Source organism: Cervus canadensis, chromosome X (genome assembly GCF_019320065.1).
Source record: "Cervus canadensis isolate Bull #8, Minnesota chromosome X, ASM1932006v1, whole genome shotgun sequence".
Classification (NCBI taxonomy): Eukaryota; Metazoa; Chordata; class Mammalia; order Artiodactyla; family Cervidae; genus Cervus; species Cervus canadensis.
Window position 1 is genome coordinate 126,377,534 of NC_057419.1, and position 72,089 is coordinate 126,449,622.

At 37.0% G+C, this 72,089-nt stretch overlaps 2 protein-coding genes across 2 annotated transcripts; one reads left to right on the forward strand and one right to left on the reverse strand.

Moving 5' to 3' along the window:
• The first annotated feature begins 10,531 nt into the window (after positions 1–10,531).
• Positions 10,532–37,071, forward strand: SLC6A14 (solute carrier family 6 member 14). The gene is made up of 14 exons (XM_043458693.1): positions 10,532–10,784; positions 11,706–11,871; positions 14,816–14,947; positions 16,346–16,510; positions 17,339–17,477; positions 18,903–19,035; positions 21,974–22,114; positions 27,379–27,607; positions 29,365–29,490; positions 31,084–31,202; positions 31,732–31,831; positions 32,092–32,201; positions 34,413–34,580; positions 35,699–37,071. Exons 1-14 carry the CDS (start codon positions 10,737–10,739, stop codon positions 35,843–35,845), a joined length of 1,923 nt encoding a protein of 640 aa, XP_043314628.1. The 5' UTR covers positions 10,532–10,736; the 3' UTR covers positions 35,846–37,071.
• Positions 23,468–39,589, reverse strand: CT83 (cancer/testis antigen 83). Its single transcript, XM_043458695.1, has 3 exons — positions 39,413–39,589; positions 38,589–38,633; positions 23,468–23,610 (listed from the first exon to the last, which is right to left on the reverse strand). The coding sequence occupies exons 1-3, from the start codon at positions 39,485–39,487 to the stop codon at positions 23,491–23,493; spliced, it is 240 nt and encodes a 79-aa protein (XP_043314630.1). The 5' UTR covers positions 39,488–39,589; the 3' UTR covers positions 23,468–23,490.
• Positions 39,590–72,089: the final 32,500 nt, after the last annotated feature.

The following is a 72,089-nucleotide window of genomic DNA, read 5'->3' on the forward strand; positions in this document are numbered from 1 at the left end:
ATTTCTCTCCTTTAAAGCATCATTATAATAGTATCAGATAACTAGGTCAAATTAACGTGTTTATTATTACTAACAATTTAAAGAGTACCTCTGGTGGGTACCTAACCAAAATTTCAGGGTGATAGAAAAAATGAATATTGGCATACTGAAGAATAGAACAGACTGGTTCCAAATAGGAAAAGGAGTACGTCAAGGCTGTATATTGTCACCTGCTTATTTAACTTATATACAGAGTACATCATGAGAAATGCTGGGCTGGAAGAAGCACAAGCTGGAATCAAGATTGCCGGGAGCAATATCAATAACCTCAGATATGCAGATGACACCACCCTTATAGCAGAAAGTGAAGAAGAACTAAAGAGCCTCCTGATGAAAGTGAAAGAAGAGAATGAAAAAGTTGGCTTAAAGCTCAACATTCAGGAAACTAAGATCATGGCATCCGGTCCCATCACTTCATGGCAAATAGATGGGGAAACAGTGGAAACAATGGCTGACTTTATTTTTCTGGGATCCAAAATCACTGCAGATGGTGATTGCAGCCATGAAATTAAAAGACGCTTAGTCCTTGGAAGGAAAGTTATGACCAACCTAGACAGCATATTAAAAAGCAGAGACATTACTTTGCCAACAAAAGTCCGTCTAGTCAAGGCTATGGTTTTTCCAGTGGTCATGTATGGATGTGAGAGTTGGACTATAAAGAAAGCTGAGCACCAAAGAATTGATGCTTTTGAACTGTGGTGTTGGAGAAGACTCTTGAGAGTTCCTTGGACTGCAAGGAGATCCAACCAGTCCATCCTAAAGGAGATCAGTCCTGGGTGTTCATTGGAAGGACTGATGCTGAAGCTGAAACTCCAATACTTTGGCCACCTGATGCGAAGAATTGACTCATTTGCAAAGACCCTGATTCTGGGAAAGATTGAGGGCAGGAGGAGAAGGGGACGACAGAGGATGAGATGGTTGGATGGCATCACTGACTCGATGGACATGGGTTTGGGTGGACTCCGGGAGTTTGTGATGGACAGGGAGGCCTGGCGTGCTGCGGTTCATGGGGTCGCAAAGAGTCCACACGACTGAGGGGCTGAACTGAACTGATACTGAAGAAAGATACTCTCTGTCCTGGGAAAGAACATTCTCATTTTATTTTTTTAAATCCATGTTAGATCCATTGTCTAGTACGGTTCAAGTGCTTTGGTAAATTATAAAGAAAAATTGCATTGTATAGGAAGGTTAGTGAGCACCTAAGTGCTGCGATTCATGGGGTCGCAAAGAGTCAGACATGACTGAGCGAGTGAACTGAATTGAAGTGTTTCATAGGCTTTAAATCCTATGTGTTTGTTGCACCTTAGAGAAAAATGTATGTCTCTCTTTGTTTCAAAGTTCTCACTACTGAAATCCAGCCCTCACCCTGAACCCAGTATCAATCATCCTCACTGTGAGTCACTTGAATCTGAATGCCCCAATGATGACCCTTGCAAATTGACAATGTGAGACTCCACTAGGGAGGAAGCATAGATGTTGTCTCAGTTGTGGCTTCTCCTTCAAGGAGGGAATAAAGATAAGCTTATTCTATCTCACTGAAGATGAAATTATACAAAGTTTCACCTATGTGTACTATTCTACTGGATATGGGGGGGTCAAATAATGCCTAATTATTCCATATCACCATTAATTCTAGTGGAGTACCAAGCCCTATGCAGCAGGAATTCCACAAACAAAACATTTTCTAACATCTTATCTTCATGTTCTCATGGTAAGATGGTTGGAGAACATAGTATTGGGTTGGCCAAAAAGTTCATTCTGTTTTTTGGCAACATTTAATGGCAAATCCCAAATGAAAACTTTGGCCAACCTAATATTTAGCATCACATAGTTTGGGTTCAAATATCTTGTCATTCGCTAGTTGTGTAACTCTGAGCAAGTCACATAATTTCTTTTTTTTTTTTTAACTAATCATCACAACTCACTGTGCAGTTTATTAGCTTCCTTCCCTGATTGTACCCAGCACATCTGACTCTTCACATTGATAGAAAATGTGTTGTGCCCCAGAACATAACTAGAACTTGATTGCTCTCAGGTATGATTTTTCTTCTTCCCTCTAATGTATAAGTTACACATCTTATACATAGATGTGTTAGTGTTAGTCGTTCAGTTCAGTTCAGTTCATTTTAGTTGCTCAGTCATGTCCGACTCTTTGCAACACCATGAATCACAGCATGCCTTGTAGCTCAGTGGGTAAAGAATCTGTCTGCAATGCAGGGGACCCGGGTTCAATTCCTGGGTTGGGAAGATCCCCTGGAGAAAGAAATAGTCACGTAACTTCTTAAGCCTCTGTTTCTTCATTTGTAAAATGGGGTTTATACTAGTTTCTACCTCAAAGGAGTTCTATAAGAATTAAATGGGACATAAGTGTAGATCACTTAACACAGTGTCTCACTCAGTAAATAATTATTTCTTCTCTTCCACCAGGCATCCTCTTCCTTCCATCTTACTTCCATTCCTTCCACAGCCCATTCTATTCAATGTGGCATTTAAAAATCTATGAGTAGTGCTGGTGGGAATGTAAATCAAAAAATTACTTTGGAAAACTGGCAACAGCCACTGTAGCTGAACAGGGTATACCTTGTGATCCAGAAGGTATCTGGATCTATACCTAATAGAAACACATATAGAAGACATGTTGCAGGAAAGTTCATAGCTGCACTCTTCAAAACAGCCCCAGTCTGGAAACAGCCCAAAATGTCCATTAATAAAATAGATAAATTATAGTATATTCATACATTGGAATGCTATACAGAATGACAATAGAGGAACTACAGATCTGTGTTACAGTACAGCTGAGTCTCCAAAACATTTAAATGCTGAGCCAAAAGAAGTCAAACATAGAGTGTACATGCCATAATACTCCACTTATGAAAAGTTCAAAAACTGGCAAAACCAATTTATGGTGTTAAAATTCAAGATAGCAGTTAAACTGGAGGACAGTAAGGAGGGATCTTCTGGGGCTCTGGTACGGTTGTTTCTTGAACTTGGTGCATGGGATTGTTATACTTGTGAAAACTCAAGTTGTACACCTATGATTTATACACATAATATTTAAGAAAAGCTGTATAATATGCTACAGCAAATGTTAAAAAATCATGAAAATTAGCAGATTCACTTTTCCTGTTTAGAAAGCACCAGTATGACATTATTTCTTTCAAGTGTCTCTGGCATGCTATCCTTTAGTATTCTGTAGGAAACTAGTATGTGTTTTCTTTGTCCATTCACTAGTTGACATAGCTAAGGAATCATTATCTCTTTGCCTGGCAGCAAGGAAATCTATGTGATTGTCTTTCCTAAGTATATTTTACTTCCTAGGATTGAAGGAAACTTTTAGAAATGATTTTTTTAATATTTTGACTACGGATGGAGTCAGATTCTTTTAATAAAGTGTTTGTCTGCAACTATAAACTTTAAGGAGATAATTCATATACACACATGTACTATGACTTTTTCCAAAAATATATTAATTTCTTTTTCCTGTAGGTAGACTAGTAGCATTCCTTCTTTTACACTTTCATCTGGTGAAGTTTAAGAGGCTTCTTTCAGAAGAGGTCTAGAAAACAGTGGGGTTACTCAGTAAGAATTGAGTTTGTGAGATTGTTCAACTGCCTTCTGATTTGTGCAAAATTTTCACATTCAAATAGCTAGAAGAAAGCCTTAGATAATGATTCTCTTTTATATTTAGTGACTCAAAACAAGATGGAAGGGACTTCCATGAATAGTGACATAAATTTAGTCTCAGTAAGAAGCAGAAAGAATGTGGGCCATAACTATTGGATCAGTTTTTATTTTAATGTTTCTTTTCCTTGACAAAATCAAAATTAGGAGTTGGTTTTTTAGTTGCCGATGACTTATTTCTAAATAAATCTCTAAAATGATGTCTTTTTTTTTTAAGCTAAGCAGATTCATGGCTGAGGTGTGCACACCCTGGAGGAGAAGGAGCATAAAGTCCAGCATTGTACAATCTGATGCTTGAAGGTCCTTCGTCATAATTTTGAGCTGTTTTTGCACAACAAAAATAGAATGTGCTATGTGTGATTCCCAAGTTTACAATCACTTTACTACTGCTTACCAGACCATGGTTTAGGCCTGGATTTCAAGGCACATGCATGGCCATGCTTTCTCTCTCCAGCTTTATTTCTTGCCCCCACAAACAGAGTTGTCTCATGTTCTCCCATACTCTGCTCATCCCTACCATATGACTCAGTTTATATAGTTCCCTCTCTCTTGTGCCTGTAACCAAGCAGGACCCTATGGGCTCTTCCCAGGACAGCCCTTCTCCCATGTCCTCAGTTTTAACTCCTCTCTGAAGTACCTAGATGATAGTCTTTGATGCACATTTCCTGAGTTATGTTACAGATGTGAACTCTACCCCTCCACTCAAATGGAAGATGCTAACTACTTGACAAACGTCAGCACATGGGGCTTCCCAGGTGGCACAGTGGTAAAGAATCTGCCTGCAGTGCAGGAACTGCAGGAGACACAGGTTCGATCCCTGGGTCAGTAAGATGCCCTGGAGGAGGAAATGGCAACCCACTCCAGTATTCTTGCCTGGAGAATCCCATGGACAGAGGAGTCTGGCTGGCTATAGTCCATGGGGTCACAAAGAGTTGGACATGGCTAGAGCAACTTAGCAGCAACATGAGCACATAGCCTAAGGAGTGATAATGTTAACCCCTGTGACACCACCCTGTTTCCTTGTCATCAGTCAATCAGAGAATTGTGTATGAGTGGATCTCCCTGTGATGCCCCCCACAACCCAACCTGGCTTTTAAAAAGGTTTTGCCAAAAACCTTTGGGGAGCTCAGGACTTTTTAGGGCATGAGCCGCCCGCCTCCTTGCTTGGCCTTGAAATAAATCTCTCTCTGCTCCAAACTCTGACATTTCAGTTTGTTTGAACTCACTGTGCATTGGACACATGAACTTGCACTAACAACTAGGAATCTGTTCCCAGGGAAGGTCAACCCTGGCCTGGGTCAGCCCCTTCCCTGAGCCCCCAGCAGTTGCCAGAGCCCATTTTGCTTCAGAGATCTCAGAGGGACTGTCATCCATGGCACAAGACTGTTTGGAGCTGAGAAACATCCAGAGCTACAGTCCACATTCAGTGTTGTTGAGTGAGTCACTCCAGTTTGCTCTGGCTCAGAATTGTCTCCACTCCATCTGGGCTGCTTCCCTTGTGGAAAGAGAACCACTGTGTCTGCTCTCTTTCAAAAGCTGGACCCGTCTGTTTGGAGACCTCTATCTGAGAGTGGAAGTGGAATTTTAGACTTGATTTTCTGTGTGAACGTAGCTTAGTTGTTGTTTGTGTTTTTGTGTGTATCATTTTGGAGTGAGTCACTCATGATCCATTCTCTTCCAGGAGCCAGGCAGCTCTGCAGCCTCCGTTTGGGAATGGAAGTGGAATTTCTGGAATATGGCTCATCTGATCTTTTGTTTGTGGGACCATATGTTTATTGTTTGTTAGAGTTTGCATTGACCAGTTGAGACATCTTTGGTGATTAATGGGACTTTGGTGATTAATGGGTTACCAGGATATCCTTCTCTATGGCATTGGTTTCACCTGTAGTAGAATGTTGGTTGGGATTTTCCCTTTTGAACTAGCCTTGGTCGTTCATACAAGGCTTCCCAGGTGGTAAAGTGGTAAAGAATCTGCCTGCCAAGGCAGGAGACGTGAGAGACGCAGATTCGATCCCCGGGTCAGGAAGATCCCCTGGAGTAGGAAATGGCAATCTGTTCCAGTAATTTTGCCTGGAAAATCCCATGGACAGAGGAGCCTGGAGGGCTATAGTCCATGGGGTCATAAAGAGTTGGACATGACTTAATGACTAAGCACACATGCACACAGTCATTCATTCAACTTCATCTCTGATGATGCATTGGTTAGAGTTCTCCTCTTTTGGACTGATCAGGCATTGGATAGGAATCTTCTTTTGGGGGGCTAGGGAACTGTGACCCTGAGAAACTGGTTTGAATTGTTTGCTTGATATTTGATAACACTGCTGCTGCTGCTAAGTCGCTTCAGTCGTGTCCGACTCTGTAAGACCCCATAGACGGCAGCGCACCAGGCTCCCCCGTTCCTGGGATTTTCCAGGCGAGAGTACTGGAGTGGGTTGCCATTGCCTTCTCCTGGCCATGGATAATTAAGTATGGATGATCAGAGCTCTGTTCCATCTTATAGTTCTCTAGGGTATTTTTGTAAAATGAGGAGATCTTTAACTATGCTCCCTAAATGAAAGAAAATGCCTCAGTACTCTCTAAGATCTGGAGAGCAAAGGCCCCTTATGGCTCGGTTATTATATCAAAGTGGGTCTTTTGGTATTGCTGTCCGTGCTATTGGGTGTGTGTGTTCATATGTGAATGAGTATCTCAGTACTGAGTCCAAATCCATCTTTTTCATCCTGATTTTGCTGAAAATGAGGCATGAGAATGTGAGCAGGTGATATGTGTTACTGTCTATTACTGTTATTTGTTCGTTTAAACTAAAGTGGATATATAGGAACTGGAAAAAAAGAAAGTTCCCTGAAAATAGCCCAAAATGGCTGGGTTTTGTACACGTAGTTAGAGGAGGAATTTACATTTCTCTTTCTGTGCCTGTGAGATATAAATGACCTATCTGGGGTCTCTGGAACTTATCTAATCATCTGTGTTGCTTGGAACTAAAGGAAAAAGGGATGTGGTAATAACATTTAAAAAACCTCAAAACTTTTTAAGACTTTTATCATTTATAAGCAGCTAAGTTGATGCTTTGCAAAACTGCCACATCTTCAAGAAAAGTCGTAAAAAGGATGTTTTAACAAAAAATGACTTTCTGATAACTTTTAAATCATAGTGCTAAGCTAGATAAGATATTTTAAAAATCTAATGGAAACTGATTTCATAAAATTGTTAGTAAAAAAAAGATTAATTATATACAACTGAGTAAACTGATGAATATGGTTATAATTTTTTGGTTTTGCCTGAAACATTACTGGCTTTTAATCTATGTTTTTCCAGATGTAAGGAAATCCTCCCCCCTAGGTATAGTTATGACACAGAAAGTTAAAATTAATAAATAGGTATGGGAACTGGATTCCCAGGTGACACAGTGGTAAAGAATCCGCCTGCCAATGCAGGAGACTCAGGAGACACACATTCGATCTCTAAGGCAAGAAAATTCCCTGGAGGAGGCAGTGGCAACTCACTCCAGTATTCATGCCTGGGAAATCCCATAGACAGAGCAACCTGGTGGGCTACAGTCCATAGGGTCGCAAAGAGTTGGACATGAGTGAGCACGCACTCGCAAGCACATCATGGGAACTGGAAGCAAAAATGTATAAGTTCAATTACAAATTAGGTAGTAGTTAAGTCTAGGAGGTTTCATCCAGTTCAAATAATTGTAGATAAAGAAGGAAAGAGAACTGTGCTATTTACTAAAGATTCTAAGGAATATTCACTGCCCAAGGCTGATCAATTCCTTTCTATAATCACCTTTTATCACCCTGTTCAGCAGAAAGTAACCAGAGCTATCCCTTTCCCACAAGACTGTAGAATGGATATTGACAGTGGGGAATTGTAATAGGCAATAACAAATCTAACTCCATATTGGATCTGTTTCTTTTACTTTATCCTTTGTATTCTATTGCTTTTGCTACCAGTTGATCACTTAAGGAACATTGCCTATCTTTTAAAGTATACATGATGAGCCATCTCAGAGAACTCTCCCCCATGCTTAAATGTTAAACAAAAGTATCTCTGTTCAGTTCACAAGGAACATTCTGACCTAACCCACCTGTGAATAGCTGTTTTACAAAATTGTTTCTTGCATTAACAAATGTGTAACTGAGCCTCTGATAAAATGATGACATATAGTCCCATATGAGATAAATGATTGTAATAGTGTAACTCTAGATATGGGAATAAGAAACAAGAGGGAATACTTACTTTCCTGGACCATAAGAAACTAGTAAGACAAGGGGTCCAGAGATTTTTGGCACTGTTAATAAATCCTAGTCCAGTGATAGCACATTGAGTAGCCTATCAATGTAATATTCACCAGACCTGGGAATGAGCATTCCTAGCACATTGGACGAAATACCCTCAAAGCCATGGTCACACAGCCGGACATGACTGAGTAACTAACACTTTCACTTTCAAACTTTCCAAGTTGTTAGGAGCTTCTCTACTGTATAACAGGCAGGGAAAATTGCTGATTGTTTCCTCTGCTTACCACTTATCCCTGGAATAGATAGAGTCCTAGTCTCTTTTAAAAAAACTTCTTTTAAAAATTTTATTATTGGAGTATAGTTGCTTTACAATAGTGTGTTAGTTTCTGCGGTATAACAAAGTGAATCAGCTATATGTATACATACATCCCCTCCCTCTTGAGCCTCCTTCCCACCCTCCCATCCCACCCCTCTGTTGCTGCTGTTTAGTCACTAAGTCATGTCTGACTCTTTGCGACCCCATGAACTGTAGCCCACCAGGCTCCTCTGTCCGTGGGATTCTCCAGGCAAGAATACTGGAGTGGGTTGCTATTTCCTTCTCCAGGGGATCTTCCCTACCCAGGGATCAAACCTGCATTCATCTCCTCTGAATCCTGCATTGCAAGCAGATTCTTTACCCACTGAGCCATCAGGGAGACTCCCCCATCCTTCTACTCCCATCAGTTCAGTTCAGTCACTCAGTCGTGTCTGACTTTTGTGACCCCATGGACTGCAGCACGCCAGGCTTCCCTGTCCATCACCAACTACCAGAGCTTGCTCAAACTCATGTCCATCAAGTCCGTGGTGTCATCCAACCAGCTCATCCTCTGTCATCCCCTTCTCCTCCCACCTTTACTCTTTCCCAGCATCAGGGTCTTTTCTAATGAGTCAGTTCTTCACATCAGGTGGCCAAAGTATTGCAGTTTCAGCTTCAACATCAGTCCTTCCAATGAATATTCAGAACTGATTTCCTTTAGGATGGACTGGTTGGATCTCCTTGCAGTCCAAGGGACTGTCAAGAGTCTTCTCCAACACCACTGTTCAAAAGCATCAATTCTTCGGTGCTCAGCTTTCTTTATAGTCCAACTCTCACATCCACACATGACTACTGGAAAAACCATAGCTTTGACTGGATGGACCTTTGTCAGCAAAGTGATGTCTCTGCTTTTTAATATGCTGTCTAGGTTGGTCATAGCTTTTCTTCTCTTAATTTCATGGCTGCAGGCACCATCTGCAGTGATTTTGGTTACTATCTATTTTCAGTGCTCCATGTAAACAGAACTTTGATATGTGACTTTGATAGTTTGGTAAACGTTATTAGGTTTGCTTTTCAGCTCATTCTTTCATAAAGAGGTTTATAAGTCTTCCTTCCCCTCCTCTCTTCTATGTCTGCAACGGGCTAATATAATTCCTTCATTTTAGCCTTTAGGTCACACCAGTAGCATATAACATTAATAGGTCCACATACACGTGCATGTGCATGTGCAAATAGACACAAACACACACAAACATACACACCAACCTGTGCTATATTCAAGACAAAATTAGATGAAACTTACTGATATTTTCTCCTAACTATCTTCCCACTTCCCTCATGGGCTTTCTTCTGCCTTACCTGCTCAGATTCACCAGGGCATATTTCTATTGCAAACGGAAGATTCTTGTCAGTCAGTGGAGAGCAGAGGAGCTGGACATAGGATACCCAGGACTTGGCTCATGGCTGGTTCATCCGTGTGCAGCGATCTGTACTGCGCCTCATATAACTGACACCATCTTTTGCATGGTATGACCGAGTTTAAATCCTTTGAGTTTTCTGAAAAAAAGATGCTACCTTGGTAACAGCATTATAACAGTACTTTCCTCCCTGGCCCAACCAGGATGCTTCCTCATAGTTTACTTTCCAGGCCTCGCCTTTCTTGCAGAGTGGAGTCCTTTGTTAGGGTTAGAATTTCCCATAAACCTGCTCAATAATTTGTTTTTGTTTGGCCTCTTTGAAATTTGCACAAAGCAGTCCCTGTAAAGGGCAACACTGTCCTGAAGGTTGAGAAAGGCGCTTGAGACACAAGCTCAAAGTTGCTCTTTTCAGGCAGAGCCAGCTGAGTAATCTTATCTCAACTGGCTGCTTTTCAAGGTGCCCAATTCACGAGCTTTCCCCTCTGGGAGCAGTGTTTGCCTCAGGGGATCAAGTACTTTCTAGTGAAGGGCAAAACTTTGGGAAATCCCAGAGCCCGGGACAGTACAGTCTGTTCAGGAGAATCTTGGGGAACAGAATGAACCCCACAGACCATGTCCTTCTTTGCCTCAGGCACTGGGAGAGATCAGCACTTGGCCCCAGGACAGAGACCAGACTGAGAGGTTACAAGGAAGCAGGGAACCCGGGACAGGAGGAGAGACTGCAAAGGCAGCTGCCAGGCTCTGAGTCAAAGGCTGTCAGTCATCTCGGCTCCGACTGCTCCGCTGTCTCACAGCCCAGCCCTTTCCTGGGGCCGGGGCAGGGGATTGCTACATGCCAGCTTACCTGGGGAAAAACCGGAGCCTCACTTTAGTCCCTTCCGGTAATTGACATGACAGGATAACCAGGCGGGGGAGGAGGGAGCTTCCCTCCATAAATGGTCCCACCCCTGGGCAAGGTGGCTCACTCTGGCAGCTAGTGACCGGGGAGTGTGTATCCGTCACCAGTCAAGCTCGGCCAGACTGAGAGACAGGCGGAGCAGCCCAGGGAGCCAGTGAACCATGGACAAGTTGAAGTGTCTGAGCTTCTTCAAGTGCAGAAGGAAGGAGGTAGGAGTCTGTGAGCTGCGGACCTGTGGAGGGCTTGGGAAGGGAAAACTTAAAGAGAGGCAAATCTCAGTTTTTGCTCTCTTCAGCTATTCTGTTTACCACATTTCTGTTCAAATGCTTTCAAGTGTGGCTGAGATGTCCCCATATAGGCGAGGAAACAGGACAGCTCTTACTCTGGTAGCTAGAAGACTTAGGGTCGCCTCATCATCTGCCTTGGGTGTGCCCACCACCTTCTGTGTTCTGTCCCTATCTGGACTGTGTCCATAGGTTGAAGGGAAATAAGAAAATGACCTGACCTGAGGGAACCCTTCCCTCTTCTCTAAAGTGGAGAGAGTGCTGTTCCACCTGACGGGACATGAGAATTTGTCTGAATATTATTTTGTGGCTTTCAGAAAAGCACTGATTTTACTCTCCAAGATATGGAGAGGAACTCAAACTTCCCTGACAGTTCCAAACATCAAAACTATCAGCCAGTATGAAAAAGAGTCTATGATTTTTTTTTAAAGCGGAAACTATATTTGAAACTTTTTTCAAAGAGCTCCTCCAATTTCAAGAGTGTTGATTTTACCTAATTCATCTTTAAGACTTTTGTACTTGAAATTTTATTTGCCCATCTTCATTTGCCTTTTATACTGGGTGCCACATGTAACCTTTTCACTAAAATTTGGATGATATAACCCAAAGAACTAGCGAAAATATCCACCTACAGAGTTTTTTTTTCATTTTAAAAGCTGCCATGCACAGAGGTGTCACTAGCTTTGGAAAATGTTCTCTTTGGCTATGTTTTTCAGGGTTCGTTTCTCTCTGTGTCTGCCTGTCTGTGTATGTCTTTCTTTCACTGTCACTCTATGAATTTTTGAAATTATGCTTCTGTTTAATTTTTAATAGAAAAATAAGCTGTTGATATTTTTCTTTTTCTAGAATGCTGACGTTGCACCTGAGAATCTTCATGTTACTGAAAATGATGAGAACCAGGAGCGTGGTAACTGGTCCAAAAAATCAGATTATCTTTTATCTATGGTTGGATATGCAGTGGGACTGGGGAACGTGTGGCGATTCCCCTATTTGACCTACAACAATGGCGGAGGTACTACCCACCCCCCAATTTATTTCCCCTTCAGTTTTAAGGGAGGTGCTCTATGGCCTCTGATGATATTTTAAGACCTAAGGAAAGGTATATGATAATATAGGTTAGTGGGAGGATGGGAAATGAGCATACTGCATTTTATTATTAGACCATGGTTTTCTAGCTCAAGTTAGAAAGCTGGTTTCATAAGATCTTCAGATATAAACTTGATAAAAGTTGCATATTTAGCACTTCTGATTTCTCATTTGAAATCCCATGCAATCTTCATATGACTTACTCTTCTTAATTTATACATGTTCCTATGATAATGTGTTCAGACTCAAGTTGTGTTTTGCCTAATTTATTGCTGAATCTAAGCAAAAGGCAGGGAATTCTCATTCTAATAAGAAATTCAAATAAACCATTTGCTTAAATAAAATAAGGCATTACATTTTGGAAACTTAAGTGTGGAAAGAACTGATTAAAAATTAATTAAAGGTTTTGTACTTTAAGCTGCAATATAAGTTACATATACTCCAAATTGGATTGACCAGGTAGAAGATCCTTCTAAAATGCAATAGAATTTAATTCAAGGCTAGGTGTTTAATTTCTATAAAACAATATGGTTTATACCTCATAGATCACTAAAGAAGACTCGATTAGAACAAGGAGAAAAAAATAACTCTGAAGTGACACCCAAAAGGAAACAGAATGAATTGCACAATCCTCTAGTAATGTTGAAACAACTTTTCACTTACACCATATTTATTTACTTGTAATTACAAGTCCTATTAGAAGTGTAGAGGTGACATTCCCTTATATTTCAAAATTGGATACCAGTGAAACTATGCCACTGTAATTATTTTTCTTGGTACAATAGGATTTTGTGTGGTGATATTTCAATCTTACATTCCTTATTAATTGGTTATATTAAAACATTCATGTTGCCCTTCAGAGATTTAAGAAAGGAGCTCTGTTTATCAAACACTTGAAGTTTTGGTGCCATAAATTACCCTATCTAGAGACAACATTGTTTAATCAAGAGTTTAGTATACATTTGAGCTGGAAGATGAGTCAGGAATCATATGTCCTAAGGTCAGTGTAGTAGAGAAAAGTATTCAGATTCCTTTTCAGCCCCTTATGTTCAGGTTTAAATTAAGAAATACCCTGGGAGTTGATGTCATAAAGGGCCAGTACTTACTATAGATTTCTAGGAACTATATCAAACTAGGTTTAATATAGAATTTTTAAACTTAGCTGAGACAAAATGGCATTATTTTATTGTATGCTATTACCTCTCTCACTGTTTCCTCTAAAAATTAGCATATCATATTGGCTCTCATTTTTTAAAGATCACATCATTTAAGTAGTGGATGATCTAGTCTCTCTCAATTGCTTCTTTCTCTTTTTTGCCCAAGGGTAGAACAGGAACATGAAATTCAAATTTGTCAAATGTTAATAGATTATATTTAAACTTATGGTCAGGCTTAAAAGACTGTTGCTAAAATCTGGAATCATTTTTATCTTTAGGTGCTTTTTAACACTATAAGAAAGAGAGGTATCAGACTACCTTAGGGTCTAGGTCAGTAGTGTTAACAATTTGACCATTGATGATAACTTGACCAATTGATAATCTACCAGTTATGGTTGTTATTAATAATATAATGGGTGAAAAGCCATCTATAAGAGTGAGGAAAATTGTTTTTTGTATGTGTCTAAAAACCTGTTTACACTGGGCTAGCAAAACATTGCATATTGTTTTTCAAACAGATATTTTGTATTACTTTTTCTTCATATTTACCATTGGTAGGAATTAAACTTCTATTAGTCATAGTAATGATGGTATGTACATTGCAACATCTGTAAAAACATATTTGTCCTTATGTTCTGGTGACTAGTGACTTGGATGTAACAAGTACTTTATTGTCTTCTTATTTTTAGTAAAAAATATTTTTAGGGTTAGAAAAAATGTAATCCCCAGGTATGATGTTACAGTATCATAATGGTAAAACTATATGAAGAAAAAATGTACATAATCCAACCCAAAGTCTGTTTTACTCACTTATCTCCACATTTTCTTATTAAACAGTGTTAATTTAAGACTTCTAGAATACTTAAACAATAAATTTAATATTCTTCTACCAAAAATCTGGTCAAAGTTTTAATGAATTGTATGCCCTAAAAGTAGACAGGATAAACGTAAAATAATAAAAGGTTTAACAAAAAAACAAAAATGGGACTGAATAATCTAAATGTAGGAGAATTGGTCCTTATGAAATTGAATGTTAATTCTGAATGCATCTTTAGGGTTCAAGATTCTTCTACCAAAACTAATGTTTCCTATTAACACATGACTATGTGGAGAATAATGAACTTAACTGCAATAGCTTCTACTTTGAACCACATTTAACATTTAAACCCTAAGTCTTAAAAGCAGATTGTTTTTTTTTTAAGGAGAGAGGAGGGAAACTAGCTTTGAACATATACTATGTGCCTGCCCATTTTGTGAAGTGTTTTCACATAGGCTCTGTGATTAAACCGTTACCACAAACTGATGAGTTGGCATCACTCTTCCCATTTATGAGGAATCCAAGATTGAGAGGTTAGATAAACTGCCCCAGGTCACATAACTAGTACATGATGAAGCCAGGATATAAACCAAGGTCTATCTGTCTCCAAAGCCTATGATCATTCAACTTCTTTGAATTGCTTTTTATAGGTTATTGTTTTTAATAATCACAACAACCTCATTAGGTAATACCAACATCCCCATTTCACAGATGAGGAATCCAAGGTTTAGAGAATCAACTACTTTCTCACAGATTTGAAGCCCAGACTCAGTTCTCTCTGACTCTACTATATCAGAGTGCTTTCAAAATGTTGTGTTGGCTGTCAAAGTGCCATCAAGATTTGGGCATATAATAGTACTTTGGTTCTTTTTTTTTTTTTTTTTTTCCTTTTCTAGGTGCTTTCTTGATACCATATGTGATTATGTTAGCCCTGGCTGGTTTACCTTTGTTCTTCTTAGAGTGCTCCATGGGACAATTTTCTAGCTTAGGTCCAGTTTCAGTCTGGAGGATTCTTCCATTGTTTCAAGGTTGGTATTAAAATGTTTTCCTTATTGTGGTTATTGTTTTGTTCCTGCATATAGCTGTCCTCACTGTATGGATGAAAGCATTTAACATTTGGACATGATGGCTCAGGTGGTAAAGAATCTGCCTGCAATGCAGGAAATGCAGGTTTGATCCCTGGGTCAGGAAAATCCCCTGGAGGAGGAAATGACACCCACTCCAGTATTCTTGCCTGGGAAATCCATGGACAGAGGAGCCTCCTGGGCTATACAGTCCATGGGGCAGCAAAGAACTGGACACAATTGAGCAACTAACTTTCAAAGGCAGAGACATACATTGTTTTTCTATTCGTCACCATCAAATTTAGAAATCAAATGTTAATATGTATTTCTCTTTATCTTGGGCTGCAGATATGGTCGGGGTTAAGAAGGATATGAGGAAGTTATTATTTTCCTATTTTCACCTTTTGAATTCTCTTGGCAAACAGTCTTGTGCGTTAACTTTATGGCTCTGGCTTTTCTTCTACTTTGTATGCGGATCTGTCTTCCTGCTTTTGCATGTCTTTTACAATGCCTCATTCAGAAAAGTTGAAGGGCAGGTCACTATTTTTTTCTTGGATGATCCTAATGGAATAGGACACTGGGAACATTTTTTTCTTCGAAAATGCTTTGATTGTTATTAAACATCAAACAACCTTTCTGTTTGAAGATTATATATCATTTTTGGTACATGCTAGCTGCTGAAAGCTACTTGTAAAAGTTTCAATGTAACATCAAAAATATATTTATAGTGAGGTGAAGAGACTATCACGCTGGAATATTAAGGAAGCTACCTCAAAAGTTAGTTTTAACAATAGGAGTTATATTCAGTATGCTAAGCTGCATTTTGAAACTAGAGAGTTAAAGAAATTTCAGAAGTTTAAATTCAGATAATTACAATTTACTGAATTTTCTTTAAATATACTTATAGAAATGCTATACATTTTCCCCTTAGGACATTCATTCAAAGGCTTTATCTTCTATTTGTCAAAATGTTGGTTTATAGATGAAGATGGGAGTATTGGTCAGTGAATAGGATATGAGCTTGAATAGTTTTTTTTTTTTTAAAAGTACCCACTCTGACAAGAATTTACAGACTTAATGAGTAATGAACATGGTTTTTCTTTCTGTGAATTCAGTGGCTTAATATAGATCTTTAATCTTGGCACCTTTTCCTGATCAACTCAAAATCTGTCTCAAAAAATCAATTATCAAAATAATTTTGAGAAGCTATTCAGACAGCAGTACTGTCTTCCACCCCTCCAATAAACAGAAAACATTGAAACAGTTTTCTCAGTTTAAAATAGATTTTGTGGAAATTGAGAATGCAGCTGTATGAATTAGCAAAAGAAATTTCACTTATTTTTTAATTGTTCTCTTTTCCAGGTGTGGGGATTACAATGGTCCTGATATCCCTTTTTGTGACAATCTATTATAATGTCATAATTGCCTATAGTCTTTACTACCTGTTTGCTTCTTTTCAACGTGAACTACCATGGTCAAAATGTTCTGTCAGTTGGGCTGATGGAAACTGTAGCAGATCACCTTTTGGTAAAATTCATTTATTTATTGTTAACTCTGAATCATTCATTCTTTTATATTTTCTAACAAGATTAAAGGCCTAAATCATTTCCTAACAAATTTAGGTTCAACTTTAAGTGAGCCACAGGTTACTGATGAAATTAGAATAAATCATGTATAACCTGAAAGTTGATTAATGCAATATGTTAATTTCTGAGGGCAGCCAGTAAAGCTAAACCACTACTTGGAGTACTTCTTGCAGACCTAGGTTGCGGGTGGCACAAGGAAGAAAATGGGAAAGTGGTAAGAGGGAAAACCACTGTTTATGATACATAGTAGTGTTCAGGAGATGGTGAGTATTGCTAGTCTTTGGAATAATGTAACATCGATATTGTAGACTATTACCACTGGGATTGGCTGTGTATATTGGAGAATAAATTGATACAGATTTCACACTTCTTAGGAATTTAAAGGTGTCATTTATCTATATAGGTTAAATAAGTTCACATATGAAAATTTCCCTAGAGTACTGAATCCCAATCGAAATGACTATTACTCTACAGCTGTTGTTACTGTAAATATAATATACTGTAAATATAAAAATATACTGTAAATATAAAAATACATACTGTTTAAAAGGGCAGATATTTTCATACTCACCCTCAGCTTAGTAGTAGAGAAATTTTAAGTTGCTGAGTGTGCATGGCTTATTCCATTTGTGAGATTTCTACTCCACATTCAATAAATAACAATTTAGACAGTACCTTAAGTATTTCACCATTTAAACTTTATTTCCAGGAAAGCACTCTTCTAAAACTAAGTACATGTCTGTGTGTATTCTTTTTTTCTAATTTTTAGTGACACATTGTAATGTGAGTATAAGCATAAATGAAATCTTGCAAGCGAATAAAAGCTGGGTAGACGCCAACAATCTTACCTGCATCAATGGAAGTGAAGTTTATCAGACAGGGCAGCTTCCCAGTGAACAGTATTGGAAGTGAGTACAGTACATTATCTACATCCTAAGCAGATGTTAGTAAAATTTTTTTATAAATAATAAAATATTGATCAGCTCTTTTCTTAATATGAGCAAATTATACTTCATTTGACTCAAATGTTTATCCTGTGTGAATAGTAGTAGCCTGCAAAATTAGCCCATAGCTAATAGATTGTCATTCATAAGTTAGTTATTAAATGGGCACAAGGTCATCAGTGATGATTTATATAGTGCTTATTATCTATAAGTTAGGGCATTGCTTTGAAGAAAAATATGCAATTTTTAGACTATAATGAGCAAGTTCTAATGATAAACAGTTGGTGATGAATAATACTAGGGGCAGAATTGCTATTTAAGGCTGAAATTCTTCATTATTCATTTTGTTTATAGTTGTTGTTATATGACAAAATAGATGTTTGGGGTTATATTTGCTTTTATTAATTTTAAATGATGTCTTTAATCTCCTTACTGTATACCTGCTCTTTACTCTTATATAACTTCTTTGACTATTGCTGTAATGAAGTCTTCCTCATCTCCATGTTACTGCTCTGGGTGACCCTTTTAAAATTTGGCCCCTGAAATGTTCTAAACATCAAGCTAAGAAGTAAAATCCTATATCTATATATGTCCCTAGTGGAAATCATGGAGTTTTACAGAAAGCCTTTGAAAAAGGTATAAAAATGGGACCATTTAGCTTTGATAATAACAGCAAGTATGATGAATTAGAGCTTCCCTGGCTCAGGTGGTAAAGAATCTGCCTGCAATGCAGGAGACTTGGGTTCGATCCCTGGGTCTATATTCAATCCCTGGGTCAGGAAGATACCCTGGAGAAAGGAATGGCAACCCACTCCAGTATTCTTACCTGGAAAATCGCATGAAGAGAGGAACCTGGTGGGCTACAGTCCATGGGGTCGCAAAGAGTCAGACACGACTGAGTGACTAACACTATGATGAATACGAAAATATTTAATACAATTTAAAATGTCTTCTCTGTCATTTTAACTTGAGGAGAAAAATATCATAATGAGTAAAATAATCTGATGTAAGGTTAATTTTTTCCATAGAGGAGTTTTGAAATATTAGGGGAAAATCGGAGCTAAAGGAATGACTGGATCTTGTATTCTATGATTTGAAATTTTGGATTGGCTGCAGTTGACCAGAAGGTTCTGAGTCTGACTTTTCACTGAATTATTTTTGCCCCTCCATACAACTGTATCAGTAAAAGCCTCATATGACATTGATGTCATGTTAACATTAATAAATACTAATATTAGTATTAATATGTTGTATTAATATTAATAAATATGAATTAGTATGAGTATTAGTAAAATACTCATGAAGCTTCCCCTGTATGAAAGATATTATAAAATTCAATGTATTAAGATGAATGATTGTGTGTTAATCAAAGGACATATGTGTTTTCAGTAAAGTGGCACTCCAACGGTCAAGTGGACTGGATGAGACCGGAGTCATTGTTTGGTATTTAGCACTTTGTCTTCTTCTGTCTTGGCTCATAGTTGGAGCAGCACTATGTAAAGGAATAAAGTCTTCTGGAAAGGTAATTTAGAAAACACCTTAGACAGTGATGTTACTGTTTTCCAATTTCATTGTAGTTCATTGCCAAGTAGTATCAAATGCATGTTTTTTTCTATCATGAGATCTTTCGAATGTGTGAAAAGTTTTCTAAGTAGGCAGCCTCACTCTAAGAAAATACATAACACTGCTATTATTAAAAATAAAACTAGCAAAAATTAGTACTAGATGTGTAATTTCTCTAAACTTGGACCCTTCTAGCTGATACAGCATTCTGAGGCTTGGGAGTATATTTTTAAAATTTCCATCCTATTATAATAAAGAAGCATCTTAAGTGAAATTATATATTACAATTTTTGGTTTGGAAAGTCTAGATCCCTGTTATATATGTTATATAGGGTAATAGTGTCAGTATTCCCATTATTCCATTGTTGGAGAGAGAAGGAAAAAAATAAAGCTATACAAGTGTTCTCTTAAAGCTTGCCAAAATTGACTCAGAACCCTCTTTCAGCAGAAAGTCCTCTTCTGAAAAACATTTCCCATGTCATTGTTTTATTTTTAAACTTTCAGAGAGCACTGTGGCAATATCAGAGGACAACATGAAATTTTCTCTGTGAGCAGCTGTACAATACCCAGAAAAATAAACATGTGTGTGTTTGTAACTACCAGACTGAAATTTCCATAAGGACAGAGAACAAGAATAACTGTGGATACTATCTTTGTGTTCCTGATACAATATCTAGCACAGTTACTGCTACATTGTAATAAGACACTGTTAGATCACAAAAATACTGGGAACATCACAAAGTCAGTGGAAATTTTCCAAAACAATGTTGCGATTGTACATTTTTGAAACCCTTGGTTCCTTTTTTATGTTAATATTGAAAAATCCATGAAAATCCATTTACCCTGGCAATTAATTTTTACTGGTCTTGGGATGGTTTGTTTAAATCGTCTCCTTGGGCATATTACCAAACATAAGACATATATAGAGAAAAGAAACTATCCACATTAATGAAAAGCTAGCCTCAAAGGCAGTCTGCTCATCTGGAACCATGTGTTATCTAGGATACAAGCAGTTCACATGTATATATGTGTGCTCTCAAACACTCTTAATGGTAGCTTTAAGGATAATAATGTCAAGTGTCCAGTACTCACTTTAAAAACTTTCACAGGAGTTGGGCAACTACTAGATTTTCTTTCTTCTCTGGGATTGAGCATAGACTAACTACTTCAGTTAAAAGTTTACTTTTTAAACTACTTTAAAATCATTTTCTTTCCCACCTTAATGCACTAATTTACCAAGAGGTGATTTTCACTCCTATCAGACATTTGTTGTTTAGTCACCAAGTTGCATCTGACTTTTTGCAACCCCATGGACTTCAGCATGCCAGGTTTCCCTGTTTTTCACTATCTTCCAGAGTTTGCTCAAACTCATGTCCATTGAGTCAGTGATGCCATCCACCATCTTATCCTTTGTCGCCCGCTTCACCTCCTCCCCTCAATCTTTCCCAGCATCAGGGTCTTTTCCAATGAGTTGGCTTTTTGCATCAGGTGACCAAAGTATTGGAGCTTCAGTTTCAGTATCAGTCCTTCCAATGAATATTCAGGGTTGATTTCCTTTAGGATTGACTGGTTTGATCTCCTTGCTGTCCAAGGGACTCTCAAGAGTCTTCTCTAGCACCACAATTCAAAATCATCAACTCTTCATGCTCAGCTTTCTTTATGGTTGAACTCTCACATCCATACATGGCTACTGAAAAAACCATAGCTTTATCTATACAGACCTTTGTCGGTAAAGTGACATCTCTGCTTTTGAATATGCTGTCTAGGTTTGTCATAGCTTTTCTTCCTACGAGCAAACATCTTTTAATTTCATGGCTGTAGGCACCATCCACAGTGATTTTGGAGCCCAAGATGATAAAATCTGCCACTGTTTTCACTTTTCGTCCATCTGTTTGCCATGAAGTGATGGGACCGGATGCCATGATCTTCATTTTTTGAATGTTGAGTTTTAAGCCAGCTTTTTCACACTTCTCTTTCACTTTCATCAAGAGGCTCTTCAGTTCCTCTTCACTTTCTGCCATTAGAGTGGTATCATCTGCATATTTGAGGTTGTTGATATTTCTTCAGGCAATCTTGATTCCAGCTTGTACTTCATCCAGCCTCGCATTTTGCATGATGTACTCTGAACAGAAGTTAAATAAGCAGAGCGACAATCCACAGCCTTGATGTACTCCTTTCCCAATTTTGAACCAGTCCGTTGTTCCATGTCTGGTTCTGTTGCTTCTTGACCTGCATACAGGTTTATCAGGAGGCAGGTAATGTGGTCTAGTATTCCATCTCTTTAAGAGTTTTCCACAATTTATTGTGATCCACACAGTCAAAGGCTTTAGTGCAGCCAGTGAAGCAGATATTTTGTTCTTGAAATCCCTTGCTTTTACTATTATGTAATAGATGTTGGCAATTTCATCTCTGGTTCCTCTGCCTTTTCTAAATCCAGCTTGTACATCTGGAAGTTCTTGGATCATGTACTGTTGAAAGATAGCTTGAAGGATTTTTAACTTTACCTTGTTAGTATGTGAAATGAACACAACTGTATAGTAGTTTGAACTTCTGAATGTACAAGCTGGATTTGGAAAAGGCAGAGGAACCAGAGATGAAATTACCAACATTTACTAGGATATATTTAGGAAAGCACTCCATCTGGATTTCAAATAACCACTGCTGATATAGTGTTTATTTACAACATAAACCTGGGAAACATTGCCACATACATCAGAGTGTTTTGAAAGTGGATCATTCGAAGAGTGGTGAAAACAGAAAGAGGAAATTATGCCAACTTTGGTATTGGTATTATCAGACATTAATAAGCTAAACATTTCAACTGGCTAGTAACTTTGTTTGTATACAATTATATACCATGAGTTTTAAAAATAATAACTTTTGGTTGTTCTTGGTAGGTGGTGTATTTTACAGCTCTTTTCCCCTATGTTGTCCTACTCATCCTGGTGATTCGAGGGGCAACTCTGGAAGGTGCAGCAAAAGGCATTTCATACTATATTGGAGCACAGTCAAATTTTGCAAAACTTAAGGATGCCGAGGTAAGACAATTCGGATTTCACATTATCTAAGGAGGTAAACCTTAGAAGTCAATACTGAAAATCTTTGATTACCTAGAGTGTTGTAATGTAATAGCTTGTAAAAGAATATGGAGTTAAAGTTATTAATGTTTCTGTCCACTAGGATGCCTGATTTTAAGTGTTTAACATGACACTAATGCTGTCTTATTGGAAGTGAGACAGTCATTTTTAGCAACAGGATTTTTAAAGTCATTTTATTCAAACTGATCCTATTTGACCAAAAGGATTTGGGGCTTATTAATTTGAAAAAGCATATTTCATGCATGAAATACCCACAAATTGATGACCAGGGCTTCCCAGGTGGCGCTAGTGGTAAAGAACCTGCCCGCTAATACAGGAAACATAAGAGACGTGAGTTCAATCCCTGGGTTGGGATGATCCCCTGGAGAAGGGCATGGCAACCCACTCCAGTATTCTTGCCTGAAGAATCCCATGGACAGAAGAGCCTGGTGGGCTACAGTCCATGAGGTTGCAAAGAGTCAGACACGACTGAAGTGACTTAGCATGCATGTGACTTATCAGATAAACGCGTAGTAGATTTAAAGATTACAGTTCATGGTTTAATGGTCTAATATAAACTTTGTCTTCAAAAGTTAATATTCTGAAGTTAAAACATAAAGTTTAAATGAAGAATTCTGTAAAAAAAACTGTTACTTGTATACAAGACACATAAATATGTGCCATGAATATGAATTGGTAACCCCTTTTAATATTAGTCTGTCTTCAGATAATGGCTATGTGTATCATATGTACATAAAATCTTTTACAATTTTAACTGCAGAGGGAATTGCCAGTAAGTGTACTCCATCGACTTTCCTTCTATTGATACAGCATAATAACACTTTCACTTTTTTAGTAGTCATGTCACATTCTTAGAACACATTAAGCTTCTGGTCAGGCAAAATCCCACATTATATTAAAATCAAGAAACACTATAATATCATATTAGAATATTAGCCAAAATAGATATTAGTTTTAGCTTGCTATGGTACTCTTTGTGGAACTCATGCTACCTTTCAGCAGTTGCTATGTTCTAAATATTCACAATATGGATATTTAATTATTTTTTGTAGAATGTTTCTGATAACCAAGTCAAATTTATCAATTTTTAGTCATGGAAATCCATCCTTTACCTTTTTGAAAATTGAGAGGTCAGTCTCCAGCCTTTGGTTACCTTCTGTGTGTCCAAATCATTTTCACTCAGTAGTAATCACAAAAAAATCACTCTAAATCATTGATCTAAATTGATCACTCTAAATCATTTTAGAACTATGAACTTTTATTGTTTATGTGTTGGAGATTAACATACTTTGATGTACCCAAACACTGCTTGTTCTTCATTTTTCTTGGGCCTCACGTCTTTTAACCTTGTTGTTAATCTCTTCCCAAGTAGAAGACCATTTTTGATGATGGATAAGAAACAAATAAAATGGAAGTTGGGATTCATCATCTTCTCTCTGTTAGGTTATTAAACAAGATATAATATGTTAATATACTTTGAAATGGTAAACTGTTATATAAATGAGCATACAAGTATTTTAATTATTGCTGTTATATAATACTAAATAATTGTAAAATTCAGCATTTTTCCTAAGAAATGGACCCTTCATTTTCTTTAAACCTCATAACTTTGAGCATAGTGGAAAAAGCTCCTTTGATATTCTTCTAAGTGGCTTTTAAAGCCTCAGAAACCTAGACTTTATAGCTCTGTGCGACTATTCTGAAATTTTTATGTGACTAGTTTATACTGGTCTGTGTTTTGGTGTCTCTATTATCTTTAGAACATCAGAGCTAAGCCTAAAGTTCTATATGAAACATACAATTTAATTCTCCTACCTCCCCACCCCAACACAAACACTACCCTCACCCCTTCTTTGGGTTTGCTGGCAATGAACATTTTTTCTTAGATGTTTTTTATTCCTCTCCAATCTATATTCTAAGCATGCAATCACAAGTATGTATTTTTCCTTTTCTTTAAATATTTGAACTCTATTGATATCTCTAGGAGAGTAGAGAACCATACAAATTGATAGCTAGAGGGGTCTCCAGTGATTGTTTTACTAACTCCCTCATTCTACAGTGATAAAAGTTGAGACCCAGGAAGATTCACATTTAGTTAAATTTACATCACCTGTTTGTGCATCTTGAATTAAGATTTCCTAATCCCTAAACTTGGAGAAGGAAATGGCAACCCACTCCAGTATTCTTGCCTGGAGAATCCCAGGGACAGAGAAGCCTGGTGGGCTGCTGTCTATGGGGTTGCACAGAGTCGGACACGACTGAAGTGACTTAGCAGCAGCAGCAATCCCTAAACTAATAGTCTTCTATATAGCCATGAGATGGGTAGGTATAGAGATGATAAGTATGTTTGGAACTAGGCAGCCTAGTTATATCATTCATGGTATGCATAGCATTCTTACACAACTGAGACCTGCCACACCACCTCCAGACCCTTTCACCCCACTCACATATGCATGCATAATATATCAAGTCAAAGCAGCTGAGAGACTAACATAAGCATGTTCATCTCTTAATATTGGGTTGGCCAAAATGTTCATTTGGGTTGGCCAACCTGATATGTACAACTGCCTAAGAAATGAGTGCATCTTATTTTTCACATGATTTTCTTATCTTGTTGTTGTTGTTTAGTCACTAAGTCATGTCTGACTCTGTGTGACCCCATAGACTGTAGACTTCCAGGCTCCTCTGTCCATGGGATTTCTCAGGCAAGAATACTGGAGTGGGTTGCCATTTCCTTCTCCAGGGGATCTTCCCGACCCAGGGATCGAACCTGAGTCTCTTGCATATCCTGCACTGGCAGGCAGATTCTTTACTGCCGAGTCACCACTTAAATATAACCAATTGTTAAATGTATAAATGAAATAACCATGATCTAGCTGTCTATCTATGCATCTATCTACCCACCCATCTATTTATCCTTCCATTTTACTTTCTACTGGCTTCCTGCCATTATAAAAGCAATTATAGTATAATAATCATCTAATATCAAGCTGAAGACCTAGTAAATATTTATTTACTCCTAGCAACTTTATTTCTATTGATATTGGAAATAGATTATATAACTTTCAAGGAGAAAATTGTTTTTAACTTCCACAAATGAAACTGAGTATCAGTTTATATTTCTTTTCCATAAAAACATAATAGCTATCATTGAATATCCTATTAATTACTTTGTAAATGTTATCTCATTTAATTCTCACATCATTCTTAGGACACATAGTTATTACTACTATTATTATCATCATCATCTCCATTTTACAGATGATGAAACAGGCTTGAAGATTTTAAATGAATCAAATTTAATGAAAGTGAGAGGTATTGGATTTAGACTTCATTCTTTTCGATTCCAGAGCTAGAACTGTTAAGTCACCATGTTAACATGGCCTGCCTTCCACTGACCAATCATATTTTCAGATGGACTAAAAATACACTTTTGCCTACATATATGCCAGTCCTATTATTTGAAGTCTCCATAATTAGATTTTTCTTCAGAGTAATGGTATATCTATAGAATTTCACTATTAAGATGGATTTACCTAGGTTAGTTTCTAAGACTAATTATTGCCCTTTAGCAAAGACACAGGAGGGGTAAATTGTGAAAGGGGGAAAGATAAAGGGATTGAATTAGATGAAGAGTGTGAGCACTGCTTAAAGAGATGAGGCCAGCTACATGGGGCTCTAATCAAAACATGGAATGAGAGAACTGGATGATTGAAGGGATATCTAAATGTATCATCATTCTTTAAAAACTCCCTAGTATTATCCTTGTTAAGAATATGTTTTTATTGTCCCCAAGTTGATATGTGGAGTAAACAGAATTCCAATCAAATTCCCAGCACAGTTTCCATAGAACCTGAAAATTTATTCTAAAATTTATGCAAAAAAGCAAGGCGTTTCTTAAGAAATGAGGAAGACTTGTCCTACCAGGTGTGAAATGGTATTATAATGCTAATGCTAAAATAATAATGCTAAAATAATGCTTTTGCATAGGTATAGACATACAGACCCATGGAACAGAACAGTAATCTCAAAAACAGATTTGTGAACATATGGAACTTGATATGTGGCAGAGGTGGGGATGCAGATCAATGGAAAAGGGATGAACTATCCAATTGATACAATTGATATCCAAACAATACAATGGATAATATCAGTTATCTTCAATTGATATTTCACTTAGAAAACAATGTATTTGGATTTCTAATGTAATATCCATTAAATTCAATTTCAGGTGAATTAAACTTAAGGATAATAAGCAAAACTAAGTCTTTTAGAAGAAAATATAGGATAGTAGCTTTATGACCTTGGGCTGAGGATTCTTTTTTTCAGTCAGAGAAATCAAGGACAATTCGTAAAAATCAAAGATAGATACCTTCAGCTACATTAAAACAAAATCTTTGGTTCATCAAAGGACACAATGTTAAGAGGGGGGAAAAAGCCACAAATTGGGAGAAAAAATTAAGATGTATAACAGATAAAGGATTAGAATCTGACTACATAAAGAATTCCTAGAGATCAAATAAGACAAATAACCCAAACAAAACATTGGCAATATATGTGAACAAGAATTTCACAGGAAAAAAAAAAACTATAGAATATAAACAAATAAAAACACGTTAAGCCTTATAAATTATTTAAGGTTATCAACACTCTCATTTCACAGCCATTAGTTTGGACAGTATTCAAAATTCTGATTGATGTTGGCAAGGATGTGGGGGAGTGAGAACTCTCATACCATCTGGTGGGAGTGCAAACTGATACAACCACTTTGGAGAATAATTTGGCAACATTTAGTTGAATTGAAATTTCAAATGGTTCAAATTGATAATGGATAAATCTCATATACTACTGAATGGAAAAAGCAGGTTGTATTAGTTTACATGCATTAAGATAGCTTTTCTATAAACTCAAAAACATGCAAGGCTAAATGCCATATTGTTTAGGATAGTAAAAATATGAAGAAAACCAGAGAAATGATAAACACAGAAGTCAGGATAGCAGTTACCACTGAAGTTGGAAGTGTGATATGATCAGGAAGGAGCACAGGGAGGCTTTAATAGCCTAGCAACAGTTTATTTCTTAAGCTCAGTAGTGGGTATTTAGGTGTTTGTTTTGTTTTTATAAGTTATTCACCTGTATATATGAAATATTTTATACAAATGAAAAATTAAGACTGTGTTTTTAAATATTATTTTCTTTTATAGGTTTGGAAAGATGCTGCCACACAGATATTTTATTCTCTGTCAGTTGCCTGGGGTGGTTTGGTTGCCTTATCATCTTACAATAAGTTCAAGAACAACTGCTACTCAGATGCCATTGTAGTTTGTGTGACAAATTGTCTTACTAGTGTGTTCGCTGGATTTGCTATTTTTTCTATATTGGGACACATGGCTCATATATCTGGAAAGGAAGTCACGCAAGTTGTAAAATCAGGTATGTAGTGCTATATATAGCTTCTATATAGCTCATTTAAGAAACACTGATATACTTTATAGCAATTGAAGCACTCAAGATTTAGGGTATTGAGTTTTCTTTCTCATTTCATCTTAAATAACTTGGTTGTTTCAATCATATAATAATTCTTAGATGATCTGAGAAACAAGACTACATTACAGAACAATTGTTTAAAGCTTTTTCCAAATTTTGTTTAGTGCTTAATATGAACTACTTACTGTTAATGTGAACTACTTACTGCACAATTGCAAGTATTAGGCATCACACTATGCACTTTACATTCATTATCTTCATTTGCGTGTATGTATATAAAGACACATACATATATATACATGTGTGTATTAATATATATATGAATATGTGAAACTATATATGAAAATTAATCCATGTACAATTATACTATTAGATCTGATTTTTTTTTAATTTTTAAAATGCACAAATGTCATATAGATTGAAACCCAACTGACTTTGAGTATACAGCTGTGTTCAGCTTTAAAGGAATCTGATTAATGAACGTCTTAACTTTAAAGACATTAACTAGAGATGCTTTAATTATCTGGCTTGGTGGCTCAGATGGTAAAGAATCCGCCTGCAATGCAAGAGACCCAGGTTCAATCCCTGGGTGGGGAAGATCCTCTCAAGAAGGGACAGGCTACCCAGTATTCTTGCCCAGAGAATTCCATGGATAGAGGAGCCTGGCAGGCTACAGTCCATGGGGTCGAAAAGACACAACTAAGCGACTAACACTTTCACTTTTGAAGACTCTTAAGAACAGAAGTCTAGGGTTCTTTTAAGTTGGTTTTTCTTACTAAATTTCTATTTATTGTTAGTATCATTTGGTGGAGAGATTGATGAATGAGAATAGAATGTTGGGACTAGAAAGGACTTTGAAGATCATGTAGTGTCCAGCTCCTCATTTACAGAGGATGGGACTGAGCATAGAAATGTTATGTCTTGCAGAAGATCAAATAATTAGGAAGTGATAGAGCCTAGGCTAGAAGCGAATTCTCCTGAAGCCTAGGTCAGTCCCCTGGGAGGTTGGAGACACTTAAAATACTTAAACTAAGTATCATATAATATGATTTAAAAAATGTTAACAAGTGTCTTTAAAGGCAACATACATCAAATAGAAAATAAGATTCAATTTATAGTTTTATTACATACAATCTTGCAGGTGTCCATATAATAATTTAAATGGCACTAAAATTATACCTGTTATCTTGTATTAACCTATAATGGAGTATAATGTGCAAAAATACAGAATCACTATGTTGTATACCAAATCTAACAGAATATTGTTGTAAATCAATTATACTTTAATAAAAAAATAAGTTGGCACTACACAGCTGTGAAATGTACAGTGAAAAAAATAAATGACACTACATATTGTGACATTGGGTAAACATTGGAAAGAGAGTTGACTGGAGTTTAAGACAGTTGCTCTTCATTAATTAAAAAAATAAAATCAGCTAAACATCAGTGATATAGTTAAGATTTCTTATGTGGGAAATGTACCATTTACAAAATTTATCTCACTAGCTTAATTTATAACATGTTTACATTATCATATTATAGAACAACCTACATAAACACTTTAAAAAAGTGATAGTGAAACAGTTGCTAAAGAATGTATATTATCCATTGGGTTGCCAAATTGAGATTTTTCTAGTATCTTACATTGAAAAATGTTCAAATATGTGAATTTCTTTAATTTGCATTCCATTAATTTTTCCTAGGTTTTGATTTGGCATTCATTGCCTATCCAGAAGCTTTAGCTCAACTCCCAGGTGGGCCATTTTGGTCCGTATTATTTTTTTTCATGCTTTTGACTTTGGGTCTTGACTCTCAGTTCGCTTCCATTGGTAAGTAATACTCCCAATGTTAACATATCCCTCTCATATTTTACTCTACTTCAAAACATTATTTTCTTACCCTTGTTGCCCCCGTCTAGTTTTTACTCTCAGAATGATCTTTCTGAAAATTCTTTTTAACTTAAATTTTAAATATGGAAAAATACAACATATTCATGTATCAGATACTCAAAAGGAACAGACATTAATATTTTATGTTTGCTTCAGACATTTTTTTAAGAAAAATAAACTGTTACAGATAAATTTGAAGTCCTTTATGTTTCCCTGCCTAATACAATTCACATTTCTTCCTTCCTAGAAAGCAACTGTCACCATGGATTATATATATTATTTGTGTACATTTTATATGTATCCATAAATAAGATAGAATTTTTAAATTTCACATAAATGGGAAGTTTCATAGCATACATACCATTCTGACAGTTGCTCTTTATATGTATTATGAATCCATGTTGATACACAGACATGTGTTAGTTGCTCAGTCATGTCTGACTCTTTGCTACACTTTGTGCATGGACTTAGCCTGCCAGGCTACTCCATCCATAGAATTCTCCAGGCAAGAATACTGGAGTGGGTAGCCATTCACTTCTCCAGGGGCTCTTCCCGACCCAGGGATTGAACCTGAGTCTCCTGCATTGCAGGCAAATTCTTTACCATCTGAGTCACCAAGTTAATTCACAATCTGTTACCATAATTATGGGCATTTGGATTATTTCCAATTTTTAAAAATTATTTTAATTGGAGGCTAATTACAATATTGTAGTGGTTACACACACTGCTGCAGTAATTATTCTTATATATGGTTCTCTTTACACATAGGAATTTTCCCTAGGGTTCAGTTCAGTTCAGTTCCTCAGTCGTGTCCGACTCTTTGCGACCCCAAGAACTGCATCACACCAGGCCTCCCTGTCTATCACCAATTCCCAGAGTCCACCCAAACACATGTTCATTGAGTCAGTGATGCCATCCAACCATCTCATCCTCTGTCATCCCCTTCTCCTCCTGCCCTAGGGTACACAACTAAAAATTCTGAAACAGTGTTTGTCATATCACACTGTTACATTAAACATTTTAATAATTTATAGGATAAAGTCCAGCCTCCTCCAGCTGACTTTCAAAGCCTTCCAAAAATTTCAAACATGTTTCTTAATCCTTTACTCATATATCCTTCTACTTTTAGCCAGTACCCTGTTTCATGAACATATTTACTTCTTAAAAACCTAGAAGGCCTTTCTGTCTCCATGTGAATTCACCTTATTTAAAAGTTCTACTAAAATTCTTCCTTCCCTATAACCCTCTTTCAAACTTCTTCAGCCCTCGGGAAACTATTACCTTATAATTGCTACCAATGAAAAACCTTACAAAACAGACCAAAAACAACAAATAGAGTTGTATTTGATTTTTTTTATCAGAACTGATAAGTGGTGACTGCCAAGAGAAAGGACCCTATGGATTTTTAAAAGCAAGAAGTTGGGCCCAGAGTATATTCTCAACATATATTTGTAACTTTTATTAATAGAAGTTGATTTCTATGATTAAAATTATTGGCAAATGAGTTTACATGTCATTTTTTTCCTTCTGAAGAAACAATTACCACGACAATTCAAGATTTATTTCCCAAAGTGATGAAGAAAATGAGGGCTCCCATAACTTTGGGTTGCTGCTTGATTTTGTTTTTCCTTGGCCTCATCTGTGTGACTCAGGTATACTACAGTATTTTTTCATAGACAAAATATTAGTTGGAATGTACTTTATAATCTAAATGAGGAAGCCACGGTTTAAGAGTATGTTTAGTACAGACTTCAAGATTTTCTGAGTTTTAACCCAGATTCTTTTCCCATCATAACACAATTTCAATAGCATGTATAATTTGGCAGGGGGAGCCCAATAGTGGACAATTTCCCCAATTACAATAGTTACAGACTTTGAACATAGGCTGTATTTCTTGGCAGCTACAAAAGAGCACACTACCTTTCAATTTCATAATTAACTATTCTAAATGCTTATTTTTTTTATAGGGACTCAGTATAGAATAAAAGGTACAGCCTGTTTGAGATATTTAAAGCCCAACTTGTGTTTACATTTGAAACATTCCCCTTTTATATTTTGGCAGAGGTGAAACCAAGGAGCAAATGTTAAAATCAAATTAGTAGATTCAATCTGAGTACCTCATCAATCATAAAAGTAATTAAAACTATATTTAAAAGTAACTGACTTTTTTTTTTTTGGTAGGCTGGAATATACTGGGTTAATCTGATTGACCACTTCTGTGCTGGATGGGGCATTTTGATTGCAGCTATACTGGAAATAATAGGAGTCATCTGGATTTATGGTAAATAGTGACTACAGAATTATCTACACATTTTATTAAAATGACTTAGTTTTATTCCTTTTCATTATGTTTACTATAATAACTAAGTATAATATACTGGGCAAAAATTTCTTATGAATAAAATGTAGTTAAAGGCATTATATGCTTCATTGCTATAGTACAGGAAAATGTTTAGACATAGAAAGATAACTTAGAGCCAGAATGATTAATGAATAAAAGTGTGAGTAAGGGCTGAATGCACTCTTTATTGCTGTTTTTAGGAGGGAACAGGTTTATTGACGATATAGAAATGATGATTGGAGCAAAAAGGTGGATATTCTGGCTATGGTGGAGAACTTGCTGGTTTGTCATTACACCTATCCTTTTAATGGTAAGTATTAACATGCCATGAATCTGGTATCAATAATATATATATTTAAACACTTATAAGATAAACTTGACTTATTTACATTAAATACAATAAAGCAAATTAATATCATTTTAAAATCAATGATTTTCAACTTTTCATGACTAGTGTCTCCAAGTGGCCGAAATTACAGTGTCTTTCTTTGTCGCATTATTTCTGAGGCCATAGGCTTAAACATTTACCACTTGAGACTTAAAGGTATCCTAAAAAGTATCTAGGACAAGATACTTAAAATTTTTCAATACAATAAATTTTTAAAAATGAGTCATTTGCTCATTCCCTAAAAAATATGCTGAGCCACCTATAATGTTCTTAACCTCTCTGTTTAAGACCGAGTCTCTGCCTTCAAGGAATTCAATCTAAATATACTAATTGCTAAGAAACAACACTCAGTTATTAATTCATATTTTTTATGGAAAGTAGTATCTGAAATTACAAAAACTCACGTGTGTCAACAAAGGCAATAGTTTATGTTAAAAATTAGTGCGATTTAGGAGCTGAAGGAAGAAGGACATGGCAACCCACTCCAGTATTCTTGCCTAGAGAATCCCATGGACAGAGGAGCCTGGTGGGCTGCTGTCCATGGGGTCGCACAGAGTCGGACACAACTGAAGCGACTTAGTATGCATGCATGTATTGGAGAAGGAAATGGCAACCCACTCCAGTATTCTTGCCTGGAGAATCCCAGGAAAAGAGGAGCCTGGTGGGCTGCCGTCTATGGGGTCGCTCAGAGTCGGAAACGACTGGAGCGACTTAGCAGCAGCAGCAGCAGCAGGAGCTGAAGGAAAGCAAAAAATAACTTTAAATAACAGTTCAGGACAGTAAAAGGCTGAATGCCAAGTAAATACTCTATGGGATAGAAAATTACTATGCACTAGAGATAATGGTGGGGGTGGGGCAGGGGGAAACTTTATTGAGGATGAGTTTTGGTTCTCATTGCCTCCATGCTTCAACGATTTTCCTAGGAAAGGGTATTATGTAATTTGATCTACACTTTATTTTAGAGGGTGTTTTTAATATTTGGCTTTGACAGTGCTACTAAATATTGTTTTCCTCATTTGACAAGTTTCCATAATAAAATAAGCCCTTTATCAACTTAGATCTAACTAGACATTTTAGCCAGCTAATTTCATTGATTTCTAGGTTTGACAACTTGATTTACTTTAAAATGCAAAGGTATTAGATGTTAAATGATATACATTATCATCTATTTTGTATAAAATCATACATATTAGACTCCACTATCCCTCATCCATTCTCTTGTAATTATATGAAATTATGGTAATTGTGAAATAAACTTAGTGTAATGAAATTAAAGGAATTTTTGGTTTTTGTTCATTTTGTTTGCTTTACAGATTTCTATATAATTAGTTTTAATGCTGCAACAGTCTAGTAGGGTTTTTTTAAAAATACTTTTTAAAAAACTTGGCCTTAAAATGTTTTTATCTTTAAGATTCACTGTGTTACCCAAGCATGTTTTTTTTTTCAATAAGAAAGTGCTTTGGTAACTATGTACCTATGTGTGAATGCCTGTACATTTTGGGTGTGGAGTAAGGGGTACTCTGTGTAGTGGGAAATAAATAGAAACTACTGATAAGCAAGGCGCAAGGCATGTTCACTAAAATGTATTTTATATTCTCATTGAACTAACTGACATGCTGGCTAGCTTACAGGACAGAATGCTAAGTCACTTCAGTCATGTCCAACTCTTTGCAACCCCATGGATTATAGCCCACCAGGCTCCTCTATCCATGGAATTCTCCAAGCAAGAATACTGGAGTGGGTTGCCATATTTCTTCCTCCAGATAGCACAGAATAAAATCATGCTATTATAAGTAAAGTTAAAAGTTCAATAATATAAATCTCAGATACTATTTTACTTTCAACAGATATATTTTATGGTAAAGTGTTTTACTGAAATATGTGTTGTACAAGTATCTGTATCAATGCTAATTTTTGTAAGACAAATACAAGTTATTTAGATTGGTTCATTTAGAATTTGATTTTCTGGCTAGTTACCTGATTATCTCACCTTGAATGTATTTTCATCTTAATTGTTTTTGATAAATTATTTCTAAGAAATGGAATACAACTGCTAATAATTAGTACAACTGAAACCATTAATGCAATAAAGTCTAATCTTTACCATTTTCTTTTCATATTTTACTTTCACAGTCAATCTTGATCTGGTCAGTGATACAGTTTCGTAGACCTAAGTATGGTCAAATTCCATACCCTAACTGGGGAGTTGCTCTAGGCTGGTGTATGATTACTTTCTGCATTATCTGGATTCCAATCATGGCTATCATAAACATAATTCAAGCTAAAGGAAACATCTTTCAAGTAAGCATGTTAATATTATTTATACTTTATAATATAAAGTACTTATGATCAAAATGAAGGTTAATATGAGATTTTGAACATGAGATCAAATTAATCACTATTCCCCTCAGGTAACTTTTATACCTGATACAATTTATCTATTACTATGTGCATAACATTGTATTATACTGGATGTATATTTTTGTGTCTCCATGTACTAGACTATAAGCTTAAGAAGGGGTCTTGTCTTGATTGATATCATATCCTCAAGCCCTATCAAAATGCTTAGCACATAAAAGTTATGGTATCTTGGTGCTAGGGGTAAAGAACCCGCCTGCCAATGCAGGAGACATGAAGCATGGGTTTTATCCCTGGGTCAGGAAGATCCCCTGGAGAAGGAAGCGGCAACCCACTCCAGTATTCTTGCCTGGAGAATCCTATGGATAGAAGAGCCTGGCAGGCTACAGTCCATAGGGTTGCAAAAGAGTTGGACACGACTGAGCAACTGGATTGAACTGAGATGACACAAAGCAACTGACCTTTTTCCTTTATAATTTTCACCTTTAAAACTTCATCTGGTTATAATACATAATAGCATGTTAGAAATGGAAAAAAGTCTGGTAAATGACCTTGAACCCAATCTAGACCCTGAGTTATCCCTCTTTCATGGAGGCCTAAGGGAATGGAGTTGATTATGATATCTCAGTAGGACAATGTCTAGGTAGGCTCAGAAGTCAGACTGGATTCAAGATTTAGGTCATTGTTTAGTGGATCTAGATGAATGGCTTTACCCTTTGATTCTTGAAACTTCCCAGTCATACACTGGTTTAGATCCTAACCTAACCCTTACTCTAAAGCCAGGATAGAAATTCAATCAAAGTATGTGAAGTGATACTGTTGCTTGAATGGGTTCACACACTTCCTTTTGAGCTCATTTACATACTCAGTTATTTTGAGTTTGTAGTTAATACAGTTCTATTAACAATTGGTTAAATTTGAGTATCTTTTTTTTCTGTAGACAATTAAGAATTTAGATGATCACTTTTTTACTTTTCTATGTTCTTATTTCATTTTGGTTAGCAGGAAGACATAACACTCTATAATAAATTTTTTTTTTTTTTTTTTTTTTTGCTTCTCAGCGCATTGCAACCTGCTGCAGACCAGCTGCTAACTGGGGGCCATATCTGGAAAAACATCGTGGGGAAAGATATGAGAACATGGTAGATTCTAAAAAAGAGACTAACCATGAAATACCTAATATTAGTGACAGTAGAAAACCAGAATGAGATCTATGAGCTTTCCAATTTCAACAGGAATGTAATACAAAAATGTGAATCTACTAATGTTTAGCAATGTAATTTATCTGTTAACACATACATAGCTGCCTCTACTTCACAATAAAAATTTTGTATCACTACAATATTTTTCTAATATACTGAAGGCTTTATTTTGAGCTGGTTATTTAGAAAATAGTTATATTTTCTATTATAAAAGTTTTTAAATACTATTTGCTTATATTTCTTAGTACACAATGTTTCTTTTCCATAAAGCTGGGGAAAATAAATATATTTAAAAGAAAGTGGTAAAATTGAAAATTAGAAATGCCATACATATATGTATATATGGAAAAAATGAACTATGTATATGAAGACGATTGCTTAATATCTTTGATTCATGTCTAAAAACTTCATGCCTTCATAGTTCACTATTTTAAGGTGAACTTGGTAGTTATATTCTTCATTTACAAATAGTGAAATAAGACAGAAAACTATGGCCAGTAAGTGATAAACCTAGAAAATGGAATCTAGAAGCTTTGATTATTTCTTTCCCCATAAAAATGTGTTCTGTAGGTTATGGGTGGAAGAAAAACATGACTCATCTAATTTCTACTGTGTTTCACAAAATTTAAAGTAGTTCATTATACACCCTGAAGTCTAATTTCAAATAGAACATGGAACAAAATACTGATGAGGAAATGGCTTCAATCAAATCTAAGATCTTATGATTATAATATATAGTTAATAGATAAGTAGAATGATTGTTTTACTTGAATAAGTTACTATTTACATGTGATAACTTATTTACATACTTATGGGAGATAAACTTGTGAAACTTGTCAAGAATGAGGGCAGCCAAGCTAGAAAGTCCTATGTGCCAATTTCTTTACAAAAGATAATGAAAACATCATATCACTAATAGATTTATACACTGATTATATATCATTTACAACTGGTTTAACATCACAATCTAGGATTACCTAACTATGCAAGAAACTTTTCAGTTATTCTTAAGGTTCTTAACATGGGCTTCAGAGACTGTATGAGGTTGAAATTACATGTAATATTTTTCTACATGTATGTGTATATGCATTTTTTCTACTGGGAGAGTACCTATTTTTCATCAGAGTATCAAAAGAAATCTGTGACTCTGAAATATGTTTAAGAACCACATACACTACTGCTGGCTTTTTGTTCTTGTCAAATGATGAATAAAAGAATAAATTTAAGCATTAATTTCTTATATATTTTAAATTCCTTTTCCTTTTGATTGAAGATTAAATGAGTAAGGGATTAAGGTTTTCCTTTAATTTATACTGGTAACTTATTTGGGGGCAGGGGGTATGAAGTTAGGTAGATAGATAGGCCTATAATTGAACAATCTCAGTGAATTATGTGCATATATATGATCAACTTGTGTTAGATATTTTGAGGATTTTCTTTGAGGCTTCCCTGGTAGTTCAGATGGTAAAGCATTTGCCTGCAATGCAGGAGACCTGGGTTCAATCCCTGGGTCAAGAAGATCCCCTGGAGAAGGGAATGGCTACACACTCCAGTATTCTTGCCTGGAGAATTCCATGGACAGAGGAGCCTGGTGGGCTACAGTACACGGGGTTGCAAAGAGTCGGACATGACTGAGCAACTAACATACACATTAGATGAGCTTGTGTTAGATATTCTGAGGGTTTTCTTTGAAGGTAGGTCAAATGCTGTTAGTGACTTTCAACAGATTACTAGATTTTATAAAATATTTAAAATAGATTGCTAAATACAGCATATAAATACTTTAATTTTAAGCCACATTACATACATTCTACCATTATTATATTTTGGTGCTATTTGAGGTGTGGATTTTTCACCAAATAAAAAAATGCATGTAATTTTCTACAGGTGACTTGCAATTCAGGGAAGGTTTAGGCACACTTCTAATGAAATATCTAATTATTAGCAGAGGTGGTGCTGGAAAAGTAGTCTACTTCAATAGCTGACTATGAAGAGTAGTTAAGAGTTTCTGTGGCTATCTTTACAAGTATGTAAAGCACAGATCTTAACAGAGTCCCTGGCACATTTTAGGGTGCTCAATGATAGCTCTTAGTATTATTACACAGATTCAATAGTGTTAGACTATTCTGCATAATGGAAAAAAGTTCCATCAAATCTCATTAACTTTAATGCAAACTTGGAGACATTTACAGTATTGTAAACCATTAGAAAAAAAACTTTCACAATTGAAGTTAAAATCACTGTATCTCAACTATATTCTCTTTACTGTAGCTAATTAAAAAGAAAACAACTCAAACTGTTTCTTTCTCTATTGTGCTTTCATTCCTTCTCCAGTAAAATATGTTAGCAACATAATCAACTCTCTAAATGTAAGCAAACTGACAAATGTCTGGATTTTGTATCTGACTTGGCACCCCTCCCCTTTTAAATAATAATTCATTTGGTATAAACACATATAATCAAATGAATCCACTCAAAGTCCCTTTAATGATTGCCTCAATTGTTATTACATTCTGTAGGCTTTGTCAGTGGATTTCCGGTTAACTAATGCACCATTTAAACCCTTAGTAACTAGGAATTGTTCCAGTTCAGCCAGCTTGTATTCCACGATCCTGAGGTTTACCAATATTCGCTTCTGCATAGCTACTGAGTGTGGGAAATTAATTAAGATATCCCGAGAGAGACTGTTGACCGAAAGACTCTTATCAGTATTGCTCTTAGTTGACTGAGTAGAAAAGGATGATCTTACTAGTGCAAGAGAAGTTGAATTTGATGACATTTCACCAGTGTTTCTCTGTAAGGGAAGGAAATTAAACATATGTAGTTTATTGACTTTAGCAATGTCCAAATACCACCAAATAATAACATTCTTAGTCTTGATTTATCAAAGTGAACTGATTGACCTCCCCCAAGATTAAAAATCTGTTGAATGAATACATTAATTTGGAAATATGTCCTTCCCAAACAAAAAGTGAGAAAAAAATGAAAGTAGCCTTCTGATGCCAAAATACCATAGCCTTGGCTTACATTTCTTGGGCATTCCAGTAGGTCTATACTTGGACCCTGTTTGATACTTATCTAAAAGCACTTCACTTGGAACTTTAAACATCAGCAGGAAACCCACATTTTGACCTTAATTATCTGTGATGTCCCCTCCCCCACCCAAAGCTGTCATAAAGATGACTGAAAACGAAAATACAAGGGAGGAAGAGGCAAACAAAATCACATGGGGGTAGTAAAAGCCAGAGAGGAAGAGAGTAGGTACAGTTTCTTAAAATGGGAGGGGGCAGATAGACACTTTGTGCTGTACTTTTCGAGTGGATGAAAAACTCACCCCATCAACTAGTGACTTGGGGCTTTTCACAACACAGTACAGCTGTGGAACTACTGGTCAACATGGGAGAAGTGTGAGGTAAAGAGTCAAAATCTGAGCGCTTTCAAAGGAAAAAGGAATGGGGTGACCCCCGCCTTACTCTTACTTTACTATTTATCTACTCTCTTAAACACACCTCCCTCCCCAAGCCATGTATTTGTCGAGCTTCATCTAATTCCAACCGCTCTTACACACTTTACCTGAAACCAGGTTTTCCAGAAGACAAACATGAAGGCGAACAGAATGCTGCTCACTAGTAGGAACAGGAGACTCATGGTGCCTCTTCAAACCTCTTCCCTCTTCTCGGGCACTGAGGCACTCAGCTGGCAGTTGGGAAGCAGGGGGCCGCTAGCCGCCCGGGAAGCCGAGGGCCTCGATGCTCAGCGTCCCTCACTGCCTGGTGCAAGTGGGACGGGAGGCAGCGTCCAGCTTTATATACCCGAGAGAGCGTGTGACCTCACAATTGAGCACGCTCAGGGGGCGGAACGTCATAATCTGATGACGTAACACCGGCTTGAGGGGAAACCAGGCGGCACATACCGCACACCTGATCACAGTTAGGATAGTTAGAGATGGTGGGAGAGTTTGGGATTTTCGGGAAGCTGAAACGCGGTAGAAGTAAAGACACCAAACTGACTGGCTAAATGCTAGATTTTAGAAGTGCCCCCCCCCCCACCTTTTTTCTGTTAAGATTTTTTTCTCTGCTGCAACCACTTCATTATTCATTTCAAAAACAAGTTCAATACACTGTAAAAGTAGCTACCTACATAATGTGAGTCGTGGCCAAATACCTCCTTACCATCCCTTATTTTAGGATTCACTCCAACCATATTCACATCGGGATAATGTACGTTTCTGCCACTGTACAGTTTAAAAAGTAATTCCAGGTCCATTTCTCTATATAGTCCTCACAATAATTTTATGCTATAGGTATCTTTAATGGTATGTCTACTTCGGGAAATGCAGAAACAGATTCAGATGTTAAGTGAACTCATTTGAAACTAGTAGCAAAAGCACAGCTTGAATCCACAGAGTTTGAGTTCTGAGATAAACTCCCATTCCCTCATCCTCATCCCCATCCTCAGGACCTCTACCTACAGTTGTGAGCCTCAAATATTTACTCTTCTCCACCCAAGGAATGGAACAGTATATTTGGATTAGTTCATGAGAAGGGACAGATACAGGAATCATTGTACAAGTTAGAAGTGTTCAAGAAATTCAGGTAAATGTACAAGATGACACTGAACTAAAAGTCAGTACTAAAGCCATAGCCAGGATAATCTCAAGATAAGTGTCAAACTGTAACCCACTAACTCTGCTTGGGGAATAACTCACATCTTCATAAAGATAGGAAGGAGAGGAATTACATTTATGCATTTTTATATCAAACTGTTTTCCCAATTATGAGTTCAAACCTTAAAGATTTATTTAACATGTATTTATTAAACACCCATGTAAAGGGCAGGCACTGTGCTGTATTCTGGGAATATGATTATGAGTAAAACTAAAGTCTCTGCTCACCCAGAATGTGCACTCTAGTGTGAGAGATAAATAGTATTCAAATACAGAAATAATGTAAAAGTATTAATGAAATAACTGATAACAGGAGGTACATGATGGCACAGAAGCATATGATAGGATGGGAGATGTAAAGGAGGGTAAAGGTCCTGGCTTTATGGCTTACTCAATCAGATGGATGGCAAATAACCAAGTATGGGGATGGTGATCATGAATTTGGTGTTGGGCATGTTGAGTTTGACATGGTTTTTGTCAGGTTGGTTTATTTCTCTTCCCTGGTTCTTGTTTTGTCGCAACAAAAAATTGGAGTGATGGACCAAAAGATGTAGAACATCCAACTCAAGCAGACAGAGATTTTCTTAGTCCAACACTCCCAAGAGAGTTGCCCTCATCCTTCCTGTCAAAGCCTCTCGGCTTCCCCCTTTTATGCTTCCAGTCTCCTCCTTTTGGTTATGCCTGATGCAAAGTAGGGATTGCACCCACCACCAATCAATGAAAGGGAAGGCAAATGGGCATATGCTCAAGGCCAATTGACAATTATAAGTTATATAACAGCAAGTTGTATTATTTATGTCTTCCCGTAATTCTGTCATAATTAGATGCAGAATATTCATGAGCCCTTAATGAGCTCCTAACTGCCTTAAGTTACTTGGAGAAGCCCCTGTGGTCATTTTGTATCCACTTGTGCCTAGGATGCATGTACAGGAGTTGAAAAGTGTGGTTATTTTGTAGCATGTCTGTGAGCTCTCCTGGGTGTTTCTTGGATGGAGTTCAGAGATAGGCTTCCATTCCTTACAGCCAGGCCGCCTCTGGTTGCTCATGTCTAACTTCCAACCTAACACTTTGAACCATGGAATAATTGACCTCAGGGAAATAATTGAAGATATACATTTATGAAGTATCTGCATGAAGATGGCAATTGAAGCTCTAGATGTGTAAGAAATTCCCTCATGTCAGTGTAGGCACGTAATTGTGGTTAACACTTAATTTCTTGTTTCATCAAATAAAATTGAGTGAAGCCCAGTACATTGTCTCCAACAATAGAATTTTGAATTTTGATCCTACTGGTATCCAAGGAAGCACTTCAGAGATTTTGGAAAATAGTTTCATCACACACATTGTTGCTAACCATTGACGTTTTTGCATTTTTTTATTGTGGTAAAGCATATAAAACACAGAATTTATCATTTTAACCAATTTTAAGTGTACACTTCTGTGGCAGTAAGTAAATTTGCATTGTTGTGCAACCATCCATCTCCAAAACTTTTTCATCTTTTCCAACTGAAAATCTGTCCTCATTAAACATAAGTTCCTATTCACCCCTCCACTCATCCTCTGGAAACTACCATTCTACTGTCTGTCTCTATGAATCTGAATATACTAGGTATCTCATATAAGTAAAATTACACAATATTTGTTGTGTTGTGACTTGCTTACAGAATATAAGTATAATGTCGTCAAGCTTCATCCATGTTGTAGCCCTTGTCAGAATTTCTTTTCTTTTTAAAGCTGAAGGATATTTCATTGTAACAATAACTTAAATAAATAGACTTAATTAAAAGAGAAGCAATTCAGTGTGGGCAGGGGAGATTCATAAATGTATTGGGAACCCTGGTTTGTTAGACTCTTTTGCTTTGTCATCTTCAGTATACATCTTCCACCTCATGGTCCAAGATAGTTACTGAATTGTTCTGTTACCAGGCTGGTGGAAAATGTGAAGAAAGATGAGCCTCCTCTCTTTTAAGGAATTTCCCCAAAGTTGCACATGATACTACCACTTTCATTACTGGCCAGAATTTAGATAAGTGGTCAAATCTAGCTACAAAGGAGGCCAAGAAATATAGTTTTTGTTCTGTGTACTGAGCCAAATCAAAATTTATGGTTATGCTACTGAGAAGGAGAAGGTAAGGAGTTATTGAAGGATGTCTGTCAATCTCTCTGATACCTTCTAGAGAAGGAGAATTAGATTTTGTCTCAGGATAACAACCCATCCTTGCACCCATAAGATGCACATGAACTTCATCATTTATAAGGACTTGGCTGATATTTGAAGATTAGGGAAAAGGAGAGGGAGGATAGCAATCTGGCTTGTTCAGAATTCCATCCTTCTACCTTTTCCACCTTGCCTTAATTGAAATTGTCTAAAAATGGTTCTTCCCTTCCAATTGTTGTTCTTCCAGAATGAGTTCCAAGTAGATCACACCTATTCAAGGCCATATGACTGGGCCTACTGCATTAACCATTTATACATGGATACTTTTTCCTTTTAACTGACATAATTTTGTGCTGAATGCTATAAAAACAGAAGAATATAAAATGCTTATTTTATGAAATTCAATTAGAATATAATTTAGAGAAACTTAAAAAAAAAGAACGAAGAAACATATGTTGATTTTTTTCTTTCCAATCACACATTCTCTAGTCACACATTTCATCAACAGAGGGCATGGTAGGTTTGTTTCATTTCATTTTTTTTCTGGTTGCTCTGTACTTTTCAATTATAGCTTCCTTTCATTTGGAATCACATCATACAATCCACAGTCAAATAAGTGAGTGGTATGTTGTATTTGTTAAATATACCACAGATCATTGATCACAGACAGCATAATCCAGACTTCACTACATATAAATTGCCATAGAATTTTGCTGAGAACATGCCCTTTAAAATTAATCAGATTGAGTCAAAATTTCTACACCATATTTCTTTTCTTTAAAAAGAGGAAGACTAAAGATAATATAGTTATGATCAACCCTAACCTGAGATTTTTTTGTTCCTCTATCGCCATATCACCCCTGATGTTGTAATAGAGGCAAAATAAAAAGAGTATATAATCTGAATGATGATGCTTAAATCTGGTATTTTATTTTCAGTGACACTGTTTTCCTTTAAGTGACATTTAGAGCTTATTTTAAGTGACCTTTAGATCTGTAATCTGTTCTGGAAAGTATTAAGTGACTTGGAATAAGAATTGCTTTTAGCTTTTTTACTAAGAGAATGAGCTACAATGTCCATCTCAAATTGAGACTTTAACAATTCGTTATGTTTGTCACTGAAACTTTGAAATGCCAACCTGAAAATTGCATTAAAATATAATTTTCAGCCTTTTCATAACTTGTAATAATGGAAAATGTTGATAATTGTTATTAATGTCAGTGGGAAATTTAAGTACAATACAGATTTTTTCTAGTGATATTTATATTTGAGTTGTTTAAAATAAACCAGTTTTTTTTTGAGGAGTGGTGTGTGTGTGTTTGTGTGTGTGTGAGCACACACATAAGTGATGCCTTGAAAGAGCTTGATAGAGCAAACCACAGGATAAATCAGGAAGAAAAAAAACCTTCCAAACAACTCTATTAAATGTCCAGGGAGATTATTCATTACTTTCCATTTATTCAACAAACATTTACTGAATACCAGGCACTGTTCTAGAATAGTAGGGATACAGTAGTGAACAAAACAGACAGAAATCCTCCTTGCAGCTTATATTCTATTGGGAAGCTGTATTCAAATTCCCACACTGATTATTTGTTGGTTTCTCTTTTCAGATTTTCATGGAGTATTTAAACAGCCAGTGATTTAAAAAGTCAGATCATGGCAAATGCATTTTTTGAAGCTAACATAACTCTGACATAAAATCTTTCCAAGTGTAACACAGAGGATTGAAAGAATGATACTCTTAAAATGAAAAAAAACCTAACACAAAGCACTAAGAAAATAAAATATGGACAATATTTTAAAACTAATATCATCAAATATAGTTTGTTTCAGAATATTAGGATGACAACATCAGGAATCTCTAGTATATCATTTCCATAGGTCAAAAGAAAATTATATAAGACTATCTCAACAGGTGTCCAAAAGACGCATTTGCTAAATTTCAACGTCCATTTTTGGATTAATTAAACTAATTGTTAATTTTTTAAAAACCTGGGCATGAAAGAATAGGCCCTTAATATTATGATATCGAGAAGAAAACAATAACCAACATCTGTAACAACAACATATTGGGGACATAGTCAAAATCAAGAACAAGACATGTGTGTTGCATCACTATAATTATTTAATAGTGGTATAGAAATTCTAGTGAATGCAGTAAGAAATATCTGCATAGAAAATCTAAAAGATTCTAAATAAAAATCTTAGAACTAATGACTTTAGTAAAGTGCCAGGAAGCAAAGTCAGTGAACAGATTAAAGAGCTTTCTTATATACCTATAATAAGTGGGGGAAAAAGTGAAAGTGTTAGTCGCTCAGTCGTGTCTGACTCTTTGTGACCCCATGGACTGTAGCCCTCCAGGCTCCTCTGTCCACAGAATTTTCTAGGCAAGAATATTGGAGTGGGTAGCATTCTCTTCCTCCAGGGGCTCTTCCCGACCCAGGGATCAAACCTGGGTCTCCCACATTGCAGGCAGATTCTTTACAGTCTGAGCCACCAGGTAAGTCCTGTACTGATAATAGCTAGTTAGAAAACATAGCTGGAAAATGAGACCACTTACAATGACAACATAATATACAAAATACCCAGAAACAAAAAACTAAAAATTGGCTGAAGAAAATTACAAAACTTCACTAGGAGAGATACAAGATTTATGTAAATGTAGAAGAAGAACATGTTCCTGGATAGGAATACTAAACAATATAAACATGCCAAGTTTTCAAAAATTCAGATGTAATTTACCTGTAATTCAGATCAAAATCCCAAGAGAATTTTTGAAACTTAAGAAAGTGATTTTAACATTCATCTGGAAATTTTAAAATATGAGACCGCCTAGAAATTTTTGAAGGAAAAAATAAAGAGAAGATACTTGCTTATATAAAAATGCATTAAAGAAACACTTTTTAAAATAATGTGGTGTTAGAACAGGAATATGTGGATGTGGAAAGAGATTGGAAAACAGAACAAAGATGAATGCTCTAGTAGAAAATTGGTAAGAACATTCAAAATGAAGCAAAACAATTGACAAAAATTATGATAATAATAATGCTGTGGGCTGTGCTCAGTCACTCAGTCATGTCTGATTCTTTGTGACTCCATGGACTGTAGCCCACCGGCTCCTCTGTCCATGGAAAGTTTTCCAGGCAAGAATACTGGAATGGGTTGTCATTTCTTTCTCCTAAAGATTATACTGAAATGAGAAAGAGGCTGGATCTTGAAGTCATGGAATGGCAAAAGACGATGGTGAGCAAAGAAGTGGACATACATGTGACCAAAGTTTATTAGGCATTGCTATTAAAACTCATACTATGATGAATACTTTGGAGGAGTTTAAAAACAAGGTGGGACTTCCACTTCCAAGAAGCAACAATTTAAATCTTTCCATATGACAAAAGACAAGGTAAAATTGGGAGATATGACTGGGAGAAGACAATGCCAACAGGTATAACCAAAACCAGTTGAGGGGTCAAGAATCCGTAAAGAACTCCTTTATATTTGTTTTTTTTTCATTGTTATCAATAAAAGATGGTCAAAGAATATGGACAAGAAATTCACAGAGGAAGAATATGAATAGTTAATAAATATCCAAAAGGATCATATAGTACATCTATTCTTAATTTTTTTGAGGACCCATCACAATTTTCCATACTGTCTGCATGAATTTACATTCTTATTAACAGTGCTTGAGGGTTCCCTTTTCTCTACATTCTCACTAGTATTTGTTATTTCTTGTCTTTTTTATAATAGACATTTTGACAACTGTGAGGAGATAGCTCACTGCACTTTTGATTTGCAATATGGTGGCACTACAGGTAAAGAGCACGCTTGCCAATGCAAGAGACATAAGTGACATACATTCGATCCCTGGGTCAGGAAGACCCCCTGGAGGAGGGCATGGCAACCCACTCCAATACAGTTGCCTGGAGAATCCCCATGGACAGAGGAGTCTGTTAGGCTATGGTCCATGGAGTTGCAAAAAGACGAGCATTACTGAAGCAACTTATCCCAGCACAGTTCAGTTCAGTTCAGTAGCTCAGTCCTGTCTGACTCTTTGTGACCCCATGAATCGCAGCAAGCCAGGCCTACCTGTCCATCACCAGCTCCCGGAGTTTACTCAAACTCATGTCCATCTAGTCAGTGATGCCATCCAGCCATCTCATCCTCTGGCACCCCCTTCTCCTCCTGCCCCCAATCCCTCCCAGCATCAGGGTCTTTTCCAATGAGTCAACTCTTCGCATGAGGTGGTCAAAGTATTGGAGTTTCAGCTTCAGCATCAGCCCTTCCAATGAACACCCAGGACTGATCTCCTTTAGGATGGACTGGTTGGATCTCCTTGCAGTCCAAGGGACTCTCAAGAATCTTCTCCAACACCACAGTTCAAAAGCATCAATTTTTCAGTGCTCAGCTTTCTTCACAGTCCAACTCTCACATCCATATATGACCACTGGAAAAACAATAGCTTTGACTATTTTAATTTCATGGCTGCAATCACCATCTACAGTGACTTTGGAGCCCCCCAAAATAAAGTCTGACACTGCTTCCACTGTTTCCCCATCTATTTGCCATGAAGTAATGGGACCGGATGCCATGATCTTAGTTTTCTGAATGTTGAGCTTTAAGCTGACTTTTTCACTCTCCTCTTTCACTTTCATCAAGAGGCTTTTTAGTTCCTCCTCACTTTCTGCCATAGGGGTGGTGTCATCTGCATATCTGAGGTTATTGATATTTCTTTGGCAATCTTGATTCCAGCTTGAGCTTCTTCCAGCCCAGCGTTTCTCATTATGTACTCTGCATATATTTTAAATAAGCAGGGTGACAGTACACAGCCTTGACATACTCCTTTTCCTATTTGGAACCAGTCTGTTGACCCATGTCCATTTCTAACTGTTGCTTCCTGACCTGCATACAGGTTTGTCAATAGGTGGATCAGGTGGTCTGGTATTCCCATCTCTTGAAGAATTTTCCACAGTTTATTGTGATCCACACAATTGAAGGCTTTGGCATAGTCAATAAAGCAGAAATAGATGTTTTTCTGGAACTCTCTTGCTTTTTCGATGATCCAATGGATATTGGCAATTCCTCTGCCTTTTCTAAAACCAGCTTGAACATCTGGAAGTTCATGGTTCACGTATTGCTGAAGCCTGGCTTGGAGAATTTTGAGCATTACTTTACTAGCGTGTGAGATGAGTACAATAGTGCGGTAGTTTGAGCATTCTTTGGGATTGCCTTTCTTTGGGGTTGGAATGAAAACTGACCTTTTCCAGTCCTTTGGCCACTGCTGAGTTTTCCAAATTTGCTGGCATATTGAGTGCAGCACTTTCACAGCATCATCTTTCAGGATTTGAAATAGCTCAACTGGAATTCCATCACATCCACTAGCTTTGTTCATAGTGATGCTTTCTAAGGCCCACTTGACTTCACATTCCAGGTTGTCTGGCTCTAGGTGAGTAATCATACCATCGTGATTATCTGGGTCATGAAGATCTTTTTTGTACAGGTCTTCTGTGTATTCTTGCCACCTCTGCTTAATATCTTCTGCTTCTGTTAGGTCCATACCATTTATGTCCTTTATCGAACCCATCTTTGGATGAAACGTTCCCTTGGTATCTCTAATTTTCTTGAAGAGATCTCTAGTCTTTCCCATTCTGTTGTTTTCCTCTATTTCTTTGCATTGATTGCTGAGGAAGGCTTTCTTATCTCTCCTTGCTATTCTTTGGAACTCTGCATTCAAATAGGAATAGCTTTCCTTTTCTCCTTTGCTTTTTGCTTCTCTTTTTTCACAGTTATTTGTAAGCCCTCCTCAGAGAACCATTTTGCCTTTTTGCATTTCTATTCCATGGGGATGGTCTTGATCCCTGTCTCCTGTACAATGTCACAAACCTCCGTCCATAGTTCATCAGGCACTCTGTCTATCAGATCTAGTCCCTTAAATCTATTTCTCACTTCCATTGTATAGTCATAAGTGATTTGATTTAGGTCATACCTGAACGGTCTAGTGATTTTCCCTACTTTCTTCAATTTAAGTCTGAATTTGGCAATAAGGAGTTCATGATCTGAGCCACAGTCAGCTCCCGGTCTTGTTTTTGCTGCCTGTATAGAGCTTCTCCATCTTTGGCTGCAAAGAATATGATCAGTCTGATTTCGGTGTTGACCATCTGGTGATGTCCATGTGTAGAGTCTTCTCTTGTGTTGTTGGGAGAGGGTGTTTGCTATGACCAGTGCGTTCTCTTGGCAAAACTCTATTAGCCTGTGCCCTGCTTCATTCTGTACTCCAAGGCCAAATGTGCCTGTTACTCCAGGTGTTTTTTTTTTTTTTTTTTAATATTTATTCATTTATTGCTGCACCAGGTCTTAGTTGCAGCATGTGTGATCTAGTTCCCTGACCATGGATTCCCAAACCTGGTCCCCTGCATTGGGAGCTCAATCTTAACATGGGCCAGCAGGAAGTCCCACTCCAGAGTTTTCTTACTTCCTTACTTTTGTGTTTCAGTTCCCCTATAATGAAAAGGACATTTTTTGGGGGTGTTAGTTCTAAAAGTTTTGTAGCTTTCTTCACAGAACCATTCAACTCAGCTTCTTCACGGTACTGGTTGCATAGACTTGGGTTACCTATGAATTATGAATGGTTTGCCTTGGAAACGAACAGAGATCATTCTGGTCGTTTCTGTGAGATTGCATTCCTAAAGTACTGGCATTTCGGACTCTTTTGTTGACCATTGATACTACTCCATTTCTTCTAAGGGATTCCTGCCCACAGTAGTAGATATAATGGTCATCTGAGTTAAATTCACCCATTCCAGTCCATTTTAGTTCGCTGATTCTTAGAATGTCGACATTCACTCTTGCCATCTCCTGTTTGACCACTTCCATTTTGCCTTGATTCATGGATCTAACATTCCAGGTTCCTATGCAATATTGCTCTTTACAGCATCGGACCTTGCTTCTATCACCAGTCCCATCCACAACTGGGTATTGTTTTTGCTTTGGCTCCATCCCTTCACTCTTTCTGGAGTTATTTCTCCACTGATCTCCAGTAGCATATTGGGTACCTACTGACCTGGGGAGTTCCTCTTTCAGTATCCTATCATTTTGCCTTTTCGTACTGTTCATGGGGTTCTTAAGGCAAGAATACTGAAGTGGTTTGCCATTCCCTTCTCCAGTGGACCACATTCTGTCAGACCTCTCCACCATGACCCATCTGTCTTGGGTGGCCCCACACGGCATGGTTTAGTTTCATTGAGTTAGACAAGACTGTGGTCTGTGTGATTAAATTGGCTAGTTTTCTGTGATTATGGTTTCAGTGTTTATTGCAGCATTGTATACAATAGTCAAGATAGGAAAATAACCTAAGAGCCCACTGTTGGCTGAATGGATAAAGAAGAATGAGTATCCACATTATCATCATTGCGGATTTGTAGCTTTAAAATGTTAACTAAATATATACACCTCATTTTAACTTTTATTTCTTTGATTGCTAATTAGACAACAACTAATCTTGTTTTCACCCATCAGTTTAGCTTGATTGGCGCTTTACTCTTTCAATCTGAGTATTCATGTCTTCCTTAAATTCTGGAAAATCCTTCTTTATTTTCATATTATTTCTTTATATTTTCTATTCTCTTCTTTTGGAATGCTTGTCAGGTGTGTCATTCACACTTCTATGTCTCTTAATCACTCTGTAGTATTTTCTATCTCAATTCTGAGTCAACTTAGTTTTTAAATTTATTGACCCTATTTTTATTTCTTGAAGTTCTATGATTATTGTAGTCATTTTCTTTATTTTTCTTCTTGTGACTTCTATTCCCTTTAGTGCCTTAAATCACATTATATATATATATATATATCTTTAGGGTTTGGTTTGGGGGAGGGAGTTGGTATTGTTCTTTTATTTCTGGATTACCATTTCTTGTACCTGCAGAACTTCTTAAGGATAGATCACAAATTTGTATGACTTGCATTGCGTGTTTATTGTTTGAGTGTGTGCATGCATATTCCTCTGTGGGAATCCTAGGCATCCTGGTTTTTTGAAGATACATCTAAAAAATAAGTTTTCCATTTGTTTCAGGTAGGGGCGTCAGGGATTTCACACATGGGGAGCAGTTTTTAAAATTAACAACCTCAGAAATAATAACGTTTTAGTTAAAAACCTAATTTAACTAAAGCACATCCACACAAGGAAAATAAATTACCTAAAATTGGGAAATTATACAAAGCAAATCACAGGTTATTTCAACCAAAGATACACATGCTATGTGACATGTATTCATTATGCAAAAATAATATGAGGACTGTAATCAAATATGCCCTATAGTAGCATGAGTATGATCCTCCAAAGCCAAAGTTTTGTACTTTAACATGCCTCTGTATGTTTGTATGTTTGAGACTGAGTCAGAATAGGCTCTTTTTCCTGTGAGAAATGTAAAACTAACATATCTTTAAATATAATGATCATTAAAGCAAGTAGCCATTTGCAGAGACATGGATGGACCTAGAGTCTGCCATACAGAGAGAAGTAAGTCAGCAAGAGAAAAACAAATATCATATATTAACACATATATGTATACATGGAATCTGGAAAAATGGTATAAATGATCCTATTTGCAAAGCAGAAAGAGACACAGATGTAGAGAATGAATGTATGGACACCAAGGGGGAAGGAGATTGGGTTGACATCTTCACCTCCACTGAGTAGCCTGGAGATCTAAATGGCTGATGTGTCATACCAAGCACACTTGCAAGTTAGAAAAATCAAAGTGAGCAAATGCAAGGAGAAACTGGGAAGAAAGACCAGAGCAGGTCACAAGCAGAAGACAAAAAAGATTGACTATAAGTCATTAGCTCATCAAAAGACTGGAAATTATGGCTGAGATGGAACCAAAACTGCTCCAAGCAATCTTCAGTTAGCGTCTTTTTTTTTTTTATTCAAGTAATTTTATTTATTTATTTTCATTTATTTATATTAGATGGAGGCTAATTACTTTATAATATTGTAGTGGTTTTTGCCATGCACTGATATGAATCAGCCATAGATTTACAGTTAGTTTCTAAGATGAGGAGCAGAACCCACTGTTTCTATTGTCTGGAAGATGCAGTCTCTACAAAATGTCAGATGATGCTTTAGACACATACATTCTACAGGATTGGTACAGTTCACTATTTTTTCCATGAAAGCCTGCTCTGGAAGGAAGAAGTTAAGGTGGATCCAACGGTGAAGGTCCTTACCTGAGCTACATAAATTTGAAAGGAACTCCTGTCCCCTAGTCTCCACATTAACTTAGGCTGGTAACTATTGGAAGATAGACTGACTGAAAATTGTTTTAAAATATGGGTATTTCTGACTTAGGAGAAAAACTATTTCAACTGAATTGAAGTCATTTCAATTGAAAAAATATTCCTGCTTATGATTATTACTAAATTTTATGTGTTTTTAGATGCTAGTTGTTATGTTTTGCTTTATTTATTCAGCTTCAAGAAATAACTGTGGCTGACTGTATTCAAAGAAATAGGAACTGCACCTTGAAATGAACTAGATTTTTTCCCTTCCCATTACATCTTATTTATTTCTTGGTCTCTTTCAGTCCTAAAGCTGATAATGGGCACTATTATTCCAGACTCTATTTTAAGATCAGTCTACAGTACATTGGACTTGGAATCCTACTGTTATTATTGTTCCCTGACTTTAAATTATATTGCAATAATTCAGTAGAAAGTGTACTAAAATTTTACTAAAAAAGAGTAGTCAAGCTTTAAAGAAGTAGTGAATGAAATTCTACAAATTGATAAGAAAATACGGTGAGATTGAATGCTGGACAAAAATCAATAAACCTCTAAAGATAGTAACAAAACTATCCTTTTAAGAAGGTTATTGCTTAAATTCATCTATGAGTTTTGAATGTTGTTACCTTTTTTGAATCAAATTTACCAAGGTTTGGAGATATATTTGAATACATAATCTAAAGTTTTTGCTTTTAGTAATATTATGTGCACATGTGTATACATTATTATGAAATGAAATAACAAATGCCCCTTTCCCTTCCCCTAGAATCTAGTTGCATTGACCTGATAGTTAAATTTAAAAAATCTTAAGCCCCCTGAAGGATTTTTCAGCCTTTTTGTGACTATACATTTCTCTAGTTACCAGGTGGGAACAGTTACATTGTAGAAACAGCACTGATTTTTTTTTCCAGTCAGAAAAATTGTTTTAAATCCTCTTTGTCGAGGAGGGAGGAGCCAAGATGGCGGAGGAGTAGGACGGGGAGACCACTTTCTCTCCTACAAATTCATCAAAAGAATAACTGAACGCAGAGCAAACTTCACAAAACAACTTTTGATCGCTAGTTGAGGTCATCAGGCGCCCAGAAAAGCAGCCCATTGTCTTCGAAAGGAGGTAGGACAAAATATAAAGGATAAAAAGTAAGAAAAAAGAGCTAAGGACAGAGATCCGTCCCGGGAAGGGAGTCTCAATACAGGACGTTTCCAGACACCGGGAAACCCACACACTGGCGGGCCTGGGGGAAGTGTTTGAATCTCGGAGGGCAACCTGACTGGGAGGGAAACGATAAATAAAACCCACAGATTACGAGCCTAAAAGCAACTCCCAGCAGAAAAGTACCCCAGACACCCGCATCTGCCACCAGCAAGTGGGGGTGGAACGGAGAGGAGCGGGCGGCATTGCTTGAGGTAGGGTCGGGCCTGAGTGCCCTGAGGACAATCATAGGGAGCTTTTGTGAGTTGCCAACTTAAACTGTGGGGCAGCAAAAGAGAGAGAGAAAATTAACTGGCCCAAACACACTGCCGGCCGTTCGCAGAACAAAGGGACCGAGAAAGTCCAGAGAAGAGCTCGCAGGCTGCGGACCGGCCCAGCCCCGCAGGAGGCAGGAGGCAGGGGGGAGCGGAAAGGGGCAGGCTCGGCCCCAAGGGCCGCATCCCCTGCCGCACTGCAAACAGGCCTCCAGTTTCTAATCAAAGACCTCCTGAAATTCTGGATGGTCGACATCCGCCGGGAGGGTCGCGGCGAGACACAGGGTGCAGGCACCCGACCAGCGCGGGCAGGGACTGGGGCTGGGGACGCGGAGGGCAGAAGGCGCACGCACCCGACTGGCGCTGTAGGAAGCTGAGACTGGGACCGCGGAAGGGAGTGGGCGCGCTGCACCCGGGGAGAGTACGCCCGTCAAGCCCCTGGCTGCCTGGACAGCTCTGACGGGGAAGGCACAAAGAGCAGGCGCAGCTTTTTGTACCGCGCTTTTGTGGAACACCCAAGGGCTGGAACCGCGCAGCGCGGGGCGTGCTCCATATAGAGCAGCCGGGAGGCAGACGGAGAAAGCAGCGACAGCCCCTCCCTGCAGCGCCAGCCCCTCCCCGCAGCGAGACGGAACTAGCTACCTGAATAAGAGTCCACCTCTGCCCGCCTGTGTCAGGGCGGAAATGAGGCTCTGAAGAGACCGGCAAACAGAAGCCAAATAAACAAAGGGAACCGCTTCAGAAGGGACCGGTGCAACAGATTAAAATCCCTGTAGAAAACACCGACTACACCGGAAGGGGCCTGTAGATACCGAGAAGTGTAAGCTGAAACGAGGAGCTATCTGAAACTGAGCCAAACCCACACTGACCGCAACAGCTCCAGAGAAATTCCTAGATATATTTTTACTTTTTTTTTTTAGTAGGAAAAAAAAAATTTTTTTTCTTTTTTATTTTTTTCTTTTATTTTTCCTTTAAAATTCCCTATTACTCCCAAATTACTCCTTAATTTTCATTTTCATAGATTTTTATGATTTTTTTAATTAGGAAAAAAAATTTTTTTTCTTCCTTCTTTTTTTTTCTTTTTCTCTTATATTTTCTATTTTTCTTTTTCTCTTATTTCTTTTAAAGTCCCCTAGTACTCCTCTACTACTCCTTAATTTTCATTTTCAATACACTATAACCTTACCAAAAAAAAAAAAAAGAGAGAGAAGCCCTATTCCAGACACAGTAGTCTAAACAAGATGAAAAGGCAAAGAAATATCCAACAGGTAAAGGAACATGAAAAATGCCCACCAAGTCAAACAAAAGAGGAGGAGATAGGGAATCTACCTGAAAAAGAATTTAGAATAATGATAATAAAAATGATCCAAAATCTTGAAAACAAAATGGAGTTACAGATAAATAGCCTGGAGACAAAGATTGAAAAGATGCAAGAAATGTTTAATAAAGATCTAGAAGAAATAAAAAAGAGTCAATTAAAAATGAATAATGCAATGAATGAGATCAAAAACACTCTGGAGGGAACCAACAGTAGAATAATGGAGGCAGAAGATAGGATAAGTGAGGTAGAAGATAAAATGGCGGAAATAAATGAAGCAGAGAGGAAAAAAGAAAAAAGGATCAAAAGAAATGAGGACAACCTCAGGGACCTCTGGGACAATGTGAAACGCCCCAACATCCGAATCATAGGAGTCCCAGAAGAAGAAGACAAAAGAAAGGCCATGAGAAAATACTCGAGGAGATAATAGCTGAAAACTTCCCTAAAATGGGGAAGGAAATAGCCACCCAAGTCCAAGAAACCCAGAGAGTCCCAAACAGGATAAACCCAAGGCGAAACACCCCAAGACACATATTAATCAAATTAACAAAGATCAAACACAAAGAACAAATATTAAAAGCAGCAAGGGAGAAAAACAACAAATAACACACAAAGGGATTCCCATAAGGATAACAGCTGATCTATCAATAGAAACCCTCCAGGCCAGAAGGGAATGGCAGGACATACTGAAAGTAATGAAAGAGAATAACCTACAACCTAGATTACTGTATCCAGCAAGGATCTCATTCAGATATGAAGGATAATTCAAAAGCTTTACAGATAAGCAAAAGCTGAGAGAATTCAGCACCACCAAACCAGCTCTTCAACAAATGCTAAAGGATCTTCTCTAGACAGGAAATGCAGAAAGGTTGTATAAATGTGAACCCAAAACAACAAAGTAAATGGCAATGGGACCACACCTATCAATAATTACCTTAAATGTAAATGGGTTGAATGCCCCAACCAAAAGACAAAGATTGCCTGAATGGATACAAAAACAAGACCCCTATATATGCTGTCTACAAGAGACCCACCTCAAAACAAGGGACACATACAGACTGAAAGTGAGGGGATGGAAAAAAATATTTCATGCAAACGGAGACCAAAAGAAAGCAGGAGTCGCGATACTCATATCAGATAAAATAGACTTTCAAATAAAGGATGTGAAAAGAGACAAAGAAGGACACTACATAATGATCAAAGGATCAATCCAAGAAGATATAACAATTATAAATATATATGCACCCAACATAGGAGAACCACAATATGTATGGCAAACACTAACGAGTATGAAAGAGGAAATTAATAGTAACACAGTAATAGTGGGAGACTTTAATACGCCACTCACAACTATGGATAGATCAACTAAACAGAAAATTAACAAGGAAACACAAATCTTAAATGACACAATGGACCAGCTAGACCTAATTGATATCTATAGGACATTTCACCCCAAAACAATCAACTTCACCTTTTTCTCAAGTGCACACGGAACCTTCTCCAGAATAGATCACATCCTGGGCCATAAATCTGGTCTTGGAAAATTCAAAAAAATTGAAATCATTCCAGTCATCTTTTCTGACCACAGTGCAGTAAGATTAGATCTCAATTACAGGAAAAAAATTATTAAAAATTCAAACATATGGAGGCTAAATAACATGCTTCTGAATAACCAACAAATCATAGAAGAAATCAAAAAAGAAATCAAAATATGCATAGAAACGAATGAAAATGAAAACAACAACCCAAAACCTATGGGACACTGTAAAAGCAGTGCTAAGGGGAAGGTTCATAGCAATACAGGCTTACCTCAAGAAACAAGAAAAAAGTAAAATAATAATAACCTAACTCTACACCAAAAGCAACTAGAGAAGGAAGAAATGAAGAACCCCAGGGTTAGTAGAAGGAAAGAAATCTTAAAAATCAGGGCAGAAATAAATGCAAAAGAAACTAAAGAGACCATAGCAAAAATCAACAAAGCTAAAAGCTGTTTTTTTGAAAAAATAAACAAAATTGACAAACCATTAGCAAGACTCATTAAGAAGCAAAGAGAGAAGAACAAAATTAACAAAATTAGAAATGAAAATGGAGAGATCACAACAGACAACACTGAAATACAAAGGATCATAAGAGACTACTACCAGCAGCTCTATGCCAATAAAATGGACAACTTGGATGAAATGGACAAATTCTTAGAAAAGTATAACTTACCAAAACTGAACCAGGAAGAAATAGAAGATCTTAACAGAGCCATCACAAGCAAGGAAATTGAAACTGTAATCAGAAATCTTCCAGCAAACAAAAGCCCAGGACCAGATGGCTTCACAGCTGAATTCTACCAAAAATTTAGAGAAGAGCTAACACCTATCTTACTCAAACTCTTCCAGAAAATTGCAGATGAAGGTAAGCTTCCAAACTCATTCTATGAGGCCACCATCACCCTTATTCCAAAACCAGACAAGGATGCCACAAAAAAAGAAAACTACAGGCCAATATCACTGATGAACATAGATGCAAAAATCCTTAACAAAATTCTAGCAAACAGAATCCAACAACATATTTTAAAAAATCATACACCATGACCAAGTGGGCTTTATCCCAGGAATGCAAGGATTCTTTAATATCCACAAATCAATCAATGTAATACACCACATTAACAAATTGAAAGATAAAAAACATATGATTATCTCAATAGATGCAGAGAAAGCCTTTGACAAAATTCAACACTCATTTATGATTAAAACTCTCCAGAAAGCAAGAAATAGAAGGAACATAACTCAATATATAAAAAACATATATCAAACCCATAGCAAACATTACCCTCAATGGTGAAAAATTGAAAGCATTTCCCCTAAAGTCAGGAACAAGACAAAGGTGCCCACTCTCACCACTACTATTCAACATTATTTTGGAAGTCTTGACCACAGCAATCAGAGCAGAGAAAAAAATAAATCCAGATAGGAAAAGAGGAAGTAAAACTCTCACTGTTTGCAGATGACATGATCCTCTACATAGAAAACCCTAAAGACTCTACCAGAAAATTACTAGAGCTAATCAATGAATATAGTAAAGTTGCAGGATATAAAATTAACACAAAGAAATCCCTTGCATTCCTATACACTAACAATGAGAAAACAGAAAGAGAAATTAAGGAAACAATACCAATCACCATTGCAACAAAAAGAATAAAATACTTAGGAGTATATCTACCTAAAGAAACAAAAGACCTATACATAGAAAACTATAAAACACTGATGAAAGAAATCAAAGAGGACACAAACAGATGGAGAAACATACCGTGTTCATGGATTGGAAGAATCAATATTGTCAAAATGACTATTCTACCCAAAGCAATCTATAGATTCAGTGCAATCCCTATCAAGCTACCAACGGTATTTTTCACAGAACTAGAACAAATAATTTCACAATTTGTATGGAAATACAAAAAACCTCGAATAGCCAAAGTAATCTTGAGAAAGAAGAATGGAACTGGAGGAATCAACCTGCCTGACTTCAGGCTCTACTACAAAGCCACAGTCGTCAAGACAGTATGTACTGGCACAAAGACAGAAATATAGATCAATGGAACAGAATAGAAAGCCCAGAGATAAATCCACGAACCTATGGACACCTTATCTTTGACAAAGGAGGCAAGGATATTCAATGGAAAAAAGACAACCTCTTTAACAAGTGGTGCTGGGAAAACTGGTCAACCACTTGTAAAAGAATGAAACTAGAACACTTTTCTAACACCATACACAAAAATAAACTCAAAATGGATTAAAGATCTAAATGTAAGACCAGAAACTATAAAACTCCTAGAGGAGAACATAGGCAAAACACTCTCCGACATAAATCACAGCAAGATCCTCTATGACCCACCTCCCAGAATATTGGAAATAAAAGCAAAACTAAACAAATGGGACCTAATGAAACTTAAAAGCTTTTGCACTACAAAGGAAACTATAAGTAAGGTGAAAAGACAGCCCTCAGATTGGGAGAAAATAATAGCAAATGAAGAAACAGACAAAGGATTAATCTCAAAAAATATACAAGCAACTCCTGCAGCTCAATTCCAGAAAAATAAATGACCCAATCAAAAAATGGGCCAAAGAACTAAACAGACATTTCTCCAAAGAAGACATACAGATGGCTAACAAAAACATGAAAAGATGCTCAACATCACTCATTATTAGAGAAATGCAAATCAAAACCACAATGAGGTACCATTACACGCCAGTCAGGATGGCTGCTATCCAAAAGTCTACAAGCAATAAATGCTGGAGAGGGTGTGGAGAAAAGGGAACCCTCTTACACTGTTGGTGGGAATGCAAACTAGTGCAGCCGCTATGGAGAACAGTGTGGAGATTCTTAAAAAACTGGAAATAGAACTGTCATATGACCCACAATCCACTCTGGCATACACACTGGATTGAAACCAGATCTGAAAGAGACACGTGCACCCCAATGTTCATCGCATCACTTGTTTATAAGACCAGGACATGGAAGCAACCTAGATGCCCATCAGCAGATGAGATGGATAAGAAGCTGTGGTACATATACACCATGGAATATTACTCAGCCATTAAAAAGAATTCATTTGAATCAGTCCTAATGAGATGGATGAAACTGGAGCCCATTATACAGAGTGAAGTAAGCCAGAAAGATAAAGAACATTACAGCATACTAACACATATATATGGAATTTAGAAAGATGGTAATGATAACCCTATATGCAAAACAGAAAAAGAGACACAGATGTACAGAACAGACTTTTGGACTCTGTGGGAGAAGGTGAGGGTGGGATGTTTCAAAAGAACAGCATGTATACTATCTATGGTGAAACAGATCACCAGCCCAGGTGGGATGCATGAGACAAGTGCTCGGGCCTGGTGCACTGGGAAGACCCAGAGGAATCGGGTGGAGAGGGAGGTGGGAGGGGGGATCGGGATGGGGAATGCTTGTAACTCTATGGCTGATTCATATCAATGTATGACAGAACCGACTGAAATGTTGTGAAGTAATTAGCCTCCAACTAATAAATATAAATAAATAAATAAGTAAATCCTCTTTGTCTCCAATCCAATTTTTATGACTTCGGGCCAGTTATTTGATTTCACTAGAACTCAATTTCCACATCCATAAAATGGGGGAGTTTTATCTTTTGCCTACAGAGTCCTCTAATTAGTAGGCCTGTCCATTTTTATAAGCAAAGCATCTTTATACTTTGTCACATGATTTAAGGGATCCAATGATAATTATCCCTAAATATTTCTTCCATTGATATGGCTGTAGTATTTAAGATTCCCATATTATATTTGCTTAAGAGTTATGGAAGGAATGCACACTTTTCTGAACAAGGTAAAATTTTGATGCCATTATTTGGTAGTAATAAGTTGATGAAAAGTTTTTTCTGTCCCCTAAAACCTTAATATTCAGAGTGCTGTCTCCAAAGTAGAAAACGTGGTTGTCACCAAGGAGCTCATTAGAAATACAGGCCCCAACCCAGCCCTACTGTATGAGAATAAGCATTTTAACAAGAGACCGTTGGGTCACATGCACATTAAAGTTTGGGAAGAACTTATCTGAATAATATGGGAAAGTAGTTCAAGTCTGGGCAGGAGAGAAGAGAATCACTACAGTAGAGGGCATGTACTTTCAGATAATAGCAGGAAGACAAAGATCAATGAGAGGGGGCAGAAAGAAGGTTCCAGAAGGGACATGCAGCCTATTTACCAACTCCTAGGGCAATATATCTTTGATGACAAAGAAAATTGATAATCTGGAGGAAAAAAGAGAAAACTAAACAGAGTGAGAACAATAGAGAGAGAGTGCTTTGGTGCTACAAGGGCAAGTTTCAGTTTTATTTAAAACTTCTATCAATTAAAAAGAACAATTTCTTCTAGGCTAGTAAAACATCCTAGAGGCCTTGGAACCATGAGCAAATTTACATGTTAGTTCACATTCATCTGACAAAGCATAAAATGCCTGATCACTTTGGTTAACAAATCTAGGACATATTCAGGCCTTATTCCTGAAAAGCTATTGACTTTGAGCCCACTTACGTAAAGCGACTTGACTTCATCCAGTCAATGAGACATATATCTTTGTGTAAATCTTTCTGAAGTTTTAATAATCATTTCACTCATTGTATAGCAGGGCCTTCTTTTTTTCTTTTTCGAATTTTGGTCCACAATGTGAACTGATTCATTGTATGAGAACAAGTTTAAAATAACCAAACTTTGGAAGTGACCTCTGGAAAGTCTACTTGAAATGCCAAGAATTTGCTGCTCCAGTGCTGTTTTCTCAGTGATTCACAGCATGGCATCATCAGCATTGCTTCTGGAGAAGGCATATCATCTAGTTTGCTATGTGAAAATGGATGAATTAGAAGTCAGAGTGTGAAGTAAAATTGAGTGAATGATAAAAAGGAGTTGAGATTTTTTATTAATGAAAATCCTGTATATTGAAACCATATGAGTTCATATATCCATATGTCTAACACCTATTTGTTGTTATTCCATCACTAAGTTGTGTCCAACTCTTTGCAACACCATGGACTGCAGCACACCAGGCTTCCCTGTCCTTCACTATCTCCTGGAGTTTGCTCAAACTCATGTCCACCGAGTTGATGATGCCATCCAACCATCTCATCCTCTGTCACCCCTTCTTCTCCTCTAATCCCCTTAAGCTATATTTATATTTATGGAAAACAGCAGTATACTTTAATAGCTTTTGTAGTTAAGGAGATGTTCTGATAGCAGTATATTCACAGACAATCTTGCTCTTTGTAGAAGAGTAAAGCTTGTTTCATTTTTTTCAGCAAATATATCCTCTATCACTTACTTTACCCAAAGAACTAAGCTAAACATTATGGTAGGTACAGATTGTCTTAGAAAAAGAATAGATGATTATGGTCTGGTAGGGGAGACAAGGCATCCTAATACAATGTATAACAGCTATAAACTAAAAGTTTCAAGAGCTCACAAGAGAGGAAGAAATTGACTCCAGCTGAAGAGAAATCCCAAAGCTCAGTGGAAGAAGTGGCCTTGGAATGAAATCTTCAAAAATAAGGGTTGTAATTGGCAGACGTGTGAGATGATGGCATTCTAAGCAGAGAAAACAGTACAAATAAACAGGAAAAACAGATTGTATTGAAGGAATTGCTATAGTCCTGCTTATGTGTAGGGCAGCAGAGAGAGACAGGGCTGGAAAGGTGTGTTGAGAAGATGGTTTGCAAACCACTTTACACATCAAAATCTTCTGGAGAGCTTTTGGTCATATCAAATTCCTGGACCCCATCCTAAGATTTGATTCAAGAGGCCTGGGATGGGGATGCCAGAAAGTTTTCTATTGGAATAAGTCTTCCAGGTGATCCAAGGCCCACTCTTTGGATATCACTGCATTAGAGACATATTGCAAAGGTAGATACTGAGGTAATTTAAGAAAGATTGCTCTGGCCTCAATGATTAGGAAGGATTGGAGAGTGGAAAGGGCATAGGTAGGATCAAAAATTGAACACAGAGGTAATTGTTCAGCTGTGAGGCAATAGCCCAGAATTGTGGGCAGCAACAATATGTGTGAGAATTTGCTCTGAAGAAGGATAGGATATAGTAACTGAATGAGGGTAAAAGAAGTCCAAAAAGAAGGTTAGAGCAATGATGATTGTGAAATTCAAGTTTAGGTGACTGAATGGACAGGCGTGCCATTTATCCAACTTAGAATATCAAAAATTAAGCAAAGTTCTTCTATGGGTCACTATAAAGAGATAAGCTAACAATAAGCATTTCCTGACACCCATGACTTTATGCTAATGTTCTATTGCACAGTTTCATAGCACCTTGTACCTTTACTTTTAGTATATCTTAAAGTGCAGTTTTATGTTAATCTGCATGGCGTTTGATTAATATCTATGTGTCCTGTTAGACGACTAAATCCGTGAAGGCAAGGAACCACAATACCCGGAAAATCATAAGAACTCAGTAGATTTTTTTGTTGATTCAGTTTTTCTACATAAGTGGTTGAGTAGACAGGAAAAATGAACTTTTCAGTAACTCATTAACATTAGTACTATATATTACTGGTACAAAAATATTTACATAAAAAAGATTTAATTGTAACTGAACATATTTTTATTCCAAATAATTCATAAAATATAATGGTAAAATTGTGCATTTCCTCTCAGCTAGAGGTACAAAACTTGAGTAAACCAGTTTTGATGAAAGGCTCTCTAAATGAGGTTATGTATGCTTACTTGAACAAGAAAAATTCCAAGCATTTTAGAAGTTCCATCTATCTGAGTGTTTGCTTATTGTAAGAAAAATATGTGTACAATAGATTTGTTTTTATAATTTGAGATTATAGCATATGATTCTGTGTGAATTTTGTAAATTCACTTGAATTTACTTGAATATATACTTGAACATATACTTGAAAATATACTTGAAGTATACTTGATGTATTGATACAATGTAACATTAGTTTTAGGTGTACTATATAGTGACTTGATATTTACACACGTTATGAAATGATGACCACAGTAAATTTAGTAATAATTTGTCCCTATACAAAATTATTAACAATATTATTGACCATATTCCTTTTGTTGTATATTACACCTCTGTAGCTTATTTATTTTGTAACTGGAGGTTTGTACCTCTCAATTCCTTCACCTATTTTATGCCCCTACCCTCTCCTTTCTGGTGACTACCTTTTTGTTCTCTGTATCTATGAGTCTGTTTTCATTCTGTTTTGTTTTTTAGAATCCACATATAAGTGAATCATGTGGTACAGGTCTTAGAAAGACCTATTTTCTATAAATATAAAGGCACATATATATGTATGTATATATATCATACATATATGTGTCATACATACACACATATATGTATGTGTATATATATATGATATATATGTATCTATCTTTATCCATTCATCTAAACTCCATGCTTCTTTATAACATACTGTGCCCTAATTCTGCTTATTTCCACTGCAGTGTTCCAAACTGTTATCTTTCTGGGAAACATGGAACAATTTCAGCAGAAACATTTTCATCCAAAGGGTGGGTATGTAAACACTGTAAACAGAATGAGAACTTATGTGATTATTGGCAAGATTGAGGAGGTAGTGTAGGTATCATTTGAGTATGATGTGCAGCACTGACTCAGAAAAGCCAGGTTTAAAAGAGGCAGAAAAATGTAGCTCTGGGTAGAGCATAGCAAGAATCCCTACACATTAGGGAGAGGTGGACTGGAAGTTGGTAGATGAGCTGGAAAGAACAATTGTGGGTCAACCAAAGATGACTTGGTCTTCTCTGTGATTTTTGTCCTGTTCTTTTTTTCTAGATACCTTTCTTTTTTCCTTGATGTTGTGAAATATACAACATGAAATTCACCATTTCAAGGTGTGCAATTCAATGGTATTTAGTACATTCACAGTGTTGTGTAACCATCACTACTGTCTATTGTTATTTCTAGAACTTCATCATCCTAAAGGAAAAGTTCATACTCATTAAGCATAGATTCCTTTCTTCTTAAAGTCAAGTTGGAGAGCAGCAGTTCAGGCTGGGATAAAAACATTTAGCTGTGAAATAGCAAGCTTTCTTTTGAAAAAATATCAGGACCATCTCCAAATTTCCCAGTTATTCAATTTCTTCCCTCTGCTGTAATGTTCAGGGTAGAACTGTTTCTTGAAATCCAGCCCCTAGAGCAAAGGCAGCCATCGGAGAAGCTATTTTCTCTGGTCAGTCCACAGGCACAGACTCACAGCTGGAATTTAATAAACCAAGTTGGTTAAACACTCATTCTTGGGGCTTCTCTGGTGTCCAGTGGTTAGGAATATGCCTGCCAAAACAGGGGACACAGGTTCTATCCATGGTTTGGGAAGATCCCACATGCTGCAGAGCAACTAAGCCCATGCACTGCTACTACTGAGCCCACACTCTAGAGCTGGTGCTCTGCAACAAGAGAAACCACCGTAGTGAAAAGCCTGTGCACTACAACGAAGAGTATCCCTCACTCACTGCAACTAGAGAAAAGCCCGTATGCAGCCACAAAGACCCAGTGCAGCCAAAAAAAAAAAAAAGCCAAAACAAAACAAAGCACTCATTCTCATCATGAACAAAGAGAATACCATTCAGAACACGATATAAGATTCTGTCAGATAGCCGCTGGAAATTTGCTCTATGATGCAGTAAGCTCAAGTCCAGTGCTCTGTGACAACCTAGAAGGGTGAGACGGGGTAGGAGGTGGGAGGGCGGTTCAAGAGGGAGTGGATATATGTATACCTATGGTTGATTCATGTTGACGTGTGGCAGAAACCAATGCAATATTATAAAGCAATTATCCTCCAATTAGAAATAAATTAATTTAAATTTTTAAAAAAAGAGTGTACTATGGGTTAGTGTACTAGGGTTAGTGTACTATGTCATTAAGACCTTCCTTAACCACCCATGTACTTAAAAACTCTGACAAAGCTTGGTATGTGTGGGCGGGGGTGAGGAGGAATCTCTTGTAGTTATTGCTTCAAAGGAAAGATAGAAATTTGTGATAAAATGTTAACTCATAGTTTAGTGTTTCTAGACAGAAGAAATAAAGCACCTACAATGCTGAAGAAGTATTGCACAGCAGTGTATAAGGGGAACAAATGGAATGAGGACAGAATTGAATGAGGAAAGCTGAGATGTTTGAGCTTATATCTTACTGAAGTTGAATGTAATGGAAGCTACAACATAGTCCACTGGAAGGTTTCTTCAATGAAACAGAGCAATCCCGTCTTCAATAGAAAGAGAAAAAGAAACTGATAATTGATACTTCCCCAACAGTAACTGGGCAGGGTATTATCTGCAGAAACCCACCAGATGGCCTGAGTGAGAGGGAGAATAAGCAAGGTAATGTGAGAGAACACAGATCAGCCACTTTTATTGCAGCATTGCTTGGAGTTTGATGGGAATGGCAGGCAGGCGGCAAGAGTTTTTTAGTATGCATTTGATATTTTTCTTTTGGGAACCAATTTATTTTGATATTATACCTCAAACATCTAAATGATACACAGAACTGAAGTCTCTCAGCAGGCCTTCTTAGCTTAGCCAGAACAAGGTCAGATTCAATCTCTCAGCCACTGAGATTATAACTCATTAGAAGGGAGGACAAGATGACTAACAATTTGACACAAATGGACCAAACATTTAAAAATATTCCACCATTTTGCATACATTTCTTGGAAAATGTCAGTAGGCAGAGAAGAGTATAACTTTCACTTTAATATGGCTTTAATACGGTTTTCTTAATGGACAGAATAGTCTTAAATATTCCCCTTTCAGAATATCAGCAAAGAGGGTCTTTATATCTTCCCAGAAAGAATCATGATATAGGAATTGAGGTAGTCCTCAACCTAAGAAAATAGGTGGGCTCCAGTATTCCATCGCATGTTGGTTGCCTAAAATTTGTAATACATTTTTCTTTAAAGACAATTTACAGGATAAATAAATACACAGGTCAACTTCAAAGCCTGGAATGAAATGCAGCACTAAATCCGAGGTCATGGTTTTGGGTCATGAAATAAAGGAATGAGAAAAGAGAGGAAAAATAAGAGATTATTTTTTACCCTTTTTCCAGGGTGAATGATCAGTTCAAGGTAAAATTTTAAATCAAACAAGATTGATCTTTGATTCGCAGTACATACCAGTGTCCTCACAGCCACACAAAACTCAATGCCCTCAGGCTACCCTGCATAGAACCCTGCCCATGACTGTGGGATTCCAAACAGACTTATCCTGCTGCTTAAAATGCTGCAGGATCCAACATTATCTATTGTATTTGTCTCTAATAAAACTGCCATATGTTCCTTTCAGAGAATTCATTTTATACCCCAATGTCAAGAAGAAAACAATCTGCTTTAAGTCCCTTTTAATGCCTGGATGATCAATAATCCCTTTTTTGTTGGCATCAATGCTTAAATTACTCAAAGAGAATTCATGTTAATCCAGAGATATCACTAATTAACAGACTTCCTTTGTGTTAATAACATGAGGTGAAACTATTCGAGTAGTGTAGGCAGAAATTTTTTCAGAGCTGGAGGCCAACTAACCAAACAGGTTAGTTATTCCTGAATGGTTCTCTCTCTCAGGAGAAACTTTCTCTAAGATGTTTCAGATTTTTAGTTTCTTCCTCTTGTTACTTTTGCATTAAAAAAACAAAAGAATCTTTTTTATAGTGACATTGTGACTCAGGCAGCATTGATGATAACATTAGAATCAGGAACTTTAGCAAAGATGAAGCCAGGACAAGGAATAGTGATCCTGATTCATGAGGGAGGTGTTTTAAAAAGGAAAAATTGACTGTATCCCTTCTTAGGATCAAATTCACTAGTTTTCAAAATGAATTCAACAACACATAAGAGCAAGACATTCACTCTTGTCTAAACCCCAATAAATCATCAGCAGTACAAAAACAGTACACACAGCATTAGACAATAATAAACTGTAAGATGGCAGAATAATTTAATGTAGATCTTGTGTGAAACAGACTTGTTTTTCCTCTATGGGGTGATTTTTGCCAGGATGTGCTGGAGAAAGTCATGAATAAGCAACATAAACATTAACGCCTGAAAACTTGCAAGGCTAACACAGATTTCATTGGTGGTATGTGTTACTGAGCAACACAATTGAAAGTTTATTTTAAAAAAAAGAGAGAGAGAGAGCAATCAATTGCAATTTCTAGAAAAACATGATTGAAATTCATTTACTTAGTGTCCTAACTCTTGCCAAATTCTTAAAACTTTGGTATCGAATAGAAAGTATAGATGAAGATTAACATTAAGCAAGTACAACAAGTATAAATTTACCACTCTGAGATGCATCAACCAGGCAATAGACAGGCCAGAGAAGTAGATAATATCTCAGAAAGTAATCAAGAATGAAAGTTTCCTCTCCAAGGACCAATGGATCTATTCACTGTGAACTCTGGTTCCTTAAACATGGCCATTTTGGGGGAAAGTCTCAACCCAAATGGTCATCCTCTGAGGACAGTTCTAGCTACTGTGTTGTAGATATTCCCCTTCCATTCTCAATAAATCATTCTGAACCTACAAATGTAACCTTACTAATAATAGACAAAATATATCAGTATGTGCTGGGTTTGGCAGCAATTGTTTTACACACATTATCTCATTTAATTATCATAACCCCATGAGATAAACACTTTAACATCTTCATTTTACAGCTGAGAAAAAACAGATTTTATGAGATTGTGTCTTCCTGAGGTCACACAGCTGGTAAGTGGTGGAACAGAAATTGGAACTGAGATCTGCCAGAGTAAATCTATGCTCTAAATCCATGGCCTTAAAAGCAGATACAAGCACTCTAGCAAGTGTGCAAGAAGATTCACTTGGATGCTGGAAGTTAGTAATAAATTGTCTATGTACATAAAAATAAAAAATTAAAGTTTACCAAAATTTAATATTATAGGTTGACATAGGCATGCTCACTAGATCCACATGTCAGATAGTAAAATACTACATGTGGTATATGACATTTCAGGGAAGTGCAGGCATTTCACTATGTGGACGGGAAGGCAGTAGTACTCTTGCTTTTGGCATACTGCCACATGTAACAATGTGTGTGCTCATTTTAGAGTATTTATGGATTATATTCAGCTTCCCTGGTAGCTTAGTGGTAAAGAATCCACCTGCCAAGGCAGGAGACGAGGGTTTGATCCCTGGGTCAGGAAGATCCCCTGGAGAAGGAAATGGCAACAGACTCCAGTGTTCTTGTCTGGAGAATTTCATGGACAGAGAAGCCTGGCAGTCTACAGTCCACGGGGTCACAAAAGAGTTGGATATGACTCAGCACCTAAACAACAACAGTGGATTACATTATGCACTTTTGAATAGAAAATTATTTAAGAAAAGACTGGTTATAGGATATATTAATATGTAAGTACGAACAAACAAAAGGGGGCTGACAGTTCTAGTATCAGTGTTTTGTTTTGTTTTGTTTTGTTTAATCAGTCATAAACGGAGTAAAACTAATGGTACAAACCAATATATTTTGGAAGATGACCAAGATATATTTAAAATTTCTTTTTTTCTGAAGTCTATGTGAAATTCAGATGTATACCTACTATCATTAACAATGAATTCCACTCTAAATATATATCAACAGTATGAACTGTTAGATATTGATAGTATGAAGCCATAGTGATTAGCAAAACACTAAAAACTAAACACTTTGAACATTAACATATAACCCTAAAAATACTTCAGCAATGTTCAAAATCATTGTTTCCATGCAATATTTAATAACATTTCCCTCAACTTAATCATAACTACTTAAAAGCCTCTTTGAAGTTTCTCAATATGTCTACGCCACAGACATCAACACATATGTGAAGTGAAGTCCTTTTTTTTTTTTTTTGTATTTGTACATTTTTATTGAAGGATAGTTGCTTTACAGAATTTTGCTATTTTCTGTCAAACCTCAACATGTATCAGCCATAGGTATACATATATCCCCTCATTTTTGAACCTCTCTCCCATTTCCTGCCCCATTCCACCCCTCTAGATTAATACAGAGCCCCTGTTTGAGTTGCCTGAGCATACAGCAAATTCCTGTTGGCTATCTATTTTACATATGGTAATGTAAGTTTCCATGTTACTCTTTCCATACATCTCACCCTCTCCTCCCGTCTCTCCATGTCCATAACTCTATTCTCTATGTCTGTCTCTCCATTGCTGCCCTGTAAATACCATTTTTCTAGTACCAATCAGTATCATTTTTCTAGATTACATATATATGTGTTAGAATACAACATTTATATTCTCTTTCTGACTCACTTCACTCTGTATAATAGGTTCTAGGTTCATCTACCTTATCAGAACTCACTCAAATGCTATCCTTTTCATGGCTGAGCAATAGTCCATTGTGTATGTATGTGTACTACAACTTCTCTATCCATTCATCTGTTGATAGACATCTAGGTTACTTTCATGTTCTCAGTTCAGTTCAGTAGTTCAGCCATGTCCAACTCTTTGTGACACCATGGACTGCAGCACACTAGGCCTCCCTGTCCATCACCAACTTGCAAAGTTTACTCAAACTCATGTCCGTTGAGTCGGTGATACCATCTAACCATCCCATCCATTGTTGACCCCTTCTCCTCCCGCCTTCAATCTTTCCCAGCATCAGGGTCTTTTCCAATGAGTCAGATCTTCACATCAGATGGCCAAACTATTGGAGTTTCAGCTTCAGCATCATTGCTTCCAAGGAACATTCAGGATTGATTTCCTTTAGTATAGACTGGTTGGATCTCCTTGCACTCCAAGGGACTGTCAAGAGTCTTCTCCAACACCACAGTTCAAAAGCATCAGTTCTTCGGCGCTCAGCTTTCTTTATAGTCCAACTCTCACATACATATATGACTACTGGAAAAACCACAGCTTTGACTAGATGGACCTTTGTTAGCAAAGTAATGTCTCTACTTTTTAATATGCTGTCTAGGTTGGTCATAACTTTTCTTCCAAAGAGAAAGCATCTTTTAATTTCATGGCTTCAGTCACCATCTGCAGTGATTTTGGAACCCCCCCCCCCAAATAAAGTCTCTGTTTCCACTGTTTCATCTATTTGCCATGACATCATGGAACCAGATGCCATGATCTAAGTTTTCTGAATGTTGAGTTTTAAGCCAACTTTTTCATTCTCCTCTTTCACTTTCATCAAGAGGCTCTTTAGTTCTTCTTCACTTTCTGCCATAAGGGTGGTGTCATCTGCATATCTGAGGTTATTGATATTTCTCCTGGCAATCTTGATCCCAGTTTGTGCTTCATCCAGTCCAATATTTCTCATGATGTACTCTGCATATAAGTTAAATAAGCAGGGTGACAATATACAGCCTTGACGTACTCCTTTCCCTATTTGGAACCGGTCTGTTGTTCCATATCCAGTTCTAACTGTCGCTTCTTGACCTGCATACAGATTTCTCAGGAGGCAGTTCAAGTGGTCTGGTATTCCCATCTCTTTAAGAATTTTCAACAGTTTTTTGTGATCCACACAGTCAAAGACTTTGGCATAGTCAATAAAGCAGAAGTAGATGTTTTTCTGTAACTCTCTTGCTTTTTATCTCTTGCTTTTTCCATGTTGTAGCTATTGTAAATAGTGCTGCAATGAACAATGGGATTCATATGTGTCTTTTTCAATTTTGGTTTCCTCAGGGTATATGCCTAGGGGTCCTAGTTTTTTAAGGAATCTCCATACCGTCTTCTATAGTGGCTGTATCAATTTACATTCCCACCAACAGTTCAAGAATGTTTGCTTTTCTCCACACCCTCTCCAGCATTTATTGTTTGTAGGTTTTTTGTCAATGATCATTCTGACTGGTGTAAGGTGATATCTCATTGTAGTTTTGATTTGCATTTCTCTAATAATGAGTGATGTTGAGCATCTTTTCATGTGTTTGTTAGCCATCTATATGTCTTCTTTGGAGAAATATCTGTTAAGATCTTTTTCCCACTTTTTGATTGAGTTGTTTGTTTTTCTGGCATTGAGTTAATGAGCTTCTTATTTATTTTGGAAATTAATCCTTTGTCAGTTGTTTCATTTGCTATTATTTTCTCCCATTCTGAGGGTTGTCTTTTCACCTTGCTTATAGTTTCCTTTGCTGTGCAAAAGCTTTTAAGTTTAATCAGGTCCCTCTTGTTTACTTCTGTTTTCATTTCTGTTACTCTAGGAGGGATGTCATAAAGGATCTTGCTTTGATATGTGATCAAGTGTTCTGCCTATGTTTTCCTCTAAGGGTTTTATAGTTTCTGGTATTACATTTGGGTCTTTAATCCATTTTGAGTTTGTGTATGGTGGTAGGAAGTGTTCTAGTTTCATTCTTTTACATGTAGCTGTCCAGTTTTCCCAGCAGTGTTTATTGAAGAGGTTATCTTTGCCCTATTATATATTCTTGCCTCCTTTGTAAAAAATAAGGTACCTATAGGTGCATGGGTTTATTTCTGGGCTTTCTATCTTGTTCCATGGGTCTATATTTCTTTTTTTGTGCCAGTATCATACTATTTCAATGACTGTAGCTTTGTAGTATAATCTGAAATCAGGAAGGTTGATTCCTCCAGCTCCATTCTTTCTCAAGACTGCTTTGGCTATTTGGGGTCTTTTGTGTTTCCATATGAATTGTGAAACTTTTTTGTTCTAGTTCTGAGAAAAATACCATTGATAATATGATAGGGATCACATTGAATCTGTAGATTGCATTTGGTAGTATAGTCATTTACACAATATTGATTCTTCCTACCCAGGAACATGGAATATCTCTCCATCTGTTTATGTCATCTTTGATTTCTTTCATTACTGTCTTATAATTTTCTGTGT

What these genes read in the sequence shown, in the direction of transcription:
- SLC6A14 (XM_043458693.1), top strand. Translation starts at nt 10,737, where the DNA reads ATGGACAAGTTGAAGTGTCTGAGCTTCTTCAAGTGCAGAAGGAAGGAG. An exon ending in GATTCTTCCATTGTTTCAAG is followed by an intron (nt 14,948 to 16,345) that starts GTTGGTATTAAA and finishes TCTCTTTTCCAG; the next exon opens with GTGTGGGGATTACAATGGTC. An exon ending in CTCTCAGTTCGCTTCCATTG is followed by an intron (nt 29,491 to 31,083) that starts GTAAGTAATACT and finishes TTCCTTCTGAAG; the next exon opens with AAACAATTACCACGACAATT.
- CT83 (XM_043458695.1), bottom strand. Translation starts at nt 39,487, where the DNA reads ATGAGTCTCCTGTTCCTACTAGTGAGCAGCATTCTGTTCGCCTTCATG. An exon ending in TCTGGAAAACCTGGTTTCAG is followed by an intron (nt 38,634 to 39,412) that starts GTAAAGTGTGTA and finishes CTTCCCTTACAG; the next exon opens with AGAAACACTGGTGAAATGTC. An exon ending in ATTCAACTTCTCTTGCACTA is followed by an intron (nt 23,611 to 38,588) that starts GTAAGATCATCC and finishes ATAACCTAACAG; the next exon opens with AGAGAAGATGATGAATCCCA.